Consider the following 72,089-nt stretch of genomic DNA (forward strand, 5'->3'; position numbering starts at 1 on the left):
GTCAGACAATGGCACTGTATACCAGTATTAAAAATTGTGGGTGCACGTAACCCCCATATATTCTTTGAATTCCCAGTCAGACAATGGCACTGTATACCAGTATTAAAAATTGTGGGTGCACATAACCCCCATATATTCTTTGAATTCCCAGTGAGACAATGGAACTGTATAGCAGTAGCAAAAATTGTGGGTGCACGTAACCCCCATATATTCTTTGAATTCCCAGTCAGACAATGGCACTGTATACCAGTATTAAAAATTGTGGGTGCACATAACCCCCATATATTCTTTGAATTCCCAGTGAGACAATGGCACTGTATACCAGTAGTAAAAATTGTGGGTGCACATAACCCCAATATATTCTTTGAATTCCCAGTGAGACAATGGCACTGTATACCAGTAGTAAAAATTGTGGGTGCACATAACCCCCATATATTCTTTGAATTCCCAGTCAGACAATGGCACTGTATACCAGTAGTAAAAATTGTGGGTGCACATAACCCCTATATATTCTTTGAATTCCCAGTCAGACAATGGCACTATATACCGGTAGTAAAAATTGTGGGTGCACATAACCCCCATATATTCTTTGAATTCCCAGTCAGACAATGGCACTGTATACCAGTAGTAAAAATTGTGGGTGCACATAACCCCCATATATTCTTTGAATTCCCAGTCAGACAATGGCACTATATACCAGTAGTAAAAATTGTGGTTGCACATAACCCCAATATATTCTTTGAATTCCCAGTGAGACAATGGAACTGTATAGCAGTAGCAAAAATTGTGGGTGCACGTAACCCCCATATATTCTTTGAATTCCCAGTCAGACAATGGCACTATATACCAGTATTAAAAATTGTGGGTGCACGTAACCCCAATATATTCTTTGAATTCCCAGTCAGACAATGGCACTGTATACCAGTAGTAAAAATTGTGGGTGCACATAACCCCATTATATTCTTTGAATTCCCAGTGAGACAATGGCACTGTATACCAGTAGTAAAAATTGTGGGTGCACATAACCCCCATATATTCTTTGAATTCCCAGTCAGACAATGGCACTGTATACCAGTAGTAAAAATTGTGGGTGCACATAACCCCCATATATTCTTTGAATTCCCAGTCAGACAATGGCACTGTATACCAGTAGTAAAAATTGTGGGTGCACATAACCCCCATATATTCTTTGAATTCCCAGTGAGACAATGGCACTGTATACCAGTAGTAAAAATTGTGGGTGCACATAACCCCCATATATTCTTTGAATTCCCAGTCAGACAATGGCACTGTATACCAGTAGTAAAAATTGTGGGTGCACATAACCCCCATATATTCTTTGAATTCCCAGTCAGACAATGGCACTATATACCAGTAGTAAAAATTGTGGTTGCACATAACCCCAATATATTCTTTGAATTCCCAGTGAGACAATGGCACTGTATACCAGTAGTAAAAATTGTGGGTGCACATAACCCCCATATATTCTTTGAATTCCCAGTCAGACAATGGCACTGTATACCAGTAGTAAAAATTGTGGGTGCACATAACCCCCATATATTCTTTGAATTCCCAGTCAGACAATGGCACTGTATACCAGTAGTAAAAATTGTGGGTGCACATAACCCCCATATATTCTTTGAATTCCCAGTCAGACAATGGCACTGTATACCAGTAGTAAAAATTGTGGGTGCACATAACCCCCATATATTCTTTGAATTCCCAGTCAGACAATGGCACTGTATACCAGTAGTAAAAATTGTGGGTGCACATAACCCCCATATATTCTTTGAATTCCCAGTCAGACAATGGCACTGTATACCAGTAGTAAAAATTGTGGGTGCACATAACCCCCATATATTCTTTGAATTCCCAGTCAGACAATGGCACTGTATACCAGTAGTAAAAATTGTGGGTGCACATAACCCCAATATATTCTTTGAATTCCCAGTCAGACAATGGCACTGTATACCAGTAGTAAAAATTGTGGGTGCACATAACCCCCATATATTCTTTGAATTCCCAGTCAGACAATGGCACTGTATACCAGTAGTAAAAATTGTGGGTGCACATAACCCCCATATATTCTTTGAATTCCCAGTCAGACAATGGCACTGTATACCAGTAGTAAAAATTGTGGGTGCACATAACCCCCATATATTCTTTGAATTCCCAGGCAGACAATGGCACTGTATACCAGTAGTAAAAATTGTGGGTGCACATAACCCCCATATATTCTTTGAATTCCCAGTCAGACAATGGCACTGTATACCAGTAGTAAAAATTGTGGGTGCACATAACCCCCATATATTCTTTGAATTCCCAGTCAGACAATGGCACTGTATACCAGTATTAAAAATTGTGGGTGCACGTAACCCCAATATATTCTTTGAATTCCCAGTCAGACAATGGCACTGTATACCAGTAGTAAAAATTGTGGGTGCACATAACCCCCATATATTCTTTGAATTCCCAGTCATACAATGGCACTATATACCAGTAGTAAAAATTGTGGGTGCACATAACCCCCATATATTCTTTGAATTCCCAGTGAGACAATGGAACTGTATAGCAGTAGCAAAAATTGTGGGTGCACGTAACCCCCATATATTCTTTGAATTCCCAGTCAGACAATGGCACTATATACCAGTAGTAAAAATTGTGGGTGCACATAACCCCCATATATTCTTTGAATTCCCAGTGAGACGATGGAACTGTATAGCAGTAGCAAAAATTGTGGGTGCACGTAACCCCCATATATTCTTTGAATTCCCAGTCAGACAATGGCACTGTATACCAGTAGTAAAAATTGTGGGTGCACATAACCCCCATATATTCTTTGAATTCCCAGTCAGACAATGGCACTGTATACCAGTATTAAAAATTGTGGGTGCACGTAACCCCAATATATTCTTTGAATTCCCAGTCAGACAATGGCACTGTATACCAGTATTAAAAATTATGGGTGCACGTAACCCCAATATATTCTTTGAATTCCCAGTCAGACAATGGCACTGTATACCAGTAGTAAAAATTGTGGGTGCACATAACCCCAATATATTCTTTGAATTCCCAGTGAGACAATGGCACTGTATACCAGTAGTAAAAATTGTGGGTGCACATAACCCCAATATATTCTTTGAATTCCCAGTCAGACAATGGCACTGTATACCAGTATTAAAAATTGTGGGTGCACATAACCCCCATATATTCTTTGAATTCCCAGTGAGACAATGGCACTGTATAGCAGTAGTAAAAATTGTGGGTGCACATAACCCCAATATATTCTTTGAATTCCCAGTGAGACAATGGCACTGTATAGCAGTAGCAAAAATTGTGGGTGCACGTCACCCCAATATATTCTTTGAATTCCCAGTCAGACAATGGCACTATATACCAGTAGCAAAAATTGTGGGTGTATATAGCCCCAATTCTATTGCTAGGGGACTTGCAGGGTATTTCTGAGGTGAAGGTGGGGGGGCACACCGTTGGAACGGGGATTTGGGGTGTATATATGGGGTATACGGGAATACACTGTCAGTGTGTTCCATTCAGGATCCTGGGAAAGCTGGGTTGCGGCGATTGAGCCCGTCAGTGCCACGTTACACTGACAAGCTTCTCCCTGGAATTGAAGTTATATGTAAGCCCAATATATTCTTTGAATTCCCAGTGAGACAATGGCACCATATGGCAGTAGCAAAAATAGTGGGTGTATATAGCCCCAATCCTATTGCTAGGGGACTTGCAGGGTATTTCTGGGGTGAAGGTGGGGGGGCACACCGTTGGAACGGGTATCGGGGGTATATATCGGGTATACGGGAATACACTGACAGTGTATTCCATTCAGGATCCTGGGAAAGCTGGGTTGCGGCGATTGAGCCCGTCAGTGCCACGTTACACTGACAAGCTTCTCCCTGGAATTTAGCTCTTACAAGAGCTGTTGTGGTTGTCTTCTCCTTCCTATCTAGCCTGTCCCTGCCTACCCAGAATCTAACCCCTAGCTAACTGGACGGAAACCTCCGTCCCCGGTGAATTGCAAGCTCAGAATGACGCGAAGCTGGGCGGCGCTGTTCTTTTAAATTAGAGGTCACATGTTTTCGGCAGCCAATGGGTTTTGCCTACTTTTTTCAACGTCACCGGTGTTGTAGTTCCTGTCCCACCTACCCTGCGCTGTTATTGGAGCAAAAAAGGCGCCAGGGAAGGTGGGAGGGGAATCGAGTAATGGCGCACTTTACCACGCGGTGTTCGATTCGATTCGAACATGCCGAACAGCCTAATATCCGATCGAACATGAGTTCGATAGAACACTGTTCGCTCATCTCTAATAACAACCTGAAACGGAGAGAAATGATGTATTAACAAGACTGGCAAGAATCTACTCTTCCATATGACTCCAAAAGTAAGTTTGTACATTTTATAATGTCTGAGGTATTACTGTTTTCAAGTGACCCTCCGCGACCCTCATTTTCTCTACATGCTATACAGCCCCATACTCCGGTACACAGTAACATTCAGTGAGAGGCAGGAACAGCTCTCAATACAGAAACAAGGGAAAATGTGAAAAAATGCAGGATTATTACAGAAAGAATCCATCCAATATTTGTTTATAAAATAAATTACAAAATTTACTTATGAAAATCAAGGGTTGTCAGAAAGTTTAGTTACGATTTAATTTGGCCCTAAGCATATGGCACCAATTTCATCAAGAAAAACAGTTCCTAAGAAAGCTATATGAGTTTCTACTATAGAGTACCAGTGAGTGTGCTACTAGTCCAATATACAGTAAAAATGTTGCAGTATTGGTTTGTTTTGCCACCACGCTACATAACTTTTCAACTGCTTAATGCAATTGCATATGATTTGCTCAGCTTACATTATAAAGCAGTGGCAAGATGATTATTTTTGGTTGTAGAAGACTAAATATGTAAGATACTTTAATAAAAATAACCCAGTAGAGAACAAATTCTAAGAATTATTAAAGAGTATTTGATAAAAGGAAATGTTCTCTAGTCAAGGTCTGTCTATATGAAGTCGAGCACACCATCCAAAAACAACCTATGACCACAACTGATGGCTTTGTGTCCGGAACACAGAGATAAGAAATAAAATACAGGATTGAGACAAGCATATATGTACTGAGCAAGAACATGATGACCATGTAATCCCAGGAAAAAGATTAAAGCATTATTGTCACTATATCCAATTTTATATTTAATATATCTATGCTTTAAGCCAAGGAAGAATAATAGGATAAAGCACAAGCTGTACAGATAGTAGTTAGAAATGAGCGAGTAGTACTCGATCGAGTAGGTATTCGATGGAATACTACGGTATTCGAAATACTCGTACTTGATCGAGTACCACTCGCTATTCGAATGGAAAAGTTCGATGCAGAACCAGCATTGATTGGCCAAATGCTATACAGTCGGCCAATCAACGCTTGTTCTTCTCCTACCTTTACAAGTCTTCTCCGTGCAGCTTCCCCGCGGCATCTTCCGGCTCTGAATTCACTCTGCCAGGCATTGGGCCTGGGCAGAGCCGACTGCGCATATCCGCTTGTAGTGCGGGCATGCGCAGTCGGCTCTGCCCAGGCCCGATACCTGGCAGAGTGAATTCAGAGCTGGAAGATGCCGCGGGGACGCTGCACAGAGAAGACTTCTCGGAGGATCCAGCCCGACCCTCACTCGTGGACTTGGTAAGTATAATTTGATCGAATGTTGCCTACCCCTGAAACGAGCATTTTCCCCCCATAGACTATAATAGGGTTCGATATTCGATTAGAGTAGTCGAATATTGAGGGGCTACTCGAAACGAATATCGAACCTCGAACATTTTACTGTTCGCTCATCTCTAATAGTAGTCTATAATTCACCTGTCTAGTCACGTATTCAAAAAGCACAGTGTCCATATATTGCCCCCCTTTACTGGCCACCATATATTGCCCCCTTTTAGGTTCCCCATACAGTGACACATTAGACTATTACCTACTGGATTAGTTCAACAGGTAATGGCTGATATTTTCTACTGACTGACCACTGTTCCTGTCCAGGCCTGCTTCTGCTTTAACCTCTATGGGGCGCTACACGATACGTCAATGCCAGGACGTGACGTCCGGATATAGGTAAGTGGCACCCCCCAAAGGCCAAAGGTCCCAGAGAAAGTTGCTCCTCATGACTGAGAGTTCTTTATGAGTCTTTGGGCAAATCCAAGCAGGCTAGAATGTCTTTTACTAAGAGGTGCCTTTCATTTTGCACCCTTTACCATAACTTCATGGAGTCCTGAAGAGATGGTTTTCTCTCTGGAAGGTTTTCTCAACTCTATGATGAAACTGTCAAAGTGACCATCTGGTTTTTGGATAACTCTCTTATAGGGTCCTTTCCTCCATGTGCTATATGGTAAGTGGCCACTTTGTAAGAGCCCAAATGGTTCCTAACGTCTTCCATGCAAGTGTAATAGAAGTGAATGTATTCTTCAGAACCGTAAATGCCGCAGTAAATATTTGGACCCTTTCAAGATCAGTGTCTAGATACAATCGTGTACCTGGCTTAACAAACTGAGGGGAAAAGCAGCAGTCTGAACCCCCTCTGAAGGCATTGTACATTGTATAGTCTCATGACTATATAATGTGAATGAAAACGTTGGCTCTACACATATTTCTGAAAGTATATCTTATTTTGTGATTAGGAGAGTTAATTGAAAATTTGATAATGTACTGTACATTAGTCCAAAGAGACTGTAGAAAAAAAGGCTACTCAGTCTTATCATAATTGTTTGCATTCTATCATCTATTATGGACAATGACCCCATTCTTTGGCATTAGTAGTTTGCCTTCTACTGTATATTCCCACAGTTATGGAACATAAATAGATCTTTTCATGAATGCTGCGCATGTTCTATCCTCCAGTGCATAATTTACAACTGCAAATCCCACATGATCAGCAAATTTCATTTTCTCTCTTCTTTTTATAGCAATGAATCTCAAAAATGCACTTTTAAACTCAGAATTTTCTTTCATTATTACAGACCATTGGATCTGCAGATACTATCAAGTTAACAGTGGTGCCGGTAGTAGCATCTTCACATCGTCTGCCAAATGAGCTGGCATTCCTACAGTATACTGACATCCCAACATTTCAAATCAAGCTGGAGACACAAGTGGTAAATGGTCCAAAATAACCAAAGGCTTCTGAATAAGGCCTCTTAGGTTGATTATAGAGGTTGGCTGGCAAAAAAAAAAAGTTTCCAAAGTATAGCTTTTATGCAATATAGAAGTTTTTCTAACATACTCTCATTAAAAATGAAAACATCTCACACATATTACAACAACTTTAAAAAATGTTGTCCCTTCATTCTTGACAGCAAGAATTTCACTTGACACAGTAGGAAATGCGTATTAAAAGATGGCTGGATTATTGAACCACACAAACCCTCTCACCCCTATTTCCTCATAGACTGTAAGCTCTTGTGACCAAGGACCTCACTCCTATTGTTTGATATATTATCTTGTTACATTATAATCTCTAATATTGTCTATTCATGTGCCCTCTAATTTGTAAAGTGCTCCAGAATATGTTGGCGCTATATAAATAAAATTATTTCTCTCCCCTTTTTGTGTTGGGAGTCCTTCATCACTTCCTAACACTCACACACAGTTCCTGAGATGTCTCTAAATATTTCAGACAATTTTTATATGTCTTTAATGGATCATGAATAGGGTTGAGCGATCAGGATCGGAATTCCATTATACTATCGGGACATTATACTGTGTGGAGGGCCGCTATGGAATAGTATATTGTGTGGAGAGGCCGCTATGGAATAGTATACTGTGTGGAGGGGCTGCTATGGAATAGTATATTGTGTGGAGAGGCTGCTATGGAATAGTATACTGTGTGGAGGGGCTGCTATGGAATAGTATACTGTGTGGAGGGGCTGCTATGGAATAGTATATTGTGTGGAGAGGCCGCTATGGAATAGTATACTGTGTCGAGGGGCTGCTATGGAATAGTATATTGTGTGGAGAGGCCGCTATGGAATAGTATACTGTGTGGAGAGGCCGCTATGGAATAGTATATTGTGTGGAGAGGCCGCTATGAGATGTTATACTATCTGGAGGCCACTTTGGGACATTGTAGTATGTGTATATGCGGCATTATACCATGTGTGGGACAGGAAAGGGGTTGCTGTCATATAGGGTTAGGGGGCCCAGGTCAAAAGTTTGCTATGGGGCCCAGTCTTTGCTAGTTACACCATTGGATACCTTTCTTTATCGATTGAGTTTTTTATTCATTGTATAGGCAAAATTGTGAGGGAGCCCAATCCCTTTGATGAAACGGAACCCCAAACATGAATAGTCTCAGTATGCTTTAGGCTGAGTTCACACGGTGTATTCACACTCGGCCTTCCTCCATATCACATAAGAAGACCTGTATTAGCCAATGACAGCTTGCAGGTCCTTCATTTTTAGCCTCACCAACATAAACACAGCTTTAGACAGCTTTCTATAACAACCCACATCAAAGGTCCTTATTCTTAGCCTCACTGACATACACACAGTTGTAGACTAGATTTCCAGAACGACCCAGCCATTTTTGTTATAGACCAAGAACAGGACAGTAGATCTGCTGTCTTGCTGAACTGTTTAATGATTTAATTTTCTCTATATGAATAAATCATTTTTTTTACCACAAAAATGTTTGCATTTTGTAGTAAAAGGTTTACTTTATAGTACCGGTATATATGTTGGCTTTATACTAGTAGCAAAGGTAAAAAGATTTTAACCACATACGCAAAGTAGACCACTAAGCTAGGTAATTACCGCACTACTTCCATAATACTATAATAGTGTTTTATGGTAGTACCAGGCTTTCCTTGTTTTCCTACTTACGTATTGGTTTTTCTTATCAATAATGGGTATTTTGCTTCCTTTAATTACCATTACAGGGATTAATGTACCATAGTTATAGCAGATAAAGTGATAAATTTCTTTAAAATACAATCTTAAAGCTGCAAAACCCATAACAGATTGTGATTTGTGATATACAGTTTGTTAAATTAGCCAAGCAAAAGGTTACATTAATGTAGAACACCATACAACATATTCCATTGTAAATGTTCTCACTTTTAACCTCTTCAAGGACCTATTTGGCCTATATTATAATGGTTATGTTAGTGCATACTGTATCTGTTTAATAAGTAAAATGTATTGGTAGCTCCTACATAACTTAGATAAGAGCTTTTAGCATTATTTTCATCTCGAAAAACAAAGGATGGCCCAACTAGTAGCAAACCAGATGGAATAGTGTCTCTTCATAAAAGCCATGGCAAATCTAGTTCATTTGGAGATTAGTTTCTTAAGATCTAGTTCATTCAAAAGATTAGTTGAAAAGATGAGTTCACTTTGTTCATTATTTCTCTGGCTCTGAAATACTACTGAGAACATAGATCTAGCCGATTATACAAAGTCAATGCTAGTTCTTTGGATAGCTCTGTTAATAAGATCAGATGTATTTAATATGTCTCGTCATTATTAGTGGTTTTTAAGGACAATACCACAAACTAACACAATGACATAGAACTCTGCAAAGTGAATGACATTTTAACTGTTAGCTTTATAACCTGGAACTATTGTCTAGCAGTTTGGTGACTCACAGTAAAGTGAACCATGAGATTTTAATAAGAGGTATAAGATACCAGACAGATCTACTACAGTATAACCTATAGCATGCAATGCAGCACTCAGCACTGCATCTTATGGAGATCGATATGGATTGAATCATGTGACTGAACTGTTGTACTAATGTGCTAGGAAAGCAAATCACGTCTAATTCAGACGCATATGGCTGAGTACAACAGTGACACCTATGGTAGTTTTATGGTGAATGTGTATGAGAAAGCCGAAAAGCAGTGCAGCAGCACCTAACATATTTAGCATAGAGTAGACTGGACTAATAAAATGATGATTTTTCACAATAGAAGAGTTGTATGAAGCCACACACACAAACTCTCTATCTCTCACTCACATATAAGGGTGCGTTCACACGGAGGAAAATGGCGCTGAATTTGGTGTGGAATCCGTGTCAGATTCATCACTGAAAAAAAAGCCTCCCATTGACTTCAGTGCTGAATCTGACGCAGATTCCTCACCAAATTCAGTGCCATTTTCCTGCAAAATCACGGCCGCAACATAACGCGGTGTATACGATCCAGGCTCCCATTGAAATCAATGGGAGCTTTTACGGCACTCAAAATCTCACACGCCGTATACGTGCCAGGTCACGCGGCACGTTACTCCGTGTGAATGGACCCTGAGGCTGAGTTCACACAGAGTTTTTTGGTCAGGAATTTGAGGCAGAATCCGCCTCAAAATCCTGACCAAAAAAACGTCTCCCATTGAAATGAATGGGAGCCGGTCATTTCTTTTTTCCGCGAGCAGTCTGTTCCGTCTCCCAGAAAAAAAGAAGCAACATGCTCATTCTTCAGGCGGATGCCGCAGCCGGTTCAGCCACGGACTTCCGCTTGAAGACACTCCCTCCTGACCAGATCCATTCATTTGGGCCTAATCTGGAGCAGAGTGCTGCGACTGGATACTGGTGCACTGCACCGGCTTCCAGTCACAACTACCGGTTTTTTTTGTCCAGAATCTGAGGCGGCCTCCGCTTCAAATTCCAGAGCAAAAAACTCAGTCTAAACTCAGTCTAAGTTCTACTACTTTGCTTTGCCAGCATTAGGAACTAATATAACACAAGTGATAGTATAAGAGCAAGTAAGTCTGCAGGAGACGCTGTGCTGTTTCATTCCCTTTCTATCCATTGCTCTCACTTTTGGTAATTCATCATGAGCTAACCTTTGCCAGGAATGTAAAATAAATGAGTTGGTTCACTTTGAAGAAAATAAGGGGATATTGTCACTCCTTAAGGAGAGACCACCATGTAGGTGTGTGGAGTCTTATTAAGCCATAGACGCTCCACTGTGAGGGATCATGGGAAGAATATGCAAATCTGTCTTCCATGATGTAAATAGGAAGACAGTGCCTCAGTCATGCAGCCCACTAGGGGGCGCTCCCTTTAACATCATGTCCGACCTTCCCAGAGGCCTTTGCTGCAATGATGTGGGATTTTACCAAGTACAGTCTCTCAGCCGAGGACAGGAGCTGCTTATCACCAGCTATCACTGATGTCAACCCCCATGAATTGTATTGCTTACATGGAGCATACCCATGATTCTTTATTGCTGAAATATTGCTCCATATGGACCTCAGTTTGCAGTAACAAAAGGTAAATCAGACTTTTCCTGTTTGAAAAACATATTTAAGCAAAATATATGAATCCTGAAGTTCACAATCCCTTGCATTGCACTTCTCACTATAGTAATGTGCAATTCCTATTCTGATGAGATTCATGTGAACAGTTGTACAGTTCCATCGGTAAAGTACAGTACATTGAATACTTATTTAATTTAGTTGTAATAAGTATGGACTAAATGATTTGCTACAGACCTTATTCTGAATGATATAAAACACATGCAGCGTACAGCAACTCATATCCAGCATAATGTAATAATACAGTGCCCTGAAACTGAACGTGAATAATCTATTACAATTATTGTAAAAAAAAAAAAAAAGAGAGAAAAAAAGTCAAGAATTGAAGTTCAAATTTTAGGATCATTTGTAAATTCTGTTACCCATGTGTTCTCGTGAAACATATTTGTTAAAAGAGTTTCTAATATTGGGGGAAAACAGTGTCTCAGTCATTAGCCCTACAGCACTGGAGCCCTGGGCTCGAATCCCGCCAGGAAAAACATCTGCAAGGAGTTTGTATGTTTTCCCCGTGTTTGCGTGGATTTCCTCTCATTCTATAAAGACATACTGATAGGACAAAAAAATTTACATTGTGATCCTTATATGGGCTCACATTCTACATTTAGAAAAAAAAAGCGACCCAAAGAACGGAAACCCGAACACAAGTGTGAACCTAGAGTTAGTTAACTAAAGTGTTTTACCCAATACATTGCTTTACCTATGTAGCTCCATTTCCCAGATATCTCTAAAAGCGTCTCCTCATAGTTTACAGCTGGTTGCCTAGGTAACAGACCACCTTTCTGGTTGGACTGATGACTCAGCCTCTGCCTCCGGACATCTCTATTCACTTCTTTTCCCCTCTCTGTATATTGCTTTCAGTTGCTAAGCCCTGATAAGAGCTAAAAAAAAATATTGATCAGTGCCTGTGTTACATGTGTATGTGTTTCGGTCTGAAGCGTCTCTTTCTGATAGAATCATTTTTAGCACACTGAATTGAAAGCCTAATGGGTGTTACACCATTGACTGTAATGGAATACATCAGGAGGTTTTGCAATACTGGCAATAATAAAATAGTAGACTATGCTATTTTACTATTTTGCCATGGAATTTGAAAGAAGTGGAGCCAAGTTGATAAAACAATAGCTGAGCATAATGGAAACATTAAAGTAAGAATGCACATGTAGGCCAGTTACACAACAATAATCACTACATGTAACATAACCACAATTGTCCTCCCTAAACCTAAACTACAAGGGAAAACTCTGTGTATTCAGTGCAACCAGTTATTAGCATGTGTCCTAATACTCTGCAGTAATACATTAATCAGTATTTGTAGCCATGATAGAACTGGTAATGTGCCAGAACTGCATCACAGGCTCAGTCACTTGTGGCTGTCTTGCTATTACCCAATATATAACATAGTTGGGAAGGGCACTTGTCTTAATCTTCCACTGCACCACTTTATTCTAGGCATTGGTGGGAGCCCCGGCAGCCAGAAACCAATCATAAGGTGCTGATGGTATATCTTATCAACTTGTCTCATGAGACAGAAGCTCCTTAGAGACATTTTTATATCATAAGGGGACCACATTTTAAGTTTATGTCAAGGAGGGGATGATTTTTTTAAAACTTTTTTAAGGACTTTTCTAAAGCCACAGTGATCAGATACCCCAAAGCTAATACAGCCAGAGAAAGCTGCCAACAGCTGCCTCAGGGGAACTGGTGTTAGAAGGCAGCCATTCTCAAATAGCAGTTCTTTGTACTGGTTCAATGAAGGAGGTGGAGACCTAGCACTATTCAGCACTATTCAGTCTGCAGTTTTCTGTGGCAAAAATTGCGGTGCTTTACAGTCCCTGCAAATATTAGCAAATCCTACGCACAAATTGCGGAAAAATACAGAAATACTGGGATTTCCAAAACCATTGCGTTTTTGTAAATCACAGCTTGTCAATTATACATACGGAAACACTAGTGTTTTCTGTAGGTATAATCGGAGCAGAAAGTTTACAAAGGAAAACTTCTGTGAAAAGCGCTGTGGGCCAAACTGCAATGCGTTTCGGCCACTGTTTTTCCTGCAGTGTTTTTTGGCTGTGGCCTGCTACATGGGGCCTTAGCCAAACGGTAATTTCACATGGCCGAAAAGTAAGAGAAATTCCTCTTCATTTTCTGCCTCTGTATTCTGCTGTGGTATAGCTCTGCATCAGCATTCCATCACAGCTTTCCTCTGCTGAAAAGGCCTAGATGAATGGGTCTAATAAGCAGGGACTCTCGATCCGCAGAGCCTGCGGCAAGATCGATTGTTATACCCCAAACCAACACCCCCCCCCATATAGCGGCCACCAACTAAGAGGAAGATGAGACTCCACGGACTGTTATACCCCAAATCAACCCCCCCACACACTTTACTAGCTTTGGCAATGCCAAATATCTATTCGGACGTGCCAATAAAGCCGATTTGATTTGATTGAGCAGGGTGCTGATTTTTTTCAGCGTCCTGATGCAATCGCAGCCACCTATTGAAAACAATGGGAGGAAAATTTGGGGTGGAATATGCCCCCAAATCTGCGGCAGGTTCATACATTTGCACCTACTCTACACGGTGATGTCCAGTGGGCTGTAGGACAAGGTGATTCGTCTAAGCTCTGCTGATACTCCTGTTCCACAACAGTTCAGCGTCTCCAGGGAATAGCTCAATGCTAATGTTTTGGCAATGAAGTGGCACGCAGTGCTGAGCCATAGTTCTGCTGAGCATTAAGAGACCAATAGGAAGGTTTATTAGTAGGGACAAGGAGGAAGTGAGTAGAGTGCAGCAGTAACCCTGTGTAATGCCAGAACGCCCAGATGTGTGGGGTGCAAAATGATAGATCGGAGTATAGCTACCGTGAGACAAGCTGGTGTGCTGGTAACAAAGACCGACAGACTTTGAGAGCCTCTGGCGGAGATTTCTCTCAAGTGGAATTTGTGAGGTCAGTTTTTCTGCAAAGTCATCAAATGTTGGGAATTTTCTGTATGAAATTGGCCATACACTAGAAACTTTAATTTTATCTGATATATATGGCTAGCCCTACTAGAGTGAGATTGCAACAAGTTCAACTCTGTGACTTCCTGACGCTGGAAGTCTAGAGTGCAGGACTTGATAAATCCCCCCACTATTCTTACGTGTGGGCTAAGAGAATGCCATCCCCATGCTAGACCATACTTGTCAACTTTTCTAACCCAGCATGTTCTGGTAGCCATATCCTTTAATGCCCCATTTGGGGTTTGTGTTACCCCATTTCATGACATGGGCGTGCAATGTGCCGGTCTCAACACAAAAAATGGGATTGACTGGCATATTTATGTTCACTTCACAAAAATAGAGTATGGCACAAAATGCCCTTTCCACATATAATAGAGAACCGGGGAACCCGGGAGATTTGTCCACTTTTATAGGATGCCAGGAGGTCACCCCTTTTTGTGGGACCTCCCAAATGTTTCAGTGGGGTTTGCAAGCATGAACTAGAGTGTTACCTACAGAAGGATTTACTACGGCCAGCTAGAGAGTGGACTGGCACAAATGTACTACTGCGTCAATATATCTGAGCAGACTGTTCTAGACTTCATATGGTGTTTTACATTTATTCCACAGCCTGCAGTGACAATATATAGCAAGTGTCCATTTAAAGATACAGAACCTCTTTACAAAAAGGATATGGCACATAACATCTGGCACCCTGTGGTCTGGAATCTCCAGGGTTGCAGATTATACAGTATATTAAGTGTACATTGAACGTTTGCATCCAAGGATAGTCCATGTTGTAGAGGTTTATGAGCCACAAGAACCTGTAGGGGGCAGTAAGCTATTTCTATAGAATGTGACTGGTGCACCTTTGCACATGGCACTAGGCAGCTGTGGTACGAGGTAGATCCATGTTGGCACAGGAGGATGAGCTCCTGCCATCCTGGTGCAACCTCCTGCAGTGGTGGGGACCACCTGTCCATAACACATACATGTCAGGGGAGCCCCTCTTACAGGCATTTGGCCAGCACAGTCTTCATGCCAGTCCCCATACCCTAGCCATGGCCTCCCACCATTACAGTCACATGATAGGACTGCGACCTGTGAACCTCCAACACCACTGTTCTCCTTAGCCACGCCCAGTGTGTGGCAATGCATGCTGGGACCTGTAGTCATACAGTCAGTGATGAAGCTTATTACACTGAACATTCCTCACACATCTATCCTAGCGGGAGCCAAGTCACGTGTGAGGCAGCTGCGCCCCGACGTCACTTCCTGTACAGCTCCTCAGCCAATCAGCTTGTGTTTATGTCGGGCCGCTGAATATTCATGAGGGAGAGAGAGGGAGCAGGCGGCAGAGGGGAGCGGTGCATGCAGGGGACAGAGATCCGGGCAGGACCCTGGTGGGCAGGCTGTGTGTGAGGTCAGGGCGGAGGGGTCGCTACAGCCTGTGCAGGCGCCATACACCTTTATATACACTGACAAGTCACGTTGTGAGCAGCCTGTAGTCGCAGGAGCTGAGCTGTGCAGGGGCTGCTGCTTGGTGGCATGCCAGCGGGCCTACATCTCCGGGCTGTGTGCTGACTGCTGCCTCCGCTCTGCCTTCTTCTGACTCAGGGGCATCCACGGTTACCAGAGAGCGGAGACAGCGGGCACAAGGATCCCGGCGACTCCCCAGGGACCCTGCTCCCTCCTTCTGCCTGCAGGGGAGAAGAATGAGAGAGAATGAGCCAGAGAGACACCTTGGTGCATCTGTTTGCTGGAGGGTAAGTACCTGCACCTTGTCTAATGCTGGGCACGTCACCTTGACATGTCCTGGGTCAGGGCAGATCACGGGATACTGATAGATCACGTGCATATATGTATAATATTACACATGCTTTTCATCATGTATGTGTGTCTATTTATATATATATTTTACATTTTTTTTCATTCTAAGTTTTGGTTCTCTATGTGTATGCATTGGTACTTTGCACACAATCATCCCATAATGATCAATGCTGCAATTGTGGGTAAAAAAGCTTAAAGGGGTTGTCCAGGAATTTTAAAAGTCTGGGAAGAAGTTGGGATGGTGAACCTTAACATAAAAAAGAAAAAAAAACAGTCACCTGTCCACTGTCGCTATCTGGTACAGTGTGTGCTGTACCTTTGTCGGTGAAAGTCATACACCATATGTGCCCACTGATGGGAATTGGTGACCAGTGTAAGTGACGGTAAAAAAAAGTTTCAGGCACTTGGTAGCTTGAAGTAGTGTGGTTTATTTATACGCAATCCATAAATTCCTATGTCGTAACGTTTTGGTTCATTAAGAACCTTCATCAGACAATTGGATTGTCCATACTCTCTCTGCATCCTTGGAATGCAGCTCCATGCTGATGTCTGTGGCTGTGAGACACCATGAAGACTGAGCTGGAGACTTCATCATGTGGGAGTAGGGTTATATGAGTATCACTTCATAATAGATCACATCATCTTATGACGACACGTATAGTATTCAGGGGCAATACTCCAATCAACCATACATATCGGAGAAGTCTGCTGATAGGGAGTGTGGGTTTGTTTTTGTTTTTTTTAACGCTGATCTTCATTCTTGCATGGTATAATCTGTCAATATTTTGGTATTTGGGTCCTCACCCTAGCTGTAGTACAGAGCTCCCATCTCTTCCCATCCATAGCTTTACAGGTTGGCCTTGGCAGATCTAGGGGTCTGTATTTGTATAATCCAGGGAGTTGCTCTAAAGCTTTGTGCAACAGCAACCAAGGAGTGTCCTACTCTTACCTCACCCTGTCAGGTATTGGCCATTGACTGCAGTTTGCAATATTGTACATGGGCACCAAATGGCATATACCAGACAATTTACCGTCTGCTATGTAAGTGGCTCTTCAGCCATGAGGTTGTGAGATTGTTCAAATCTGCAGATCTCCAGTATGGGAGTACTTAGTTCATGGAGTACCCATATTTAATTGTTGTGACGGATTCATTTCAGTGGAGCATGATAGGAGCAATTTATGGTGTAGAGGGGAAATATAATAATCCGTCAGATTGTAACTCTCACATTAAGGTGACTTTATTTTATGTGGTTATTATAGGTGAGTACTAGGCCTCATCTGCACTAGTGTTTGTAACATTGAATGACCCCATGTGCAGCCACTTTAAGCGTATATTCATTTACTTATTTATTTATTTATTTTTAAAAGCGATTTCCTATTACAGCATTTGCTTACTTTCCCTTTAGTTAGCACAAGACAATTAATTGACTTAATTTAATTCACCATTTCTGATAAACCACTTCTGTTAGGATGTTCCACAAGACTTTCCCAGAGTAGATGGAGTTGAAATATTGGGGACCTGGTACAGATAAGGGCTTGCTCAACCTAGCATTGCCATTCTCTTTGTATATGTCATATTCACAGATCCCACTGTCTTTGGGCCGTATTCAGGCAGGCGTACAGTGGCTACAAGTTCTTTGCCTCCTAGAAAACTTTAGTTTTCACTTCCTTGAGAATTTACTGTTAATTGCAGACTATGCTTTTCTTGGTATTTACCTGGAGGACTTGGTGCTTGAAATATTTAATAATTACTGTCACTTTTGTAGCGACTTCTACTGAAGTTCTTTCTGTTGTCAAGGAGAACATGGATTACGGTGAAGCAGCCTGGTGAGGGTTTTGGCCGCTGGACAGCAGCACGAGGGCAATGCCCTGTCAAGTGTTGTAATAGCGCTGAATCTAAGCACATTGTTACAGATTACAGAATACTATTCACTATGTGCCAGGAGAACGAAGCATGATTTGTTCTGCAGATAAATCGCTGAATACAAGGCTTTCCTGTTGCGCTTCGCCAGTTGTGTCTTAAACTCTGATAGTAACAATGTTTCTAGTAAAGATCTGAATCCAACTTCCATTTTCACCTAAAATCACAAAACTTCCAGTGCGGAAACAGGATTGTGAAAGCTGACAGGTATTGCTAGAAATCATCAAGACTCTAATTTCATTTATACAGGGTTGAAATTGGGGATTGTTTGTTTTTAGTGTCCAAAGTATTAAACAATTTTTATTGTATCCTGTGGAGGACAGTAGCTACTACCAACTTCTGTCTTTCAGAATCCCAGGACGTTGCAGTGGAAAAGAATAGGAAAAAATATATACCTGTCTGTAACAAGCGCTGTTTACTTGCGTTGATGCTTTTATATTTTTGCATGCAGTTTTCAAGCGTTGATCACAATGAGAAAATATAAATGACAGAGCTCTATTCCTTTATTTTTCAATCCATTCCTGGCTTTGGCCTCACAGCTGCATATAAAAGACTGAATGTGTAAATGCACCCTTATGCAGGTAAAGCAGTGCTCATTTTACTTTCATTGATAGGTGGGTTGGTCTTCCGTTCCCCCTCCTCTCATACACTTAACATCATTGTTGACTGCATATCCCATAGGACAGAGATCCCCCAACCACAGTGCCATCTGGCGACCTCCCCTGTGCTCTGAAATGTACAATTATTGTACTTGCAGAGCAGTGATGGGGTGGGGGGGGGGGAGTGGGACATCCTCTTGCACAAAGCCTGTGTGCATGTTCTATTATCTTCCCAGTGGTACCATAGAATAGGGGTCAGGGTTCCAGGAGGAAGTAGAAGATGTTACATAGGTTGTGTCTAAGAGAAGCTCCTGTTCCTCCTATCACTGCTCTGTATGTACACTACAACTATACAGATCACCGGAACATTGAGGGGGACTATTACTTGGGGGAGGGTGCTATTAGCTCACTATTACTGTAATAGGGAGGGGGGACTATTAATGGGGTTCTATTACAGAAATAGAGCCCCCCCTCCCAGGTAAAAGCAAAATCTGCACCAAAAAAATGCATAGTTTACGCAACGAGGGGGGGGGGGGGTCTTAGCCTAAAGGAGTTTCTGGAATTAAAATATTGATGATCTATCCTTAAGAATAATCATTAGTAATATCAGACTCATGTTGGACCCGCACTGATCAGCTGATATTTGTTGCCACCAGAAGCAGACTGCTCCCTACACTGTATAGTGGTTATGCTAAGTTGTTTCAGAAATCCTTTATAACAAACCTCTTAACTCGGAACTACCAGAATGTTCTTGTCATTTTTAGCTTACAGGGAAATAACTCTGCTAACAATTTCTAATTGCTGAGTCAAAGTTTTTATATAAGTATTTTTTTTTTTTTCATAAACCTGCAGGGCTTCTATAACCTTCTTAAATTGGGGATATTAGTACAGGGTGTTTCTCATGGCACTAATAATTCAGTACTTGACGGGTCTGCAGCTGGAGACGCTACCGTGTTTACAGAACTACTGCAGTAGCTACCTACATTGATCTCTAGGCTGTACATTCAGGAAACTTATAGGGGGTTGTCCAAATTATATGTTGCGATTTAAAACTCTTATCTTACACTAGACTCAAACTAGCGTTTGGGTTTTCGTTCTTCGTATCTGCTTAAAAGGCAGTTACCTTTTACCCCATATACTATAATGGGGTCCACTGGGTTTCTGCCTGAAATCGGTGGATGTTTTAAGCAGAATGGGGGATGGAATTCCCAAATGTTCACACAGTGCTAGTCTGACAGTAGCCTTACATGACATGATGATTATTATGGTATGTTTCTCCTGGGTCTTGAACTTAGAAGCTTTGGAATTCCAGATGACCACAAAGTGAGGAGAGTTGCATATTCACGCTGGCCTTAGGATTTTTTCAGCCCAAGTCTCAATAGCATAGGTGCAAAATAATTTTATATAGCGATATCTCTGTATGCCAGTACCTTAGCATGTGAGTTATATATATATATATATATATATATATATATATATATATATATATATATTATATCTCTGTAAACAAGAACGCGATGAATGAAATATTCAAAGTTTTGGCAGCAGCAGACTGGTTCTTGACAATGGAGGAGGAAGGGGAGGAAGCTTCCAGTCAAGAAGGAAAAAAAAACAACTTTTATTTTGTTGCAAATTTTAGCATTTATATGACTTTCATTTGGAAACATTTTTGTCCCTGACAACCCCTTTGAAACGTGTAGAGTGCATGAGATGCAAGCAAACGTTTTCTAGGACGTCACTAGACGGCACAAATGTCGTGAGAGGTTGTTTGGGTACGTACGTTTTTATCTCTAGATGGTTTAGTGTCATGGAAGAACTGACTTCTATAAATAGAAGTTATTGGTTTCTAGCAGACTTGCTCTGTAATATACCTTATATACTCGAGTATAAGCTGAGACCCCTAATTTTACCACAAAGAAACTGGGAAAACTTATTGACTCGAGTATAAGCCGAGGGGGGAAATCCACCATTGCAGATAGTCTGGTCATGTGCATTGTAGCTTAGTAACTCCATGGGGATCATAGTAATAGCAGTTACCCCATCATGTCCCTCACATTAACCCCCTGTGTGCCTCACATAAGAGTTACTGATATGTGGGACATATGGAGGTAATAATTAGGTATCTTCATAATTAAGGTCCTTCATTAGTACCCTCATGTGTCTCACATATTAGTAACCCTTATATGGGGCACACAGGGGTTAATATGAGGGATATGATGGGGTTAACTGTTATTAATGTGAGGAACATGGAGTTACTGAAACTAAATGAATAACCCCAAATGCCTGACATTACTAGGCAGAGTAACTAAAGGAAGGGACCTGTGTGTGTCACGTTACTGTAGCTTCCTCTCCTCCATACAACAGACATCTTCCATAAGACACAATGAATCCTGGCCACTCATCTGCAGGGTAGATGCTAAATCCTAGTGTGCTAAAGGACCTCTGATGACGTCATGGCCATGTGATCGGACTCTGATGTGGGCGGAGCTACTAGGATTTAGACTCAACCTTATCTGCAGATGTTACATACCAGTGGCTACAGGACCTTTGATGACATCACAGTCACGTGACCGCATGACAAGCCAATCACAGAACAGTTAGCACTAAAGGACCTCCCCCCTTCCAGGTCCTTCCAGTTTTCTGTGCTCCATGGACCCTGACTCGTGTATAAGCCGAGGAGAGCTTTATCAGCATGAAAAATGTGCTGAAAGAGTTGGCTTATACTCGAGTATATACGGTAAGTGGTTTATTGTAGTCACTTTTTGTTATTTTTATTACTCTTAGGAAGAATCCCTGGGAATGGACATTTAGAGGTAACTTTAGGACATATTGTATTCCTTAAAATCATTAGGTGGTAACGTCTAGGTTTTGTGTAACTGAAGAATATGCCAAGGTGGCACTGGGTATATTGCTATAAAGTATATGTAAATTTTGGTAGAGTCCATTACTAAAACAGGGTACAGTAATATCCCATGCAAATAGAAATTGGCATGTAATACCTAACTTCTTTGGTTATGGTGTAAGGACATAGTCAGGGGCCCGTTGTTGTAGGTTTATATATTTGGTCTAGGGTTTTCTACATGTTTTTTCCCCTTTCTCAGTCTAGTGGAGGGTACAGAATAGACACAAATAATATATTAGGTACGGTAGTTGGTGCGACTGCTCTGTTGCAGTATTCTGTGTATATTGGGTGTTATAGGCAGCATTATTTCCCATGCGGTTGTGTTGGCTACACAAGGAGTTCTTCTTCATGTGTTTGAGGGTAAATATCTGCAGTAAGCCTCCTTGTGTAGTCACGCCGCCGCTCACTAGTAGGGTAAAGGTCACAGCAGTGAATGGAGAGCCGGTCTGTGAAGAGGAATGACTTGTAAAGGCGGCTCTCCACGTCACCAGTGCAGTCAGGCAAGCTGTCAGGTTTAATGGCCAATGTGAATTTACCCAAGGACATATATTAACCTCTCCTCCTAACGTGAGCTGCAGGCTCGGGCCTACTCCTAGAGTGGCATAGCTGTCATAGCACCTTATCTTTGTATTACACGTACATTGAATTCACCTTGGTTTAGAATACGCTATCTAAGGCCCCTTGCAGATGACTGTGGGCGACTTCAGTGTACTATCCAGGTTTTTCCTGGATAGCACACTGATCCATTCATTTCCGTCGTCCCACGCACATGACCGTGTATTCCTGTCTGGTTTTGTGGCCGTTCTTCCACAATTCCTATTCACTGAATGAATGGGCCACGGAAGCAAGGCCAGTGATTGGGCAACACAGGAATGGCATCCGTATGCCGGTCGTACCGTTCAATCATGGCCAGCAGTAAGTGTAGTTGATATTCTGACGGATGTGGTTAAGGCAGGGGTAGGGAACCTTCGGCTCTCCAGCTGCTGTGAAACTACAACTCTCAACATGCTCCATTCACTTCCATGGGAGTGCCAAGAACAGCAGAGCAAGTATGCATGCTGGGAGTTGTAGTTTTGCCACAGCTTGGAGAGCCAAGGTTCCTTACTAGAGATGAGCGAACACACCGATCCGAACAGCACGCTCCCATAGAGATGAATGGAAGCACCTGTGACGCCGGCGAACAGTGTTCGCTCATCTCTATTCTAGGCCTCATGCACACACTTGTGTGTATTTTTGGTGTGTTAGTCGTGGTTTTTCACAGCTAGCCGACTGATCCTTTAATTTCTATGACCCCATACACACAGTTGTGTATTTTCAGGCCTCTGTATAGTGCGGTGAGCCCAGGCCAGAACCCAGGACAGGTCCTATATCTGTCCGTTTGGCAGACTGGGCTCCCTGAGATCAATGAATAGGGCCAGGGAGACACAAGCGGTACAGGGATGGTCTTCTGTGTGCTCTCTGTGTCGTTCATTGATGGCCCAGCTACAAGTGCATGTAGCCTTAATCTAACAGTCATATAATATAATTGTATACTCCTCAGGAAGATTGGGGAGCATGGTGGTTCAATGTTAAGCCGAAGACAATATGCTCAGGATAGGCCATAAACTCTGATCAGCTGTATGGAGCCGCTACCATCACTATAGCTTACCTCTCAGTGATTTTAATGGTAGGTGAGCTGCAATGACTGTATCTGGCTGCTATAAAGGAGACATAGCTTTCTTGTATAGTTCTGTACAGCTGATCCGTCTGAAGGCCAGTGTCAATCCCCCACAATCTGGTATTTATGGCCTATCCTGAAAATAGACCATAAATAGCTTAAGCCCCAAAACCTCTTTTAATATTCTTCTGACACTGTAGATCTGATACTTTCCTTATGTCTTATGTTGGCTGCTGTGACGCCATACCCAGAGCATGCTCCCTGTTGCAAACCTCAGTGTGATTGTCTTTCATAAGGCTTCCTTTCGTGCATACATAGAAAACAATACTTTGATCCCTCAGCTGATGTATTGCATCTTCAGTTTTATTTGATCAGGCTGTTGGAGGGCATGGCCATTTCCGCTGTTTGCTACTTGTCGCTGTCTCAGCACATGGGTCACTTAAGGATCCTGCTGTACCTTCTCCAAAGATGTTTTATACTTCCACCTCTCACTTATGTCACTAGTAACTTAAGTTAATTTATGAAGATGAAACCTGTCTGGGCAGTGTCCTATTCTATTTATTGTACTGTTACATAGGTACTGTATATACTATAGGATAGATTTATTAAGCCTGGAGTTTCATAACCTACTCTGTGGAGTAACATGTGCCAAAGTTGTTAAGGCAAATGCCTGTTAATAAATGTGTTGGTCTTTTTTGTACTGTAAGCCATAAAATAAGATCTACACCTGCTATGAGCAGGCATATGGTGCTTATTACACAATAGCTTGCAACTTGTAAACTCCATAAGGCTAAGGCCTCATGTGGCGTCCCACATCAAAAAAGCACTGTGGGAAAAACCACGGCGGTAACGCATTGCACTTTTGACAGTTCGCAGAGGTTACCTCTGTGGACTTTCTGCTTCAATGATATCACCAGCGACGTTTCTGTAGATATAATTAACATGCTGCGATTTCTAAAACCACAAAAAGCACCTTGTCCGCCGCACGTATTTTCCTGCAGAGTGGGGGTGGGATTCGCTAGAATCCTATTCACTTTGCTGTGACTGTAAAGCGCCGAGGGTTTTTGTGTATGCCACGTTGGGCCCCGGCCTAAAAGTGATCCAATCGATGTCCGTCAAAATAACTGTCCGTTTTTGACAAATCTGTTCTTTGTTGTGTTTTTTTTTTTTTTTTTCTTCTTCTTCCCTCATTCTGAGAATACGCAGAGGGAAACACAGATTGCTATTCGATGGTAATCTGTTTGTGTTTTCCTTCGTGTATCTCAAAGGTTTATTTAAAAAAAATGATTAGTTGCTGTCCATCGCACGTCCTTGTTTTTTGGGGGGATGGGGAAAAAAAAGTCCACCAATTCAGACTCTTTTCTCCACCCAGGCGGATATCAGACGAAAATACGCTCACCTATGGATGGGTTTTTTTTACAACTCATTGAAATTAATGGATTTTAAAATGAACTGTTCATAATCCGTTTTTGAGGGTATTAAGGTGGTTTCAGAAACTGATTTTGCACAAAGCCAAACACGTGATTGCAGATCAGTGTGCACAGAACCTGAAAGGCAGGGTATAGAGGCCAGTGGCTTCCTAGTACAGTGCTGCAATGCCTTCATTTTCTGCTATACCAATACGGTTTAGTGCCATGTGTATGAAGGTATTTTGCCCTACAAGTAATGATCTACATTCAGAGTAAGATGGAGCGTTGCTTTCTCATGTGAATCTTATTAAATTCCCCCAATAGCTCGCGATGTGCCAACATTAATAGGATTGAGCCTCTTAATAATTTTGCCACATTGTGTGAGGTTGAGTACAGCTGTTTCCTGGCACAAGTTATAGTAAATCCCATGAATTAAAGTGACAAGAAAGGTGGGGGGATAAAAGTGGGTTAGTTTTCTACCATACATGTTATAGTGAACTGTATCTGCACTAAAAAGTGAAGTAACTTTGCAGATGATCTTAAAAATAACCGGTCACTTTGGGTATAAAGCACCTTTGCAGACCTTAGTGTTACCATGGTAACAGACTACAGAGAAGCCCTGTGCGTAGTCTGATCCTGCAGTCGTGTGGGGTGTCATTGAGGCCATCTAAACTCCTAAATGTCTTTCTTCATACAGTTTGTACAGATGTCCTGTACGTAGCTAATGTGGTATGGAGATAGTCCAGCTCTGCCACTCTCTTCTAAGCTCTGTATCTGGTGTAACATCATGTACTGAGGGCTGATGCTGAAACTAGTCAGGGGAGAGCAGACAACTGTAGGCTTCTACTTTCTCTTCTGTTCTTGACATCTAGTGGATGGGCTCAGGTTTGAACCCACCTTTAGATTGCTACCATTAGACTAGTTGTGGCTGACATTTTACACCTTTGACCCATGTAGAATTTGGGGATTTCATCAGAAATGAAATTCAGTGATCATTTTGTCCCCTACAGTTTTTAACCAACCAGTGTACCCTTCTGCACATTTTAGAAATGCCAGTCCTTTTCATACCAGAGATGCTATAGCTGGCATGCCCTTATATTTAGAGCTGGTAAACTACTGGCACGGCCACTCCATTTCACCAGTCAGCAGGCTAATGAAGTGCTTAGACTAATGACTCATGGACTTTGGGTCTTGCTGAGCGATCTCGCTTTCCTCTTCTTTTCTCTCCCTGTCACAGCAGCTCTCAGTGCCAAGACCCTTGTACAAAAGCTTGTTTGTGTCTTAATTGGGGCCCGTCGCTCTGTGTACCCAGTTATTGTAGGAGCACACGTTGTTGAAATGAATACACTAGGGAGCGCCTTTCTGGACGCTGTGCCCATTAGGAGCTTTGTTGCCCTTGTGTGTGCCAGTTAATTGAGGGCACGCGTTTGTCCTGTAGCTTTCTGCCAAGCATCATCGCTTTCTGCCAAGACTTCTGGTGCTAAACAGGGGGAAAAAACCTGCTAAGAAATCTATAGATCAAACAATAGGTTTGTTGTGCCGCTTTTTTATTTTTTTTCCTTATGTATTCTACTCTAGGCATTGCCATCTTGCCAGAGCTTTGCTTCAGCTCTGTTGATGGTATTTAGTGATATACTTTATAGCATGGTCATGTCCATAGTCGGCAATATTCTGTAGCCGACTCATTCAGGTCTAATGGAGAATTTGCAATATGTGGGGGGGGGGAGTAGATAAGGTCTGACATCTACTGGCAGTAATGAATGTGGTCTGATATCTATAGAGGTGTTCCCTTTTATTGTAATCTTGTCTGTGATGTAAATGTTGACACCCTCCCCAACAATCTAAAATTGAAGGCCTATCTTAGATAGATTTCGGTCAAAAATAGTAAAGGAGTCCAACACCTGGGATCCTCAGAGTAGTGGTCTCACGTGGTGGTTGTTGACAACCACTTCTGCCTCACAGACTATGACTTTCCAGTCACGAAGCCTTTTTTTAGCCTTGTCCCATTCAAGGGAATGGGACTGAGTTGCAGTACAAAGCATGGCTGCTGTACTTGGTTTACAGAAGAGGCCGTAGTGCCCACCCGAACACTGCAGTCTCTTTGAACAGTGGGGGTCTTCGATGGTGGACCGCTTCTGGTTCTTGGTGGTGGTTGACTTTTCAAAATTAGCCTGGAGACCCCCGTTTAAGTGTTTTTGGACAGTGAAAACATAAAATGGCTGCGGTGGTGGAAAGGGCATTGAATGAGGTATTCCTATCTTATAAAATATTGGCATATTGCAAAGCTATGGTATAGTTTTGTAATGAGGGGGTCCAGCTGCTGGGTCTCCCATTGAACTTGAGACTAAATGGGCGCACAGACTATTGTTTAATACTGTGCCCCCGTGTGGTGTTACCCTGCAAAGCATTGCTTCCTAAACCCTGCAAGTGTAGCCCCTTTCATATACATGACAGCTGGCTGGTTAGAATTGGTGCTGTGCTTTCCCTTTATTCTCACTAATGGCAAATTCAAATTCCGCTTGCAATCTCTTGGAATAGCCTGTACTTGTCCGCAAGACACTTGTCGATGTCTGTCTTAAAACACGAATCTTCTCTTAAATCTTTGTGCTGTGCTACAGCATCGTTCACACAATGACTGTGCTGTTTGGGTTAAAATAGACCTCGGTGAGGTTTTTGCTTTCCTCCTACAGACTTATCCAATCAGGCAGGGGAGGTGGAGACAGTAACCCCAGCATCCCTATACACATCCAGTTTCACAACAAGGATTTTATTATTTTACTTTTTGTATAAATAAGAGGAAAAATACAGACATGGGAAATGGTCATGATTTTCCAAAAAGAAAAAAAAAAGCCATAACTGTGTCCTGCTTGCTTATTTTTTTGTATCCTCTGTCTGCTCCTGGATCCGGGGTGTATTTGAGAGCACTGTGATCAAAGCTTTTATTTTTAAGAACGGTTCTTTAAAAGGTCATTATTGTCTTAACATATCAATGCCGAGATGGGAATAACTGATCCTAAATGCCACCCCATAGGGCAGAATGGATGGGGACAACAGAGCAGTAGAGGTGAATGGGAACTGCAATGTAGCTCAGCTGTGCTAAGCTGTTTATGTACCTCTTCACCTCTGTGGGAGTTAGACGGCGTTCACACGTGCACCCTCCATCCTATTTCCCAGAGAAACTGCATTGGGGACTGCTTCCTAGCGGTCAGTTTTAAAACCCATTCAAATGAAACACGGATACGGGCACAAGTGTGAACGCCCCCTTACAGGAACAACCTAGAACAGCACTGCTCAGCTATTCCTGCAAGTCCTGGCATAATGGATGAGACTAGGGCCTCGTTGCAGAAGCATAGAATTTTTTTGTTGCAGATTTTGCTGTGGTTTTTGTGCCAAAGCCAGGAGTGAATTGAGCATTCCATTCTTTTTGTAGCCATTCTTGACTCTGGCTCAAAAAAAACCACAGCTAAATCAGCAACAAAAAAAGCTGTTTTTTGCAACGTGGGAACCTCTGCTTAAAGAGGACCTTTCATCAGTTGGGGTACATGCGGTTTTATATATCGCTAGAAAGCCGACAGTGCACTGCATTCGGCGCACTGTCGGCTTTCACGATCTGTGCCCCAGGTTAAGAGCTATTGGTACCGGTACCGTACCTCTTCACCGTCGGAAGGGCGTCCCTGACAGTCAAGTGTGTTGTTTTTTTGGGGTTGTTTTTGTTTTGTTTGTCGTTTCCTCCCCCCCCCCCCCCCCCTCTCCTTTTAGTAGGCTCTTTCCCAGCAGTTCATTTAGAATTTCTAGTTTTTTGTGCAATACATCAGTTAGGCCCCCAACTTTTAAATGAGTGTTCTCGGGCCAGAATGGAGTTTGGTTCTCTGCTCTATGACTGCTTCAGAATCATGAGCTCTGGGTCCCACCCTCTTGTCTACTCTTGCCTGACACCACCTACTTCACAGTACGGAACCCAAGTACCATATCGGCCCCAAAACTAAAATTCCAAGTGTGCCAGAATTAGTGGAGGTGGTAAAGAGTCTTGTGGTGCTGGAGGTTGTTAGACTGTACAGTGCAGGGACCCCACCAATGGCCCTCTACATGGAGTCCAAAGATTTGTGCCACGAGTTTGTGATTTAGCCGTGTCATTGGACTCAAAAACAATAGGAAAATAAGTTTTCCCATTGTATTCTATAGGTAGCTGTATTGTACTCATTATAAGGATGCTGGCCAGACCACCTGCCCATCTAATATTTATATTGGGGAGCCCTAGCTTTTCTCCAGTAACAAATATTGTGAGATAGAGAAGGACTACTTGTTGGATTTTCATGGTCTCTCCTGAGAACTAAGGGCTGGGTATATTTCTGTCTTCTCATGTCTGGGTTTGTGCAGATAGGAGGAATATCTGACGGAGCTGTACGTTCATGTGTACCTACTCGCTCTTTGTGTACCTGTATGTGGATTAAAGGCCTAGTTCGCCTACTAAGGTAAACAGGAGAGAATGCTGCTCAGTTTGTCAGTCTGCAGGATTTTCTATATGCTTCTGAAGCAACCTTGTAAAACTCTTGGGTCTTACGAGTACAATTCCTGCCACAATGGGAATAACTGATCCAAAATGTCTGACGTATAGGGTGGGATTTATGGGGACAGCAGTTCATTTCTATTCTCATTTGGGAAGTGTCTGAGCAGTGGGGTCTAGCTGAGAGGCAGAGCGTAAAGATGTCTGTCTCCTATTGCACTGAAAACGTTTTCCTCTTCACATGATCAGGCACAAAAAAAGTGTATCAGCCATGTAGCGCATTTCTGTTCTTGTCTCCCAGCCACAGCAGCTTCATTTATTCCTTTTATGTAAGGCATCACTTCATTTCTCACCAAACTCTTATCTGACCTTAAAGAGAAATTATGAATTTTCGGATCGCGTTTCCTGAAGGAGTTTTGGTTCTTTCAGTTCGGTGTGTGCTCTTTGCTGGTCCATTAAACACATGGCCTTCATTCTTTTTCCAGGAGACCGGTGTCATTTGTTCCCTAATGAAGTTCTCTGAGCTGAGCTGGTTCCAGATCGGAGGTCTCATTTGTATCATTAGCCATTCATCCATGCAGCTTTTATTCCTAAAACGTCCCTTTTTGTTAGGGCTTTGCTGACTGGTATTGCAAAACTTTCCAAACCTGAAATCATTACATATGTTATAATAATGAAAGCCCGAACCAGCCCTCAAGAAGCGGGGAGATGCCAACTGTCTTGAGCAATACATAATCCCCAGACGTCATTGTTCTAGCCCATTAAAGGTCTTTTATCTGCCTTCTAGCTCATGGTGGCCAGTTAAAACGGTTTCACCTTGACTTCTGTTGTACTGCTGTAAACCTATAGTAATAAAATGTGGCCTCTAGTTTATGGGAACACAGATATGAGGGCCAATCCAAAAGAGTTGTTTTATCCCAAGAGCATAAGGAAGTCAGAGAGGGTGAAATGCCACCAGCGTACTACCTCTCCCAGAAGGCTTAGCCACCAACTTAATTTCCCTAGATGTCCGTTCTCTACTCTTCCATTCTGCTATGCACATGCATAAGGGGATGTTTGCTGGTTTTTTCGGCTACTTAGAGACAATACATATGCCAGTAAATCTTCCCCAGCCCATCTCTGTCAGTCTGCAGGCATAAAAGTCTGTTTTACTTACCACACCCTGTTGAGTAAATGGGTTCATAGCTTGCTATTTCTATATGTTGTCCACTTATACTGTGTTTGAGTCCAGCTTCTTCCCTGACCTCCTCCTTGTCTGTTGATTTAATTCCGGGCTCAATCCGAGCCGTACACGCGAGCGCTTCCCATTCACTTCAATGAGAGCACTCATAGAGTACAAAGCAGCCCATTCATTTCAATGGGGAGCGCTCGTATGCTGGCTCCCATTGAAATGAATGGGATCTGCTTTATATGCACTGATTCTGAACGTGTTAACGTTCAGAATCAGTCACCGTATTCGTAGTGTGAATGCACCCTTAGTGGCTGTTTTTTTTTGCAATTTATCCTCTCATCTCATGGTGCCGACCTCGGCTTGTTCTGGCTTTGACAGCTGTGGCGCCCACCCTGTCCTATATGCCTGAAACGGTGTTTACAACCTTGACTTTGGCCTATCATAGTCCTTGAGCTGCCACCAGCTCTGGGAGTTCTCCAGAAAGTAGTAGTAGTACTCCACCCCCCTCCCCTACCTTATCCAAAGGACAGGGAAAACGTATAGGATCTCTGAGGTTTCGACCGCCGGTCCCCCAAGTGAATTGTGTGGTACTATATTTTGCTTGTAGTGGTCACTGCATAAAATTAGCAGTTTTTTGAGTTGCCTGGAGCTGTACCGCTATACCTTGCAAATTAAAGGGTCATCTGATGGGATGACTACTTATTCGTAGAGTCCTACTAGCCTTTGTGCTGCTTTTGCCTCCAGACCCCTCACTCGCCCTGACCTGGTTATGCAAACTTCTTCCATATCTTATGTGACTGGCATTTAGCTCCACTGCCTTATTGTGAATAACATTTATTTTCTGTGGCCATAGGCATATATGGTATTCAGGAGCAGATTCGCAAAAAGCAATGGAGAGAAATTCTGCACAAGCAGAACATGCCAGAGTTGTAACAATAAACATAAGCTGCATCATACTGTGCACAAAAAGGTATTATTTTGAATCTTCATTTTACATAATATTTTTTTCTCCTTTCTCTTGTCTCTTTACAGATGTGGGGGCACTGTTGGTGCCATATTGACATGCCCATTGGAAGTTGTGAAGACAAGACTACAGTCCTCATCGGTGACTCTTTACATATCTGAGGTTCAGCTGAACACCGTGAATGGCGCTAGTGTTAACAGAGTGGCGAGAGTGTCCCCTGGACCACTGCACTGTCTCAAGTATGGAGTACATTAGTAAAGTATTATATATTTTGTGTCAACAAAAGGTCTTTCGTAGCCAGTAGTCGGTGTCTTTGTTTTAGTTTTAGTTTGGTAGTGTCTAATCTTCATGTCATGTAGTGTACAACAAAATCAGTGTACATGGGGGGGAAAGAACTAATGGCATTGAGTTTTTGGATCAACCTAATTCCATTAGTAACCCTTACCTTATTACTTACACTATCCCCCTTCAAACTGTTCACTCACTCCAGAATCTCTGCTCAAATTCATCTTGGTCTCCCAAGATGGACTGTTGGGTCCCTTTTCCTTAGAAGTGTATGCAAAGGTGCTGAGGGAGGGGAAGGATAGAGCCAAGTGACAGGCAGGCACAGGCTATTGGAGTACTTCTCTAGAATATCCTATATGGTTCTGCTGCTTCTTAGTGAGAGGGTTCAGGCGCAGTCTGTCCTGTTGTCTTCATTTGCTGTCTATGTGAGATATCATAGCACCTAGTCTCCAGCTGCCATGAAACAAACTGGCCTGCAAAAACTCCCCAGAAAACCTGTTAATCCTCATATACACACGGGAGCTTATCCAGAAAGGCATTTCATGGGTTAAGTATTCTTTTGCATATATCCAATATATCAGGCGTTTCAGTTTATGTATGTGAGAGCATGTTAGAGTGCATGTAGCTCATGTAGGGCAATGAATGATATACAGTAAGGGAAACTCCATTTGTCTTGTGTATAATAAATGCATTATTTGAGGTTATCTGCTTATGTCAGTGTCTCTCTAGCAGGCTGCCAACCTGTGGCCATACTGACGCACCTTAATTTCCTGCAAAGGCAGTAAATGACTTCCTGAAGTGTCGTATCTCAGCCAATGAACCACCGTACAGCGGCTCTCATTTATAATAATGCCCCATATAGTTAAATTGCCTGTGAATGTTTTTAGTTTGTTCTGTTTTACTAATATGTTTGCCTTTCAGCCTGAATGGATGTCATTAGACCATGAGGAGGATGTGTGAAAGTGATACAAGCTAAATGGGGATCATATCGAGGAGATGTGTGATATCCTGCTGACTACACTTGGAGTTGTTTTGTGGAATTTTAACCCTCTAATGTTTTTTATATTTATAGTGCAGCATAGTTTTCTATGTCTCCTGTTATGTATTACACTGCAGTCTCCTATGGTTGGGATTTTCCTTTTACCACGAAGCGTAATTGAACACTAAGGGTTAATAACTGCCCCCTGGAGCCATTAAATTAGCCACGATTCCGCCACGGACAAAATCACAGCGTTTTACAGTAACTGCCAAGTCGATGGGATTCTTGCGAATCTCATGCCCACTTTGTGGTAAAAACCGCAGTGCAGACACGCTGCGGTTTCCAAAACCGGCGCAGTTTCGGAAATTGCTGCATGTCAATTATATCTATATAATTGCCTAAGAGCCTTCTTGCCATTCTATGCTGTTTTTCCCTCCCTGCACGAATTGTTCTTAAAGATGTTACCTTAATAAAAGAAGTCTTTTATGAAGATGAGCCTCGGTGTGGGTGAGTGCCCTTCCAATTTTTCTATATTTTTTCAATTATATCTATGGAAATGTTGGCAGCTTCCCCGTAGATATAATTGTAACAGAAAGTCTGCGGAGGAAAACTCTGCAAACTTTCCGTTTAAGGGATGGCTCACACTTAGTTATTTGGTCCGGGTTTTGATGCGGAAAGCTGCGTCAGAATCCGGACGAAAATGCGCCTGTCGCGGCTTCTGACAGTCGCTTCTTTCCGCTCTGGACTAGGGCCAAATGATTGAGCCTAGTCCAGAGGGATTGTCTTGATGCGGACGCCGCAGCAGTTTTCGACGCGGAATCTGCGTCGATACGGCAGATCGCTTCTTTTTTTTTTTTTTTTTTTCCACGAGCTGTAAAATACCGCTTGCAGAAATGGAAATAACCGGCTCCCATTGAATTCAATGGGAGGCGGTTTTTTGACCCGGACTCCACATCAAAATCCAGACCAAATAACTACGTGTGAACTGGCCTTAAAGCAATGGGGGAAGAACTGTGATGCATTCCTGCTGCGTTTCTCAACCCCCCCCCCCCCCCCCCCAGCCTTGACCTTACTTTGGAAATCTCAGCATGTCAATTATACCTATGGAAACTCTGGTAGAAGCAGAAAGTCTGCAGAGGAAACCTTTGTGGACTTTGTGAAAAGCAGTGCGGGAAAAACTGCAATGTGTTACTGTATAGCTTTGGCCCACTACGTGGGACCTTAGTCTTAGGTCTCACTTTGCGGAAACACAGCTTTTTTTGTTGCAGATTTTGTTGTGTTTTTTTTTTAGCCAAAGCCATGAGTGGATTGAGCAGAAGATAGAAGTATATGAACTTTTTATAGATTTCCCATTCCTCTTGTAGCCATTCTTGGCTTTGGCTCCAAAATCTGCAACAAAAAATGCTGCGTTTCCGGAACATGGGGCCTTAGCCTTTAAAGTGGTATTCTGGCAGGTAAAATGTTTTTGTAGAGTCCTTAGTAGCTTCTCTATGGTGCAGTTATCTGGGAGAAAAAACCCATTTTAACAGCCTTTCCCTCTTATTCCAATAGGATTCAAGGATCCTTATGAGAGTAGTATGCTTAGTGTTACAAATGGCACCAAACATCGGATATATTTTGTAATCTTCAGAAATCACAGAATCCTTAAGTGTGGTGTTTTTAATAACCCTAATCTAAGGCTGAATCCTCACAATCCTGGATAGCTTCTGTGAGCCAGTATACTAGATATTGACTTAATATTGGAGTTTACTTCCCAGACTCTCTTATCATGACTAATATCTAGACTAGCTTATTGACATTCTTATACACGTGGAATATTAGTCAGTCATTATGTAATGAGGAGTTTCTTGAAATCACATCTAGTCTACTGTATCATTATTTTGGGAGTGGTGAGAATTAATAGGCACGTGAAAGAAAGGAAGGAAAAGTTACGAAATCCACACGTGGCATTAGTAATGTTCTATCTTGCCAGCCAGCAAATATGAACTCCACATTAACATAAATCCTCTGCTTTCGCCAATTATGCATGTGTTTGGTTTTTTTTTTGTTGTTGTTTTTCCCCAGTTGGGAAATGGGAATATGCTGCCACTGCTACACTCCTCTGTAATTGGCCCATCTGCCATGGAATATGGGATCGGGCATTTTTTTTTTTTTTTTTTTTTCCTTCTACAATTCTCAAGTGTATGGCAGCTTCATACGGGCTCTTGGGAGATGTTTAGTACATCTTTCTCTCTGCTGAGTAGGCCGAGGAGTTGCTGGAGATGCATACTAGGCTTCATCTGTGTTTACAGGGTTATTACCTAGTCCTCCAGGAGTACAATAGATCTCCTATTAAGTACTCCACCCTTTATAACATGCTGACTGTGCTGACCATATCCCAAGCTACCCTGTTTCCCCGAAAAATTTGAAAGCTGTCCGGCCGTGAGCGGCAGTGAGCGTTTTATGCTCTCCGCCGCAAAACCGGGTTTTTTAGTCCGGACACAGAGTCGGACATGCAGTACTCTGTGTCCAGATTTTAAAAAAAAAAACGGTTTCGCGGCGGAGAGCATAAAACGCTCACGGCCGGACCCGGTCTGTGCTTTCCATCTTCTTGCATGTAGAAGATGGAAAGCACAGAACGGAGTGCTGAACGCAGGTGTGAACCTAGCGTAAGCTGCTGGTTGTTCCAGTGCATGGTCTTGTTCCCTTGATGATCTAGAAAGATTATATATTGTAGATATATTAATCGGATGTAGACCCTTCAATTAGCTACATGTGCTACAGATGGATCAGTTCAGGTATCGGTTGCACAGACTTTGGGCAGGGTAATAGGAGGTGGCAAAGTGAGATCTGAGGCCAGATTCACATCTGCATTTGGGCTATTCCATTCCCATCTCCGCATTTTTTATTTATTGATTTATTTTTTTGTGCAGAATTACAGCTGGAACCACAGGGAACCCATTATTGTCTATGGGGTCTGTGGGTTTCCTTAGATAACCACTTTTTTTTATGCGGATTAGCTTTCTGTTCGGGGGTCCCCAAGCAGACTCCCTGAATGGAAACCTATGCACAGATGTGAAAAGGGACTGAGTAGCTCCATGGCTAATAACATTGTAGCAAAGCTGTATATAATAACATGATGGCACATACAGCCTTTTTAAAGGGGCTCTATCAGCAAAATCATGCTAATCGAGCCCCACATATGCGTGAATAGCCTTTAAAAAGGCTATTCAGGCACCGTAAATCTTATATTAACCCCCGGTCCCGTTTTTAAATAAAAGGATAAAAACCTATATGCAAAACTTACCTGAATGTGCGACGTCATCTTCGGGCACGCCTGCCTCTTCTGTCTTCTTGGAGTAATGCCCTCTTCTCCGTGTCTTCTTCCGGCTTCTTCTTGTGAAATCCCGCGCCTGCGTAGTAGCGCTTCCCTCCAAATCGCTACTGCACAGGCTCACTTGCCATTTCACTTAATGGCAGTTTGCGATTGTACTGTGTATGCGCAGTACTGTCGCGTACGTCTACGGGGACTGAACCTGCGCAGTAGCGATTCAGAGGGAAGCACTACTACGCAGGCGCGGGATTTCACGAGAAGAAGCCGGAAGAAGACACGGAGAAGAGGGTGTTACTCCAAGAAGACAGAAGAGGCAGGCGTGCCTGAAGATGACGTCGCACCGTGCATTCCCGCCCAGGGTGCACGTTCAGGTAAGTTTTGCATATAAGTTTTTATCCTTTTATTTAAAAACGGGACCGGGGGTTAATATAAGATTTACGGTGCCTGAATAGCCTTTTTAAAGGCTATTCACACATATGTGGGGCTCTATTAGCATGATTTTGCTGATAGAGCCCCTTTAAAGTTGTGGGGTTTTTTGTTTTTTTTCTTTTTCCTGAGTGAGTGACTACAGTTGTGGTTTTGGCATTTTTCCAACATCAGCTCCAGTTGGTTAAAAAAGCAAATATTGAATGACTTGTAGAGTATGTGTGTACAGCATGTTACTGCGCTTCAACAGAAAGAGTCCTAGGAACACTTCATAGAAAGGTTTCTTTAAAAAGCCCAACCTCAAAAAACCCATGTACTAACATCAGATATGAATGTAGGAGTGTGGCCTTGTGTAACCTGTCAGTAGCTTATTTACTGAGGTGTAAAAGATACTTCAGGTGTCATTTACCTAAGCAAGGATTATTTCTGGTGTGACAGACACGATGGACCTGTGACCTCTGTGCACACTGGACAATTGCTTTTTAGTTAAGTTCATTGAGGTTTATGGAAGAGTGCCAAGGTCAGTGTCCAGTGACAGGCAGTAGTTAAGCTTCATCTCCTATAGTGAAAGGTGGTCCCTGTGTTTTCCATGTATAGATATCTGCGAGACAACAAAGAGATTTCCTACATAGCTAAATATTAGTCACCAGTGTAAAAACTGCAGGATTTTAGAAATTTTAACTATGGAAATTACTGTATATAATCGAGTATAGGCAGAGTTTTTCAGCACACTTTTTGTGCTGAATAAGTCTGCCTCGGGTCATTACGGTAATGCAGCAATATTTATAGTTACAGACACCGGGACGGGTGCCGGGTCGCAGCATCGCCACTCTCATATTGATTATATAGCATCATTAATTCCATGATACATTGGTGAAGGGGTTTATATAATACAAGTACAATAAACTCATACTAGTAAGAAAGAGGACGCTTCACACAGGCATGCAATTGATAAGGGACGGCTCCTTTATTTTATTTTTTTTATTTATTTTTTTTTGCTTTATATGATGCATCCAGGTTTTAGAGGAGGAATATGGGGGGGGGGGGGGAAATATTTTGAACCAATTCATGTTCAACTTAAGAATAATGTCCCTCTGTGGCCCCTCCACACACCGTATAGTGCCCTATAGTGTCCTATATAGTTTTCTTCATGAATGTTCCAAAAATTTTGGTTATGAAAGAACCCGAAAATTCTTGGGTTTCACCACCCACAAACCATTATTACACTCTAGGGACTCTTCAGACCCCAAAGTATAATTATTGGGGGCCCAGACAAGGTGATTTATCATAATAAACAGTGTAACTTGCCTCTGCTGGGTTCTGGTGCCGATCTTCCAGCCTCCTCTGTTCAGAGATGCCTGACGTCATAGACCGCTGACTCAGGGGTCATGATGCATTATACCAATACCATTTTGCTGAAGACTCCAACATGACTGGTGAGGCCAAATCACAGGCCTCAGAGGTCTCTGACCACATACAGGGTTGTCTCTGTGAACAGAAGAGACTGGAGGTCCCGTAACGGAGGTGAATACCACTGTTAATTATGTTTAAACATCTCTCTTGGGCCGATCATTATACTCTGAGATCTGAAGAGACTCCACATTATAATAAGGGTTAATTGGTGGCGATCCAGCAATGGTGCAGGCTTGCGTCTTATAAAGTAGAGGTTCTGACAATCCCTCTGTGCTAGATATGGTACATTTCTTGTGTAGCTAGAGGCCAGGTAGGGCTAGTGACGACTTAGTGCTGAGTTATCGTCTGAAGTAATAAGCTACTTAAAATTCTTGTTGTAGTTTGTCAGTTCCCAAAACCATACACGCTGGCGACATCAACCGCCAGTCACTGAAATGCTTTTCAAATTCCTCCCTTGGAACTAAACCCATATTTATATGTTCCTCCTCCTTTGTAAGGTAGGGGGAGTTCTTTTACATGATGGGATTTGCAGCTTTAATAAAAACATCCTAACAGCGTGTGTCCATTGCACATTGTTTTTACAATCCCTATTTTACAGAAATCCTTCTTGCCGCTAATTTGTTCTGATCACATCCAATTGACACATATGAAACCAGTTCTATTCTAGCCATTTTGATAATGTTATACCATTCTCTGCATGGATGTGTTTGCATTGGTAGTCGGTTCACCTTAAAGGACCACTAGACATAGAAATGACTAAAGAACAATATAGTAGCCATCTGTTCCATCTTCAATGAGTTATTGACTTGAGGAGGCTGGAATTGGCAAGGGGGACAGAGTTTAAAGGGAGTCTGTCAGTAGTAAATTGGTATAAACCTAATCTCAGTACCTTTTATAGAGATGGTTCTACAGTTTCCAAATATACCTCTGTTTTTCAGTCCTGGAGCCTGATTTTGGTATAAATCTGGTTTAGTTCACAATAGCGTTCAGGGATTCAGTCACCCATTCCACTTAAAATAAACGGCGAGAAAAGCAAGACTCTTCTCTCGCTGAATTCAGGTGGAAACCAGGCAGACCCCTTTATAGTCTGAGGCCGCGGGTAACCCCTTTTTAAGCGGCTAGGATTTCTGTTTTTCAGAACAGAAACCCGAACACTATTGTGAACCTCGCAGCAGTTGTTTTCATATGCAAATGACGCCAAAAAGGGCTTTGACGGCCTTCGCTTACCTGAGCTAAGCTCCCCCACACTTATTTGTATATGAATAAAATGGCAAATTACATTTGGGATTTTCAGAAACTGTAGAATCTCCACTCCCAGGTATAAAGATGGCAGACGATCACAATCTGTTTGTTTTTTACTGCCGACAAAACACAGTAGGGATCTCCTGTTCTGGCCAGTTGTCTTGCAGCTTATCACAGGACAATGAGTGGGATGAGGGGAAAGGGCATGGCTGAGCTCCTAGGACATATAAAGAAATCTTCTGTGTGTATATATACTCAAAATGGAAATAAGATCATATGTCTCAGCTTTCATTGTTAGTGTATTACAAACGCTCTGCACAGTTCTAATGTGTTTATTGTCTTATTGCTTTGCAGGATAATTTTGCAGAAGGAGGGGCCTCGTTCCCTGTTCAGAGGTCTGGGCCCTAATTTAGTGGGTGTGGCTCCATCCAGGTACTGTCTATACATTTGTGTACTAGCCACAGCATTGCAAAGCTTTAAGAAATATCATTTGATGGTCTAAATTCCTTGTACTGTTTTTTTTTTTTTTTTGTATTGAAGAGCACAATGACCCTGTTAGTGTTAGCAGATCACAGCTGACCTTACTAGCAGAACTTTACTCTAAATACCCTTCTAAATATAGCCATAATATTCACACAAGTGAAGAATAATCTCATTGCAAATGTACACAGCTACAGGCAGAAGCTTCCTGAACACTGTTCAGTTTTCTATACGTACATAATGCAGGCATACAGTAAGAGCTATAGTTACTGGCTGTATTCATGCCAGCCTTTTTCAGGGGCATGTGAATGCCTGGCAGGTGTTTTATAGACTTCACAGATAGCCATGCAACCTTTCCTTAAAAGATAGTGTAGCCCATAAACACTACAGTTATATAGTCAAGCCAGTTAATAAATATAGCATTATATTACCATTGTCCTCCAGACCAAATTTTGTAGTAAATATTTAAAGCCCTACATATGCTGAAATTCTGCAGGTTTTAGTTGCAGCGTGTGGACGAGATACAATTTAAGAGGACCTTTCACCACCTCCAAGTCCAGATCTTTACATCATTTAGTAGATACTGCTCCACTGATTCGGGTGGATTTTTTTTCCTAGCCCCCACTGTTCCTGAGCAATCAGTAGTTTTAATTTTGGTGTCTGATATGTCATTTAGGTTCAGTACCGGCAAGAGGGCGGTGTCGGGCAGGAGTAGACAAGGGGTGTGATTCTGACATCACAGAGCTTAAATATCACATCAGGCACCAAAACTAACTGTGCTTGTTGCTCAGGAAAGAGAGAGAAAATTCTATCTGTATTGGAATCCATGAAGACTAGCTATTAACAAGATAATAAGAACTAGAAGTGGTGCAAGGTTCTTTAAATCTCATGCACTATGCTGCTTATGTAGATCACAACAATATGGTTGCTGGCAAGCTAACCGCAGGGATTATTACACATATGTCCCTTGCATATAACTACATGCACAAAATCGTGTACCCCGTGCAAGTCTATAAAAATTGAACATGTTTCACCTACAATGGCCTCCTGCCCAAGTACTGAGATTCTTGGGCAACTCCTTTTTATAATATTAATTTACTGTTATGACTCAAACATACCAAGTTTAGTTGGGTTTATATATATATATATATATATATATATATATATATATATATATAATTTTTTTTTTTTTTTATTCAAAATTGCTCATTATTGCTGTTTCATAATTGTTATGGTGCACCCTGCTGTTCATGTGAGTCCTTCTAAGAATGTCCACCAAATAAATTCAGTGCTAGAGAGAGAGAAAACTTTCCATTGCACCTTTCTCACTGGCTAGTCAATACTATGACCAGAATTGCTGTGACACCTGTATACAAGAGGTGGGCTGACCGGCAGCACACTGGGCATATTAGGTGGACACCCTGACAGCACCAACATATTATATGTCAGCACTTTACAGAGATCGTCATAACAAGTATGTAACAACAATATCTACACACAGGAGTATTGAACAATTTCCACAGAAAACTGTTGCATTTTGTGTGATCTGAGTGAATGTTTTTTCATGGGACAGCCTTAAATTTATCAGATTATGTCCAGTTTTGTCTTTTTCTGTAGTTAATGGAGATAACCTCTTTAGCTTTAGTCTGCATTGAAAGCAAGGCTATGCTTCGTACAATCTGAGTTGGATTTGGTTCTTGCATACTGACAGAACGCTGGAGGTATACAGGGTAGAAAATAATTATGGATGCACCCAGGGTCTCTGGGTCTCACTCCCGTGAGCTTTTATCTCTGTGGTCATTTGAAGGCTATGGTGTATTCCGTGAAGATCCAGGATGTGGGGCACCTGAAACTGTATTACTGTCATTGCTCCATGTCGCAAACGTGTATAACTCGATAATGAATAAAGCTACGTTAAAAAGGAGCACACCATTTCTTTTCTTGTGCAATTCTCCATGTGTTTGATGTCACATGACCCCCTTCCCATTGAAAAAAGTAAAGTTGAATCCAAAAAGGCGGCATTGCAGGTGGCCGCCATGGGCATCACCCAGCCTCAAATGTTTCCCCCCCTCCCATGTACTAATATGCTTTTAAATGGTAAGGTGATATCAGCAACCACTTCCATTTATTTGGGTGTATCCATACTTTTGGCCCACCCTGTAGATCACTTCAGCATTTTGTAGAGTAAACCTGAAATCTCAAGGAAACCTTTTATCCACTGGTTCCTTAGTGATGGTCATGACAGATGACCCTTTGCCATCTGCTTTGCTCTAGCCTCACAGTCAGGTTCCCAGTGTCTTCCTTCTTGTTGCTTAGCAGGTCCTTTCTCTACAGAGATGACAAGCCTGGAGCTGTGACATGATGCTCTGCTTTATGTTTCTGCAGGGCCATCTATTTTGCAGCTTACTCTACCTGCAAGGAAAGGCTGAACAATGTGTTTGTGGCAGATTCCACACAGGTGCACATGGTCTCTGCGGGGGCCGCAGGTATGTATCCCTAGTTGTGAATGATAGATATTAATGGGTATAGGCATATATACTGCTAGCAATAGTAGAAAAGGATAGTTTGACCTTCCTCAAATCATAGCTTGTTATGCTCCTAAGTAGAGTGTATATGTTGTAATACTGATTCTTTCTTTTATGTTTCCCTCTATGAAGCTCTCTATACAGTCACTGCTACTTTCTTCCACCTTTTTTTTTTTTTTTTTTTTTTAGATATTATAAAGTTATCTTTGCCCCCTTTTAGTTCTGTGAATCATCCTTGAAAAACGTCCTTTATAGTTTAAGCTTCCACTCGCAGGTTTCTGGTCACAGCCCCTCTTATTGGTTTGGTCTGAGCTGGCCATTTATTACCCACAGACATTAGGATGTGAGATAAAAGCTATTTTTGGCTTCTTCGTCTGTTAAGGTCATCCTAAAACTAATATTTCCTATTCTTATAATGGAGTTATCTGTCACGTACTAAATCTGACAGTTTTACACGAGTCGGATGCGATTGGTCGGCCATTTACACACACCCGTAGGTTTGCTTGCTATCTTTTCAGATGTGTAGAAATGATCAAAAATAATCAAATACCAAAAAGTGTTCTAAAAAGTTTCTTTCACCTTTCCTGTTTCCAAATGTCAGCACTTATTATATATTTGTCACACCGAATGATTTTTGATCCTAAAATGAATGTTATATTCGATTAAGGGAGCTTAAGTTGCATTTGAGAAATGCTTGTTCTGCAGAAGTCTATAAGACGTCTTTACTTGAACATGCCTGTGCCAGGAGAGCCGATTAAGGCCAAAGGGGCTGAGGGTTCAGCCGAGCACTTCTACTCTTTCTTTTCAGATATTGGTTAGGATTGAGGTATCCAGACCAATTAATGATATATAGTAGAGCCAACCTAAAGCTGAAAATCCTATATGCAGTTATACTTTTAGACTTTTAGCTGTTGTATATTTATAGCATCTTTAATATGTCCTGTGCTATAATTGCTATATCCTTTGTCCTTCTATCGTCTAATAACTGTGCACATGCACTTTATCTGTAATATGCTCCCCCCCCCCCCTCCTCAACTCAGTTACTCCCATTCTATAATACAAACCATATTGTCAGGTCATCCCTCACAATATCTCCTGTTAGTCAGTCAATCCCAATAGCCTTCCATCTTGCTCTTAAAGTAGACGTTCAGTCTTGATGAGAGATCTCATAAGATAATTTGCCTAAAGTTTTCCTAGAAATGCAGTAAAGCCACTCATGTGATCCTAAATTTAATATATCTGTTAGCATGTCCATCCAGTGTGGTGGGATCTGCTCAAAATTCCACAGAAGTAATCTAAATACTATGTCCAAGGGTTGTGTGGGACTAAACATAGATTCCTGACATCAGTCACAAATTTGTGGGCTATCCTTTGCATAAAGTATCTGCTTAGTTCCACCCAAGCCTTATATGGGGTAAGTATTTCATGGAACTATAGAGATCTTAATCTTTTAGTAAATACTTGCATTCCCTTATGAGATGACAATATCAGATCATCTTTTCTCACAACTGTGATGCACCATCCCTCTGTTATCTTTCCAATAAACTTGTTACCATTTTTTTTTAATTCAATTTATACATGCAGTGCCAGTCACGAAAACGATATAGGAACACAAATGGAATTTAAGTAGTAATCAAGAGTATTTATATTTTATACTCTTAAAAGTAGCACCGTTTTTGTTTTTTGATAGTTCTGCAGTCTTTTGGCATTCACTTTCAACTTCATGAGGTAGTCACCTGGAATGGTTTCCAACAATAGGGAATGAGTTCATGGGTGCTTAGCACTTGTTGGCTGCTTTGCCTTCACTTTGCTGTCCAGCTCATCCCAAACCATTTGTTTACATTAGGTCAGTTAATTTTGGAGTCTGTGTCATCTAACAAAGCACTTCATCTCTCTCCTTGGTCAAATAGTCCTAACCTAGCGTAGAGTTATGGTTGGGGTCACTGTCCTGCTAAAATAAAAAAAATGAGGGTCCCACTTACGCACACTAGAAAAGATGGCATATTACTGCAGAATATTGTGGTAGCCATGCTGGTCAAGTTTGCCTAGTTTCACCAGCAAAGCACTTCAACACCACCTCCATGCTTAATGGTAAGAACCAAACCTGTAGAAACCATCCACTGTCTTTTTCTGCCTCTTACAAAGACGTGATTGGAACCAAAAATCTCAAACGTTTTGGAACTCCTTTCCTTTGATGTCTACTCTTCTAATGTCCATTTCTTGTATTTTTTTTGGCCTAAGCAATTATCCTCTTGTTCCTCAGTAGTTTCTTTGCAATACTTCAGCCATAAAAGCCTTCTCGCTTCTCTTCTGAAAAGTTTATTTATTTATTTTATTTTTTCTTATTTGGGTGGTTCTTGCCATAATGTGTTTGAGAACAGTAGCTGAATAGGGCTAAACTCTATAGAACAGTGTACCAATTCTGACTCTTCACATCACCACCCCGTATGGCCCCTCCACCTGACCCATCTATCAAAGTTAACGGAACCACACTAACCCCTTTCCTATGGGCCTGTTACCTTGGGATAACACTGGACCCTGACCTATCCTTTAAGTCACACGTTCAAACCCTCAACACCTCCTGCCACCTCCAATTCAAGAACATCCATCGAATCCGCTCCTTCCTCACCCCTGAAACTAAGATGCTCATCCAGGCCCTCATAATCTCCCGCTTAGACTACTGCAACACCCTTCTCCATGGACTCCCAATCTACCCCCCCACCCCACCACCCGATCTTCATCAGCTGCTCCCCTCTGCCAGTCCCTCCACTGGTTACCCATAGTCCAGTGAATTGAGTTCAAGCTACTAACATTAACATACAAACAATCCACAACCTGTCCCCTCCATATATCTCTGAACTAATCTCCCGCTACCTGCCCACACGTGACCTCAGATCCGCCAATGACCTCCTACTCCGCTCTGCTCTCATCCGTTCCTCACACAACCGTCTCCAAGATTTCTCCCGTGCATCCCCCATACTCTGGAACTCCTTACCAAGACACATAAGACTGTCCCCCACAATCACAGGCTTCAAGAAGGCCCTGAAGTCTCACCTATTCAGGATGGCCTACAACCTTCAATAACACTATCACCGCACTGCCATCTGTACAGTCTCCCCCCTCTCCTTCTGTCTCTACCCCCTTCCCTCATAGATTGCAAGCCCTGTGCCAGTCGGTCATTGTTAGTATCATATCTACTTGTATATTTTGTGTACTGTATGTAACCCCCAAATGTGAAGCACCATGGAATTAATGGTGCTATAAAAATAAATAATAATAAATAAATCACATCTGATGACCTCAAGGCACATTATGATGGAAATAAATGTCACAAAATAATACCTGTTACCTAGAACCATTCCAGATGACTACTTCATGATCTTGACTGGGTTTGTACGTGTCCTTCATAGTTTCCATTCCATTAATAGGATTCTACAATGTAGGAAAAATAAAATAAACCTTTGACTAGTACAGTACATACCTAGTTTTATAAAAAGGCGCTCAAGGTCATTTCATGGGGAATAAAAGCATTTACTAAACCAGACAGAGAGGTGACTGATCATCTTTAATAAATATTATTATACATTTTTGTAGCAACCTTTAAGGATATTTATTCATATAAATATTGAATGTTGTGACATTAAATGTTTTCTTTCATTAAAATGTACAGTTCAAACAATACATGCAAATGTCAAGCTGATGTGATACAGAAGTGCTTATTGATCCTCCCCTGAATGATTTCCCTGTTCATGTCTTTTTTTTTTTTTTTTTTTTTTTTTTTTGTGTGTGTGTATATATATATATATATATATATTTTTTATTTTAAGTTCTTGCTCTCTTTATATATCCCTCTTATTTTCAGTCTCTATTTTTTTTCCCACTTTGCAGTACTTTATTTTTTTTTTTTTCCCTTTTCTATAAGTCTATACATTTTATTTTGTGAAATCCTTTCCGTGGGTTTCATTGGTACGCAATGTTGTGGACCACTGCTTGTTGTTGCGATACAGAAAAGCCTGTGTCTATTTTAGGCGTTTACTGTACATTTCCACTGTGAAAGGCGCGAGATTGTGTCATCTCATGCTCGCCTCCTGCAGGTCTCGTCCTGCGGAAATATGGACTAAGTTAACCCTCGTGAGTACTTGACCCAGCTTCTCTCTGCAGCCAAAAGCGTAAGAACAGCACATTGGATTTGTAATTGCCTTTTTATGGGGAACAAACAAAGAGCATTGAGAAATGTTAGGGCATACAGATGATAATTTTGTGTATCGATACAAAAGTATGAACCTTGTGAAAGTTATATTGTGTTGTTGAGGTGTGTGTGTGTGTGTGTGTGTGTGTGTGTGTGTGTGTGTGTGTGTGTGTGTGTGTGTGTGTGTGGCATAGTCATCAACTCATAGTATTGTACAGACTGTTCCTCTAGCAAGTCGTATTGATGTATTCATTGAGGTGTGATATATCTCTATTACACTGACATGAATTGTCCTTATTAGATTTGTTTTTGTGTTAAACCATTCACTAATTTAACAAGCCATATGTTTTGTGCCCATGAATAGATGTCCAGTTCTGATGCTTTGTTAAATCTGCACCTATTATGGCCCCAACCATATGAGGCCATCTGGACCAGAGAACCCAAACCATACACTGTCAGGAGAGTTCACTCTCTGCATTATGGTCATCATTGATGATGATGCTGGGAATCCCTGCCTGCCTATGGCTGAGTTCACACAGGTTTTTTTCGACCGGAATTTGACGCGTAGGTCATCTCAGATTCCAGTCCAAAAAATGGGTAGCCGCAACTGGATACCGGTGCAGTGCATCGGCATCCAGTTGTGGCACTCTGCTCTGGATTAGGTCCAAATGAATGTGCCTAGTCAGGAGGAGGGAGTATCTTCAGTTGCATGCCGCGAGGCGACTCCGCTGAAGAATGAGCATGTCGCTTCTTTTTTTCCCAGAGCTGGAACAAACCGCTCCCGGAAAAAAGAACTGACCGACTCCCATTGATTTCAATGTGAGCTGGGTTTTTTTGGTCAGGCTATGGTCTATTCATATGGGGTACATAGGACCTTCATCCTCATGACTTGTAGGGGACTGAGTGGTGGTTCCCTGGCTATCAGACACTTGTCATCAATCTTATGGATAGAGGATAAGGTGCCTGCATTGGAAAACCCAGTTTAAGAATGAGGCCGCATAGTAAAGATTTTGTTTTTGTTTCACGTTTTGCTGCAGTTTTTGAACTAAAGCCAAGAGTAGGGGATGGGGATTATAAAGGAAGGACTTGTACCTCTCCCTTCTGCCTAATCTGCTCCTAGCTTTGGTGTAAAGGGATTCTATCATTAAAAAAGCACAATTTATACTAAAAGCACATAGATGAACAGCCTTTATAAAGGATATTCCTATTACCCTTGAAGGTCCGCGCCACTGTTTTGGAATATTTCTTTATTCTTCATTGTGCTCAAAAAGCTCAGGGGCATTCCCCCAGTGCTATGAGCACAGCATTGTCATCTGTTCCAGCGCCGCCTTTCTTGTGCTCAGTTAGCCATTCTCCTCCTCCTCTTAAACGAGAACACCACAAAATGGCGCAGTCCGCTCTTCTGTTGGCCATTTTTTTGGTGGCCTCCTGTAAGAGGAGGAGAATGGCCGACAGAGCAGAAGAAAGGTGGTACTGGAATGGATGACAACGCTGTGCTCAGAACATCGGGGGAATGCCCCCTGTGCTTTTTGAGCACAATGAAGAATAAAGAAATATTAAAAAAACAGTGGCGCGGACCTGCAAGATAATGGTAAGAAATGAATAGCCTTTATAAAAGGATACTCCTATGGGCTTTTAGTTTAAAGGGATTCTATCCTTAAAAACATGTTTTAAAATGCAACAAAATCTCCACCAACAAACCAAGCTATTCTGCAGTGTTTGGCCTCAGTCTTGGAGACTTAGGTCTGGCTTGATGAAATGACTAAAAAGCAAATGTCCCGCAGTTCCTTCTAATAACTTACAAACCGAGTTGGATTGTTTGCAGGAATGCAAAATCTTTCCGTTGTTTTGCAACCCTTTCATCCACTGCCAGATATTGCAGACACAATTCAATAAATGTACCGGACAAGAGTATAGAAATACATTGTATTCCCTGTAATCGTTTCAGTGGGCATAAAGCATAGACCAGATTCTTTACTACTAAAAAGTAGTAATCTTTATAATAGGTTTTTGGATCTCCTGTGTGTTAACAAATTGAAGTACACTACAGCCCGAAAAGACTGATAACCAAAATACATTGTATCCAGTAACACAATGAATGTAGAGACTCATATATAGACTTTACAATTGTAACTATACAGATACCACGTTATATCTGCCTATCAGTTTGTCTGCAAATAAAACGCTGGCCAGCGTGAGTTTGTAATGACGGTCGGGCACAGTGGCATTTGTAGTCTGCTTGCCAAATTGTGAGATTATTGAGATAATATTTGTGTATTCTGGGCACAGTCCCATTGGAAACTGGGCCAAAATCACAAATGTATTATCTTGTCCCAGCAGTACAGGGCAAACTCATTGTGTAACATTCAGTGTGGACAACGTAGTAAAACAAACATGAGGGCTGCTGTTATAATCTCATACATGTGAACTGTGGTCCGTTGATTGATCAGTTTTTGGTCCAGTTGATCAATGGAAATTTGACCTCAGTATACATTGTATTTAATGGTAGCCTTATTATGTAGCATTGACCCTTGCACAATGGCAATAGAGCACAGAGAGTGACCTCTATTGGCCGTGTCATGGCTGCCAAAAGTGGTTATCTTTGTAAGTATCTGCATATTTCAGTGGTCTTCCATTGCACCTTGACAATATACCAAGATACCGTGGTGTGGGTAGAACATCCTCATGGGCCAAATCATTTGGTTTGCAGCCTGTCTTCATGTGTGAATGGTGGTGGATATGTCGGGATGTATGAACACACCATGGTCTTCCTCTTTCTCCGTCACTCTGGCACTGCATGACAAGCACTTTATTTCTTTGTAGATCTGGACATTGCATTGTTATGGCCACATCCTTGAAAAATAACCACATACAAGTCATCTTCTTTCACATTTTATTCTGTTGTATCTTTCTTAATGCTGTACTGGAGACACAGAGCATGTGTGCTATATCATGGGGCAGCGGTAGCGCTTAGAGGGTGGATTGCTAGACTGGTGACAGGGCGTATTCTTTACTGTCCACTCCTTATCTTTTAATATATGTGTGTCCTTAGGATATCTGCTTTGCTACCGTGGAATCCTTTAACAATTTAATACTTATTACTCCTAAAACCCCCTTCTGATATAATACAGTTCAAGAACTTTAATATGAGGGCAATATAATGTCCTTTCTGGTGTGTTTCCCAACACGTTATGGGTCTTAATCCTTTGCTTGGGTCCAAAGAAACCTCATTTTGAAGATTTAAGGGGGTGTCCGCAGTGGCTCTCTGGGTCCCTAGGATAGTGCCTCTAATCCTTTCCTCCTATAAGGCAGTGTTATATTGTGGTGCCTGGCAGGAAGGAGCATGGATATCTTCTAGTATCCTACAGTTAGGATTTCTGGGCTCAGGTAAAGATTTATAGGGGTTGTCCAGCCAAGAAACAAGTTTGTCAACACAGCTCAAAGTAGATTTATTAATAATAATAATAATTCCTACCTTACCAGTCCCCTGCGACTCCCATTCTGACTTTCCAGTTCCTTGCTGGTCTCTGTACTTCATGTTCCAGCAATGACATCCCAATACCAATATGTGCCCATTGCAGGCCACAGCGGAGACCCCATTTTGGCCAGTAATTGGTTGCATTAGTCACATGTTGATCAATAGGGGACAATGGAAACGATGAATCGGGGGTGGCGGGGATCAGTAAGGTAACTACGACTGTGTTTTATCTTTCTTACACCATTCTTGGCTATTTTCACAATTTCTTTCTTTGCTTGACAAGTTCTTTTTCCAGACTTCTTATATTGCCTTTGAAAGTTCTTGAAATAACTTTAGATTTCCCAGTTGAAGCAATGGTTTTCTGCCTGGAGGCATATACAGTTGTAGAGCATTGTTTTTCTACTTTGTTCCAATTTTTTTAGAAATAATGCTATGTAGTATATTTGACTCTGGCTTTTGCAGTCGGGTGGTGGGTCTTTAATAGAAGGTTGGCAGTAGTAAGTAGACTTAGTGTAACATTGAGAACCATGCACCCCCTAGCTATAAACCTGCAGTAGATGATCCTTGTCCTCTGAAGCTCTGTAGAATCTCTTTCACGTCATTAATGCATGTTGTGGTCACTGACCGACTGCCTGTTTTTTGGTTTGATCTGGAATAATGATTTAGTGTCATTTATTTAGGCTTTACTGCTATCACAGCCACCAATCCCATCTGGCTAGTAAAAACTCGGCTACAGCTGGATGCAAGGTAAGATTAGTTGCTTGGCTACAAATGTCACCTGCTAGATGTCTATTAAACTCTCCGGAGCCTTGGCACTGACACTGGAAGCTTCAATTAAAACTTTATCAATGTTTGGCACGGTGTCCAATATCCATGGAAACGGAAATTACCCAAGGTTGAAGGGTTGACCTGTCCCTAGATTTGCTTGCATTTGACACCTTGCATTTCCTCCATAGAAGCTGTATCCGAACATGTGCCTGGAAAATGCTGCATGTAAATTTAAGGCTCCGTTGTCACGGAGTAACGCGCTGCTCATTTAGGCGCGTAACGCATTGAAATGGGATCTGTTTTGAAGCGCTGCGCTCTAACACGTGTCTAAATGAGCGGCGCCTTACTCCAGGAGAATGGAGCCTGGGCATGCTGCTGGCTTCAAAGGGATAAAAGTACAAAAACAAATTAAAAATTGCTTTAAAAAAAAAAAAAAAAAAAATAAGGGTTTTTTTTTTCTATGAAAAAACCCCACCATATTCAGGACATGCACTGTGTATGTAAGGTCGTTCATAATTTTGAATTGAATAACCTATAACAAATTTAGAATTTTTTCTTTTTTTTTTTTTCTTTTACTGCATTTGTGAAAAAAAAAAAAAAAAAAAGCCATAGTCAGGTGTTACCGTATATATTATTCAATAAGATATTCTTACATACAGGGTTTTAGTTGTGTGTGTTGTCGGGCCTTTGGAACCTATGAGTCAGCCATTGTCTTCAGTGAAGCTTAATGCTGAGTTCTCACCGAGTTTTTTTTGGTCAGGAATCTTCCTCAAAATCAGCCTCGATTCCTTAGCAAAAAACTTGGTGTGAACTAAGCCAAAACTTTCCCATCTGGGAGCAGCACGTTATAGAGCAGGGTTAAATGGACTAGATCTGTCCATAGATTCTAGTGGCATTTACAACACTTTTGGCGTAAATGTTCATGAGTATGGTGCAGTCCATAGCTCCGCACGTGCCACACCTTGGCCTCTGAGATAGTGATAGGGCCGGCACAAAAACGCTACATGCGATTAGTTTGGTCGCATGTGCCACTTAAATAGTCTCAAATCACTTATTTGCAACTAGTTTACACCACTTGTCTGCTGAAGGGTCCAACATGGCAGGTTCTCTTTAATTTGGCGTTCAAAACACCTGTTTTAATAAATATGCCCCATTGTTTTATTCAGCTGCCTTATTTTTTATTTTATTTTTTTCTTTTCAGAAACCGCGGTGAAAGACGGATGAGCGCTTTTGATTGTATTCGCAAAGTATACAGAACAGATGGCTTGAAGGGTTTTTACAGGGGCATGTCAGCCTCATATGCCGGCATCTCTGAAACTGTTATCCACTTTGTTATTTACGAAAGTATTAAACGCAAATTGCTGGAACATAAGATTGCCTCAAGCATTGACGATGACGAGGAGTCTACGAAAGAAGCTTCTGACTTTGCTGGACTCATGTTAGCAGCTGCAACTTCCAAGACATGTGCCACCTCCATAGCATACCCTCATGGTAAGCAAATATGTGCAATGTAATCTGCTGCTTCATTTTGTATTTCTCCTATGGACTTCAGTACAGTATCTTGTCTGGCTAAATACTGCCTCTCTGTGGCCATCATTGGTTTTAGGTTCAAATTCTGCTCCTTGTTCAGAGTAATAACAAATTGAGAAATACTTAAATAAAATGTCATTATTAATAATATTACTACCATCTTGGACATAAATACATAAATTGAGTAACCACAACGGTGTATAAACCAAATAGAAATAAGGTACAAACCTTAAAAACCCGACTCGTTTCTCATTGGTTGTTTTCATAGTTCCTCAGGGAATTTTTTTGATGGATAAATGTTCTAAAGGAATAGTTGGGTTTTATTGTTTTTGAGGCCCAACCTACGATAACACTTCCACAATCAGACAGATAAATAGATATAGGTCAGGTGTAAAAATAAAATGTCACCATTTGTATAACATATGATTTAAATGGGTTTTCTGGGAAAAATTTTAGACATTTATACCATTTATTTGTTTACTAGCATTACCTGCAACTTCGCCCGCGGCACCCTCACCCCCAGCTTTCCCGATCTGTGCCCTGGGTGAAGATTTATCGGTACCTGTACCGTAGCTCTTCACAGTCAGAAGGGTGTTTCTGACACTGTCAGGAACATCCTTCTCCACAGCAGTGCCTATAGTACTGTGAGCGGGGCGGAACACCCCCTCCCTCTGCTCACAGTACTCGTCCATAGACGAGTATTATCAGGAGGGGAGAGGGAGTTCCGCCCTGCTCACAGTACAGTGCTATAGGCCTTCTGACTGTGAAGAGCTACGGTACTGGTACTGATAACTCTTCACCCAGGGCACGGATTGGGAAAGCCGACAGTGCGCTGCATTCAGCGCACTGTCGACTTTCCTGCGGTATATAACTCCGCATGTGCCCAAACCCATGAAAGGTCCTCTTTAACATCAGCTTTTAACCCCTTCCCGACATTCGCCGTAATAGTACGGCGCTGCAGGGAAGGGCTTCCCGCAAACCGCCGTACTATTACTGCGGATGCATGGTGCGCACACAGAAACTGTGTGCGCACCATGCACAGCGGGTGACAGCCGTAATACACGGCTGACAATGCCCTGTAACACCCGCGGTCGGAATCGGGTCCGATCGCGGGTGTTAACCCCTGAGATGCCGGTGATCAACATGACCACCGGCACCTCCGGGGTTACAACGTCATATGGTGCCGATCGGCACCCCCCGCGCCGGTTTCGGGGGGTGCCGGTGTTCGTAGGGGGCAGCCCGGGGTCTGATCAGTGACCCCAGGTCTGCCCCTTCACTTACCCCGTCCTCGCGCCTGGCCGATCCTGCCGTAAATGAAGCTGTCAGCCTGTGCGTCTACACAGGCTGACAGCTTCCTATACTCTGCAATACACATGTAACACGTGTATTGCAGCGTATCTCTATTGAAGCAGTGATCAGCCGATCACTGCTTCAATCCCCCATGGGGACAGAAAAAAAAAAAGTGAAAAAAAAGTCAAAATAAAAAAGTTTAAATAAGTTTAAAATAAATTATAAATAAATAAAGCCCCAAAAATCCCTTTTTCCCCATATAAAATGTTTTATTATGTAAAATAAAGAAAAATAGAAAAAAACATTACATATTTGGTATCGCCGCGTCCGTAATAACCTGAACAATAAAATTAAAACATTATTTAACCCGAACGGCGAATATCGTAAAAAAAAACGTAGAAAACCGCACAAAATAATGATTATTCACCACCTTTCCCTTACAAAATGTTCAATAAAAAGTAATCAAATGGTCAGATGAAAACCAAAATGGTACCAATAAAAAGAAGAGGTCTTCCCGCAAAAAATAAGCCCTCAACCAGCTCTGTCTAGCGAAAAATAAAAACGTTATGCCTTTCAGAAGATGGCGATGCAAAAACAATAGATTTTTTTTCCCTGAATTAAATTCTATTCTGCACAAATAGCAACGCATTAAAAAATCATATAAATGAGGTATCGCTGTAACCGTACCGACCCGCAGAATAAAGGTAACGTTACTTATGCTGTACGCTGCACGGGGAAAAAAAAAATGCTAAAAAGCAATGCCAGAATTGATGTTTCCTTTTACATCCCACCCAGAAAGAGTTAATAAAATGTAGTCAATAAGTTACAGGCCCCAAAATGGTGGCATTGAAAAGTACATCTAATACCGCAAACACCAAGCCCTCATATGGCCACATTGCCAGAAAATAAAAATAAAAATCTACCTTGTACAATGTGAAGACAAAAACCCCAAAAGTCGCCAAATCATTAGGACATAAGTGGCTGCGATTAGAAGGAAATGTGTAAGCGGTGCGAGCGTTTTCAGGAGACACCCCATAGTTAGAGCTTATGAGAGAGCATACACCAGCGCTGATCCCCCAGAATGCCCCTCTTCCCCGTCCGCGTCATAGGAGCTGGTGGGAAAATAGAATGGGATTTGGTGTACCCAATTTACTCCGCACAGCTTACACATTCACTTCGGGGTTACTAATGCTACTACATCACTTGATAAATACTTTGAGGGGTGCGATTTTCAAAATGGGGTCACTTTCTAGAGGTTTCCACTGTTTTGACTCCTCAAGGGCTTTATAAATGCGACATGGTTCCTGAAACTGATCACAGCCAGATCTGCCCTCTAAAAGCTCTTTGGCGCGCCTTCCCTCCTGCGTCTCGCTGTGCGTCCATATATTCGTTTACACCCACAAGTGGGGTACTATGGTAGTCGGGAGAACTTGCCTAACAAATTGTGGGATGCGTTTTCTCCTTTAACCCCTTGTGAATGTGCAAATTCTAGGGCTAAACGAAAATATTAGTAAAATAAATTCAAATTTGAAAATTTCACCTCCATTTTGTATTAATTCCTGTTAAGCACTTATAGGGTTAAATTACTAGGTATATGTTGTTTTGGCTTATTTAAGGGGTGCAGTTTTGAAAATGGGGTGATTTATGGGGGGCTTTAATACAAGGGTCTTTCAAAACCCCTTCATAACTGGATTAGGCCCTTTAAAAAATGGGTTTTGGAAATTTCTTGAAAATTTTGAATATTGTTGTTTCACTTGTAAATCTTATAATGTCCGTAAAAATTAAAAGGGCGCCTAAAGTTTGATGCCGACATAAAGCAGAGATCTGGGACATGAGATTTATGATATAATTTTGGCGGTCTGACTATCTGTATGTAATGTACATCATTTCAAACTTTATAAAATGCATATTTTTCAAAATTTCCACCAAATTTCCAATTTTTTTATAATTAAACACAAAACATATCAACCAAAATTTACCACTAACATGAAGTACAATGTGTTACGAAAAAACAATCTTAAAATCACTTTGGTAAGTTAAAGCGTTCCAAAGTTATTGCCACATAAAGTGACACATGTCAGTTTTGAAAAATCGAGCTTGGTCAGGAAGTCAAAAAGTGCCATCGGCGGGAAGGGGTTAAAGAGAAACCTTATAAATATGGATGCACTTCAATATGAGTGTGGGAAAAACATTTTCCATTGAGAGAGCGCGCAGACGCCCGCCCTATTTGTGCGTTTGTTTTCGGTTTAATTTACTGACCAGGCAGTTTAGTGGTTTATGGTGGGATTTTTCATGGGCATGATCCCACCATCAGTCTGACAGTGGGCAGCCTTAGTCCTTGTTACTGACTTATATCCTGTTCATCAGTCCATTAGTAACTTTTTTTTTCTTTCCCTTTCTACAGAGGTTGTACGGACGAGACTACGTGAAGAGGGAACAAAATACAGATCTTTCTTCCAGACATTGGCATTAGTTGTGAAGGAAGAAGGCTATAGTTCCTTGTACCGTGGTCTCACCACGCATCTGGTTAGACAGATCCCTAATACAGCGATAATGATGTGTACCTATGAAGTGGTCGTCTATCTGCTGAACGGATAGCAGCCAGCAGTTTGCTGTCTTGTAAGTGAAAAAGATAGGAGACCAAAGGAGTGAAAGTGGACCAGAGAGCACCGACACAAAAAAAGATGGTGACAACAAGCAAAGAAACCATCATGGAGTGTATCATAGCTGCTGCTGGAAGTGCTCGTGTCGCCTTCATTATTTGTGGTCTTTGGCCGCTTGTGCAATTTAATAGACAGGGGTATTGCTGGGGAACCTCATTCATTTCAGGATTGTCATTTCCCCTTTAACCAGTGCAATGTATTGAGTTTCTCAAAGTTTGACATTGAAGTTGTATACATGTATCTTTCTGGTTTACAGTGTACGGATGTACAAAGACAGCCTTCTTATCCCTCTGCATACTGTAATGCCAGCAAAATTCTCACCATATGCCATCCACATCTTGTCTACCTACCTTCTGTATATCCGGTTTCTCTAACAATTGAGATGTATGACCTGGGCTTGAAGTAATTATTATGGAGATTCCTTATTTGATATGTATTCTGCAAAATGTCTTGAAGTTATGTTTGGGATATTTCGTTATTGGGCCTTTTGTTTTGTTTTGTTTTAGTTGATGTTTGTGCATCAGCTTACCATGTGCACTTCCATCCCATCCCATCGCGAGGCCATTCTAGTTCTCATCTTACTTCATCCATCAGACTACTGCGTTCTCAGTCTATACCCCTGCAAAGGTCACTCTCTTCTTGGCATCTATTCAAATAAAAGAATATATATATAATATATACTGTGAAAGTACGCAAAAGAAGGTCTTGTGACGCTGCCTTTTCTCCACTTAGCCTTCTGGTCTAGGGTGTCAAAAATTGCACCTTACTCATTTCTTCCACGCAATATTTTAGGTTTTTAATGGCCATTAAGCTTTTGGTGCTCAGTATGCCTTGATGTTGTTTTATCACTGCATTGCAGCCCCCTCCCAAGTTCAGAGGGGCTTAAATTATTTCACCCCTTTAAGATTAGTAGCCTTTCTGTTTACACTGTCACATATAGCCACTCCTTAGTAGTTCAGATTGAGAGTTCTTCTAGGTGAAGTATTAGTCACAGTATATTTCTGTGTTTAAAAAAAAAAAAAAAAAAAAAATGACCAGATAAGCTGTGAAGTTTCCTGTACTATAAAAAGTTGTATATTTGATATGCAGTACCCAGCTTTCTGGTTTAGGAATGTACATTCTGCCCATGAGGGTGATCTGAACTTATTTCCTTATTATAGGTGACCTTCTATTCCCTTCTCCACACCCTGACCTAGAAGTCAGTGGCTGCATCATAACACCCACTACTGAAGTACGATCTAAGTTTGGGCTACACGACTACATATGCTTGCACCTAATACTAGGGAATGTGGTCTCTTGTTGAACCGCAGGGTGCCAAGACCCAACAGTTTGGGCAAATCCAACTCTGCAGGATGGTTTTGTGACTACATTTACTAGAATTAGTTGTGATGGGCAGTACAGCATATGCGGTCGTAATGTTTAGTGGCCCAAAAGTACCAGGTAACCCTATCCTAAAGCTTGGGTATGAAGGTAGTGTCTTCTTTCTAATTCCTGGGTATCTACATGGGATGAAGTTTACCCCATATCAAAAGTAATTACATCTTGCTTTTAAGCACTTTCATTTGTAGATGTAGCCGTGTGCCTAGAGCTGGTACTGTGCTTCTTGTTTTTGGTAAATCATTTATTAAAGGAACTACAGTATGGAGCCATTCTATCAGAAAATGAATGACAATCCATGAACTTTTATTTTTGCTACATTGTCTGAGAGCAGAATATGAGTGAGAGAAGCCGAGTTCAATATATAGGTTTATATGATTTGGAATAGGATTTTTTTACGTTAGAGCAGAGTAAATCCTGACAGGACTCCTAGAGTCCTACTAACCCCACCCCCACACTGGATGAGTGACAGCTCTGCCTGAACCATTGTGTACATAGAAGGCTGCTGATCTCTGCATGTGGGCAGAATAATCTGGACTCCGTTTCTACTACGAGTCCTGTCTGGATTTACCCCTCGTTCACATCTGTGGTGGTATTCTGTACAGGGGAGTCCACATGGGGACCCCCCGAACGTAATACCAAACACATTTGCAAGCTCTGTGCAGTAAAAGCACACAGACGGCATAGACTATAATGGGGTCCGGGTGCTTGCCGTGAGATCTCCGCAGAGAACTTGTGGAGAGGAAAGTACTTCACAATTTACTGTCCTCTCCGCATGACTCGTGCGGAGATCTCTTAGCAAGCACACGGACCCCATTACAGTCTATGGGGTCCGTGTGCTTTTACTGCACAATGCTTGCAAATGCGTTCGGTAGTCTGTTTGGGAAATCCGCATAGGACCCCCCCCAAATGGATTACCAAAGGCAGATGTGAACGAGGGGTTACTCTGCTTTATACTTGGAAGTCTTGCAAGTCTATATATTAGAGCTCCGCCATATTCCCTCAGTAATATCCTGCTCCCAGACAGAGCAGCAGATATCACCTGAAAGTTTCACTTTAAAGGGGATGTACAGAATTATTAAATGTGCGGGGTCCTGCTGCTCCACCCTATTCATTTGACTAGCATTCTATTGCAGTACCAGACACCACTCATGAACAGATGTGGTTCAGTTTCAAGATAAAAAGCAGTCATGTTTTTCTAATCCTGTACAACCCCTTTAATCTCTTTCCATGTCAAATTTGGTTTCTAGATCTTTTCAAGAGGAGCCATGTTGGAATCGCACAAAGTTTGGTCAGAAATAGTAGCCATGTTATACACTTAACCTTTCCAAAAGGCATTTTGCATGGTGGTTAAAGACTAAATGCATTGTGTTTGCACTGCTTGATCAATAAACATTTTCTTCAATCTTCATTGCTTTTATTCCAAGCAGATGACTCTCAAAATATCCTTGCTTGTGTCTTTTCATACTGTAACAAGAGTTCATTATTAATAAAGAAAACTGTGTTGTATCTATTTCCTAACTTGGTAATTACTTATTAATTATGCCGGCCATGTATCATCGCTGCGGTTCCAAATGCAATGTTCCCGGCCCCATCTTCCCTTTTTAGGGTGAATTCAGTTGAAAATTTCTCCAGCAAGTTCAGTTCCCATACATCTGAATGGGGCTGTTTCTACAACCTTTCCTTGGATTTCTGCAAACGCCAATCGGATCATTGTCCAGGCTCAACCACAGTAGATGATGTTGAATGAAGACACAGGTACATAAAGTCCAACCTATAATGCCTACAGAAGAAGGCAAAAAAATTAGTCTGCCATTTGTTTTGTCAGGGGGAAAAAAAAGTTCTTTCCTGACTCAAAATCTGACAACTGGTCTGAAATACTATTATCGGTATGTCTTTGCCAAATTCCCCTTCAACTTGCCACCATCACCACAGAGCAACACTGATTTTACAGTAAAAAAAAAAAAAAATCCCTGTCTATCTGATGCTGGTGAAATGTTATCTCTAGGCATAAAATATGTCCCCTTGTTACTGTAGCAGGCCTAGGAGTAAAGATCTCAAGAACGGCCTTTGTGCTGTCCCTTCATCTATTTGTACATTATTCGATCTCCCTGGAGTAATTTTTTGGATGTCCTGTTTCACATACACACACACACCTACACCTTAATTTGTTAATCTGTTTCCGTACTCCAATCAACCCATTCCTCTAAGTGCCCTGGTCACTCTCCTCTGCACACTTTCTATACTAGGGCTCAAAATTATCATACATCATTAAGTACTAAACAGTAAGAAAAGAATAGAAATATAAAACACAATATAAGAACGCAATAAAGAAAAAAAAATACTCTTAGGCATAGGTTTATATGCATGTCAGCAGTGAGTCCTGGGCACAGAGGCTGAGCTGTAAGAGCACCGTGCTGCAGGAAGGTACCTGTATGCACCGTCACATCCCAAACATAGTCCCTGACCCCTTTTGTGAACAGTGTTTTCATATATGACTGTATATTATTATGTGGCCTTGCCTTACTGTTCATTTTCATTGATTGTCCTTGTCTGGCCTGCATGGCTTCCAGGTTCATTGTATGCCCATCAGAGTGAATAGAGTAAACATGCACCCAATGCGTGGCCTTACTATTGACCTGCTCCTTGTTCCCTTCCAGCTCATCACTAGAAATATTTTGCTGATCAAAGTTCTTCCGGAATTTACAGTATGGCCTTAACTGGCAAGCTAAATGTACAGTATGTGCACTCCAGTACTACAGTATTGCGCAGATGATGTCGGTAATAGATGCAGAGCTTAGAGTCACAGAATAGCCCCTGCATTCTAGCAATAGTTATATGTCGAGACACCTCCCCCCTCCCTTGTCTTCCATCATATCTCAGGCCCAGTTCACATCTGTGTTCGAGCCATTCCCTTCCCTTATCCACATGAAATATGTGGAAAGAAAAATCCTGCAAGCAGCACTTTTCTCTCCGCATTTTTCATACGGAAACCCCACAGACCCCATTATAGTCGATGTGGACCGCAGGTTTTCTTAGGTAACCACTTTTTTTTATACGGCTATAAGTTATATCCTTTTACATAAAACAAAGCTCCAGTAAAGGCTCTGTGGATACTTCCCTTAAGCCTCATGCACATGAGCAGGTACTGTCTGCAGGTTCGGGAAAACTGCACCCCACATCCTTACGTCTCTCCATATCTCTTGTCAGGTCCAGTTGAAGAGTTTTTCCAGGTGTACACTTTGAGGTTGGGTCTCTATAGCCCATACAGTATTGGCCAAAAGTATTAGCACCCCTGCAATTCTGTCAGATAATACTCATTTTCTTCCAGAAAATAATTGCAAACACAAATTCTTTGGTATTATCTTCATTTAATTTGTCTTCAATGGAAAACCACAAAAAGAATTGTCAAAAAAAGCCAAATTGGATATAATTCCACAGCAAACATGAAAAAGGGGGTGGACAAAAGTATTAGCACTGTTTGAAAAATCATGTGATGCTTCTCTAATTTGTGTAATTATCAGCACCTGTTACTTACCTAAGGCACCTAACAGGTGGGGGCAATAACTAAATCACACTTGCAGACAGTTGTAATGGATTAAAGTTGACTCAACCTCTGTCCTGTGTCCTTGTGTGTACCACATTGAGCATGGAGAAAAGAAAGAAGACCAAAGAACTGTCTGAGGACTTGAGAAGCAAAATTGTGAGGAAGCATGAGCAATCTCAAGGCTACAAGTCCATCTCCAAAGACCTGAATGTTCCTGTGTCTACTGTGCGCAGTGTCATCAAGAAGTGTAAAGCCCATGGCACTGTGGCTAACCTCCCTAGATGTGGATGGAAAAGAAAAATTGATGAGAGATTTCAACGCAAGATTGTTCGGATGGTGGATAAAGAACCTCGACTAACATCCAAACAAGTTCAAGCTGCCCTGCAGTCCGAGGGTACAACAGTGTCAACCCGTACTATCCGTCGGCGTCTGAATGAAAAGGGACTGTATGGTAGGATACCCAGGAAGACCCCACTTCTTACCCAGAGACATAAAAAAGCCAGGCTGGAGTTTGACAAAACTTACCTGAGAAAGCCAAAAAGGTTTTGGAAGAATGTTCTCTGGTCAGATGAGACAAAAGTAGAGCTTTTTGGGAAAAGGCATCAACATAGAGTTTACAGGGGGAAAAAAAGAGGCCTTCAAAGAAAAGAAGACGGTCCCTACAGTCAAACATGGCGGAGGTTCCCTGATGTTTTGGGGTTGCTTTGCTGCCTCTGGCACTGGCCTGCTTGACCGTGTGCATGGCATCATGAAGTCTGAAGACTACCAACAAATTTTGCAGCATAATGTAGGGCTCAGTGTGAGAAAGCTGGGTCTCCCTCAGAGGTCATGGGTCTTCCAGCAGGACAATAACCCAAAACACACTTCAAAAAGCACTAGACAATGGTTTGAGAGAAAGCCCTGGAGACTTCTAAAGTGGCCAGCAATGAGTCCAGACCTGAATCCCATAGAACACCTGTGGGGGAGAGATCTCAAAATGGCAGTTTGGAGAAGGCCCCCTTCACATCTCAGGGACCTGGAGCAGTTTGCCAAAGAAGAGTGGTCTAAAATTCCAGCAGAGCATTGTAAGAAACTCATTGATGGTTACCGGAAGCGGTTGTGCGCAGTTATTTTGTCTAAAGGTTGTGCTACCAAGTATTAGGCTGAGGGTGCCGATACTTTTGTCCAGCCCATTTTTGGAGTTTTGTGTAAAATGATTTGACTTTTTTTCATTCTCTTTTGTGTTTTTTTTATTGCAAGCAAAATAAATGAAGATATTAATACCAAAGAGTTTGTGCTTGCAATCATTTTCTGGAAGAACAGAAGTATTATCTGACAGAATTGCAGGGGGGCCAATAGTTTTGGCCAACACTGTACATGCAGGTGGTTAGCCCCTGTGTACTTGCTGATGGCTAATGCCCTGTCATTTACAGTAGCGGTAAAGTGGATGAGGTTTAAAGGAGCTCTATCGTTGGGAAAAGTCATATTTAACTAATCACATCTTTGCATAGCCTTTAGAAATGCTATTCCACACCTACCTTTAGTATGTAAATTGCCTAAGTGGTTTTTGCATAAGTCCATTTTTATTCATATGCTAATGAGCTTCCAGCTAGCACAGGAAGTTCCCAGCAGCACTCGTCTCTGCTTTCGATTTTACAATTTACATACTAAAGGTAGGTGTGGAGTAGCCTTTCTAAAGGCTATGCAAGGATGTGATTAGTTAAAAATGACTTTTCCCAAAGATTGAGCCCCTTTAAAGACGACCCAAATCCATTACATCCTTCAATAGGCGCCACTGAACCCGGCAGAGTTGTAATGTTTCCTCTAGCACCGGCCTTTCCTGGGCAATAATTTCTGACTGCTCACTTGACCACAGAGAATATAATTGTGCTGAACCTAACAGCAATGATTGATGTGAAATGGTTAAGCCTAAAGAAAAAATTCCAAGTGTAAAGGAATTGGTGGAGTAGCGCCTATTGAAGGATGAAAAGAGGTGGTGAAAGGTCCTCTGTAACCAATTCTCAACACCCTCAGTGCACATTAACCTACTGTGTACTGCAGGTTTTCACAGAGGTTTATAAAGCTAAGCAGCAGGATACCCCAAAAGAATATTGGAGCAAATCCTCCGTGTCCCAACATACACATAGCAATGGAAGGAGTGGGGGAGTGTCACACAAGCACACTGGGGCTCCATTCACAAGATGGTCCCCCATTTTCCTAATCACTTGGGGAACAGCGATTGTGCCCCCAGCAACTGGACTCTTATTCTCTTTCTTATAGATAGGGGATGTGTCCATAACGGCTCAACCCCTTTAAGCCAGTTTTGTATTGATTTTCCTTGACACTGCACAAAACATTGAAGGCATTGCACTAATCAGTTTTTTGGAGGGGAGGGTTTTTTGGGGGGTATATTTGCGCCATATGTGTACTTCTGTCCATTTTCTCAATTTTTCACCACTTTTGAGAAAACTGGACAAAGCAGAGATTAAGGCAGGCTGAAATGGGGACATTTTTACTATAACTCCTGACCCAGATTTCAGTTGTGGTGCAAGGGACCTCCCGTGGCAGGCCGGAGTCTCTTAATTGTGGATGATCTGCCACTAGTACTTACTTACTATATTAAGGCCGGGTTCACACTGGGTTTTTTGGGCCGGATTTTGACGTGGAATTCGTGTCAGAATCCGGCTTAAATAAACGCCTCCCATTGACTTCAATGGGAGCCGTTCACTTCTTTTTTCCGCTAGCAGTTTTGTGCTGCTTGTGGAAAAAAAGACCTGCCCTTTTTTGCGGCGAATTCTGCAGCGTTGTCCACAGCGTGAATACTATCGACTAGACCCATTCATTTGGGCCTAATCCGGAGCAGAATGCCGCGACTGGATGTCAATGCACTGCACCGGCATCTAGTCGTTAGCTAGCCGTTTTTTTGGACCAGATTCTGAGACGGCCTCCGCATCAAATTCCGGTCGAAAAAACCCAGTGTGAACTCAGCCTTAGGCAGGCAGGGATTCCCAGCACCATCAAAGATGACCATAATGCACTCTCCTGACAGTGACAGGCCTCTGCCTCAAAATCTGGTCCAAACCACCACCACACGATGAATTCTGCCCACACACACACACACCCATTGTATCTGTAGGAGTATATCAATACACACAGGGTTTGATGGAGCATGTACAGATGTTGCACAGAGTCCTACATGGAAAAAGCACAAGCTAATGCAAGAAGACAATAATCAACCAATATATATAAAAAATATATCAAATATTTTATTACACATTAAATAGCAGATAATTATTAAAAACAATAATGTACAGCAGGGCAGATGGATTTAAGCCAAAGACATACACAAATAGACACAAAGAATAAAGAACGTGGGTTCTTATGCTAGACCATATAAGATAAATAAAGGTAAGTATAGTAGCAAAAAATAACACTTGTATAAATATAGCAAAGCTACACTAGTGCCAACCATAAAATACTGTTGGCAAAAAGCACCCCTCCAAAAATATGTCCCTATAAATGTAGACTAATATTTTGTAATTATAGCATAAATAGCTGAGGACATGTAGGAGGAGACAACTACAGTATGTAAAGTGTGAGGTAAATTACATAGATATTGCTCCCATCAATAGGGAATATAGATTACATATGTGATCACACTACAATGCAGCCAAAGCTATATACATACAAAATACAAATAGCTCCTATAAGGCAATCAGCCAAATACCTGAAGTCATGTCTCCAAATAAAGGTCAGCTAGCAGCCACGATAGAATACTAACAGATAGGTAGACGGACCACCCCTACGCGTTTCACCACTACTGTGGCTTCCTCAGGAGGTGACACCTCCTGAGGAAGCCACAGTAGTGGTGAAACGCGTAGGGGTGGTCCGTCTACCTATCTGTTAGTATTCTATCGTGGCTGCTAGCTGACCTTTATTTGGAGACATGACTTCAGGTATTTGGCTGATTGCCTTATAGGAGCTATTTGTATTTTGTATGTATATAGCTTTGGCTGCATTGTAGTGTGATCACATATGTAATCTATATTCCCTATTGATGGGAGCAATATCTATGTAGTTTACCTCACACTTTACATACTGTAGCTGTCTCCTCCTACATGTCCTCAGCTATTTATGCTATAATTACAAAATATTAGTCTACATTTATAGGGACATATTTTTGGAGGGGTGCTTTTTGCCAACAGTATTTTATGGTTGGCACTAGTGTAGCTTTGCTATATTTATACAAGTGTTATTTTTTGCTACTATACTTACCTTTATTTATCTTATATGGTCTAGCATAAGAACCCACGTTCTTTATTCTTTGTGTCTATTTGTGTATGTCTTTGGCTTAAATCCATCTGCCCTGCTGTACATTATTGTTTTTAATAATTATCTGCTATTTAATGTGTAATAAAATATTTGATATATTTTTTATATATATTGGTTGATTATTGTCTTCTTGCATTAGCTTGTGCTTTTTCCATGTGGTACTGTGAAGTCTTTTCGGGCTATTTTTTTGCAAGAATGTTATGTGAGGTCTCTGTGTATATAATGTTGCACAGAGTCCTGCCATATACAGTATATACATTAGTAATAGTGAACCCCCTTGGCGCTGTGCACACATACAGTCATGGCCAAAAGTTTTGAGAATGATACAAATATTAATTTTTACAAAGTCTACTGCTTCAGTTTTTCTAATGGCAATTTGCATACACTCCAGAATGTTATAAAGAGTGATCAGCTTAACAGCAATTACTTGCAAAGTCAATATTTGCCTAGAAAATGAACTTTATCCCCCAAAACATCATTGCAGCCCTGCCTTAAAAGGACCAGCTAACATCGTTTCAGTAATTGCTCCATTAACACAGGTGTGGGTGTTGATGAGGACAGGGCTAGAGATCAATCTGTCATGATTAAGTAAGAATGACACCACTGGGCACTTTAAAAGGAGGCTGGTGCTTGGCATCATTGTTTCTCTTCTGTTAACCATGGTTATCTCTAAAGAAACACGTACAGTCATTGCACTGCACAAAAATGGCCTAACAGGGAAGAGTATCGCAGCTAGCAAGTTTGCACCTCAGTCAACAATCTATCGCATCATCAAGAACTTCAAGGAGAGAGGTTCCATTGTTGGCAAAAAGGCTCCAGGGCACCCAAGAAAGACCAGTAAGCACCAGGACCGTCTCTTAAAAGTGTTTCAGCTGTGGGATCGGGCTACCAGCAGTGCAGAGCTTGCTCAGGAATGGCAGCAGGCAGGTGTGAGTGCATCTGCACGCACTGTAAGGCGGAAACTCTTGGAACAAGACCTGGTCTCAAGGAGGGCAGCGAAGAAGCCACTTCTCTCCAGAAAAAACATCAGGGACAGACTGATATTCTGCAAAAGGTACAGGGAGTGGACTGCTGAGGAGTGGGGTAAAGTCATTTTCTCTGATGAATCCCCTTTTCGATTGTTTGGGACATCTGGAAAACAGCTTATTCGGAGAAGACGAGGTGAGCGCTACCACCAGTCTTGTCTCATGCCAACTGTAAAGCATCCTGAAACCATTCATGTGTGGGGTTGCTTCTCAGCCAAGGGAATCAGCTCTCTCACAGTCTTGCCTAAAAACACAGCCATGAATAAAGAATGGTACCAGAATGTCCTCCAAGATCAACTTCTCCCAACCGTCCAAGAGCAGTTTGGCGATCAACAATGCCTTTTCCAGCATGATGGAGCACCTTGCCATAAAGCAAAGGTGCTAACTAAATGGCTCAGGGAACAAAACATAGAGATTTTGGGTCCATGGCCTGGAAACTCCCCAGATCTTAATCCCATTGAGAACTTGTGGTCAATCATCAAGAGACGGGTGGACAAACAAAACCTACAAATTCTGACAAAATGCAAGCATTGATTGTGCAAGAATGGACTGCTATCAGTCAGGATTTGGTCCAGAAGTTGATTGAGAGCATGCCAGGGAGAATTGCAGAGGTCCGGAAGAAGAAGGGTCAACACTACAAATATTGACTTGCTGCATTAACTCATTCTAACTGTCAATATAAGCTTTTGTTACTCATAATATGATGTGTGTGTGGCCCCCCAAAATAAAAGCTGTTTGGTATATAGCAAGAAGTAACTGCTGTGGAATCAGGCTATTTTGTGTGCGGACACCCCTAAAAGCTGGTTGGAACGTATATAGCTAGAAGTAACTGCTGGGATGCCTGTTATTTTGTGTGTGGACAGCCCTAATAAAAGCTGGTTGGAACGTATATAGCACAAGAACTCTATACTCCTCTCCCTTTTCCTGTCCCACCTCCCCTGCGCAATTATTGGTGCAAAAAAATTGCCAGGGAAGGTGGGAGGGGATACAAATTTTTACTGCGTTTGCCTCGTGGTATTCGATTTAAATCGAATACCTCGGTCAGCCTGATATTCGATTGAATATCTACTCGATCGAATGGTGTTCGCTCATCTCTATTAATGATGCATTCCGTCAGTATGTAGACGGGAGAGGCCATGTCTTGTTCATTGTTTTTAGTTTATATATAAGTAAGACTCTCATTTCTATGTTTTTAAGCCATGATTTAGGAGCAGGATTACTCCGAAACGTGTAGGCTCAGGAATACCCTCCCTGCCTGTATGCTGTTTCAAGGACCGTGTTTCTATCATGAATAAAAGTTAAGTTTTAATATATTTTGGAGTTCGGCGTTGTGCTGGAAGGAATCAGCTTTTTTGGTGTCTACATACAAGTTCCGGACGGGGGGAACTCTTCCGTGCACCATACCACTCCTACCTCAGAAGAACTGGACCTCCTACATTGCATCATCATCGGAAAATGTAAGTGAACCACTCAATCATAGCACTTGGGCTGTCTGCTTTTTTTTGTATTTTTGGACCACAAACATCAAGCCCTCATATGGCTGCATCACCAGAAAAATACAAAAAAAATATAGTTTATATAATGTGAAGACAAAACCCCCCAAATTAGAACAAAACTGGCAGCGACAGGAAGTGAATGTATAAGCTGTGTGAGCGTATATTAGGGGACACCCCAGATTTAGAGCTTACAATGCAAAAATAAACCAGAAGTGACACCCCCCCCCACCCCCACGATAACAGGAGCTACTGGGGATATAGTAGGGAATTTGGTGTTCCCAATGTACTCCGCACAGCCGGGGCAGGTTTTAGACAAAATGGGGCCCTGGGCAAAATTAAAAGCGGAGCCTGAAATCCTGACATATCAACAACACTGTCACATTTAGTCATTTCAGAAGTCAGGGCTGCACTTCCAGCGGCATTGATATAGTCTTAAAAGATTAGAGAAAAAAATATATATATATATATAAACCTATATATAGTTGTGAAACCATCATGTGTGCACCACTATGTGTATACCGCTATACTGGGGAGAATTATTGAATCTCTGCAATGCAACTGGGACGGCAGGGGAAGTATGCCTGGGGGCATCTAACAAGCCCAAGTCACAGTTTTACCCCACTATCACAGCCTAACAACTAGACACTTTCCACACTCCGAAAAACCTCTATCAGGGTGCATTCACACTACGGATACGGTGACTGATTCTGAACGTTAAAACACGTTCAGAATCAGTGCGTATAAAGCAGATCCCATTCATTTCAATGGGAGCCGGCATACGAGCGCTCCCTATTGAAATGAATGGGCTGCTTTTTTCTCTACGAGCGCTCCCATTGAAGTGAATGGGAAGCGCCCGTGTGTACGGCTCGCGGTGTGAAGGGGCCCGGCGTTCCACTTGACCACTGACGCATGGACAAGTGCATTTGAATCATGGCACACTGGATGAATGGTTTTGGAAATTGCGGCATGTCCCCACCACGGTTTTTACCGCAAAGTGGGCATGGGATTTGCTAGAATCCCATCCACTTTGCCTTTACTGTAAAATGGCGTGAATTTCCTGCGGCGTTTCCATCACATGGGGTCCCGGCCTAAGAGTCAAAAACCACAACTTAAGCTTCTAGCGTTACACCTGTTCACAGTTTGTGTGTGGTATTGCAGCTCAGCCCCTTCCAATCAATGAAAGTGACCTGCTGTCCCACATCCCTTCCTATAGACAGGTGTGGTGCCATTTCTGAAAGAAAGCAGCCAGGTTATTGTAATCCAGGAAAACCCTTATAATATATTGTCTATTCATCCTTTGATATATTAAGTTCTGTAAAGAATTATAGAAAGACTCAGGGACACTAATATTTTTTTTTTTTTACTGACTTCTTTATTAACTTCGGTCAAGATTTTTGTGGGAGGAAACCGGAGTACCCGGGGAAAACCCACGCAAGCACGGGGAGAACATACAAACTCACTGCAGGTGTTGCCCTTGGATGGATTCTCACCCACCCAGGACCCCAGCTCTGTAAGCAAGCAGTAAGCACTGAGCCACCGTGCTTGCCCATGTCACAGATCATCATCCGATATGGTGGCCTTCATGTCTTGCAGGAGAGTTTTCACCTCTAGTGGCAGTCATGATGGTGGAGCTAGTCTAAGGGATGAAGAGAAGAGGATTAACATTATCACAGAGGCAGTGTGTTATTCATAGCAGAAGTGAGCCATGCAAATCTTGCAAGACACAGACTGCTCTGCAGATATTACAAAGACGCTGGATTTCACATTTGTGACTATAGAACCAATGAGAATCCAAGGCAGGGCTCTATTGTAATTCTGCAGGAGAATTGAGAGGACAATGGAGATATTCTGTACTCACCTTCAGACTCCATTTCTGCCTCCTTGCGGTCCCTCTCAATAAAGTGGGCGTTGACCAAAAAGAAGGCTCCTCCAATAGCTTCCATGAATGCACATGACAGGAGGGCAAATTTCAGGCTGCGGTACCTTGATAGAGTTGTTTCTGCCGCTGCTCCATGGATTAGGTCAGATATCTGAGGATGAGAGGTGATACATATTTGATTAATAATACATGTATAGTTAGTAAAGAGCAAAAATACAAAAAAGAAAAAAGGTTGGAAAACAACAGTAACTGCTATGTGCTTGTTAGGAACTCTGGTGGCCAGAAAAACATGTGGTAGCAGAAGCGCTGCACCGTATATAGAGGAGGAGCTTCCATCCTACAGACTATGAGCAGCCCCAGTATTATACAATGGCTGGAGCTGGAGACGTGCGGCATCCACCTGGAGCAGATAATCTAATATATAGCACCAGAAGGTTTTGTCTTTGTATTCTACTGTCAGACTTACAAGTTATAACTAGTTTGTTTCAATATAAATGTGTGTATATTCTGTGTGGGTGTTGTATGTGGGCTGTACAGATGCTGTGTGTATACTGTTGTTTCAATGCTGTACATGTACTATATGTGTACTTTGTGAGTGCTCACTGTAAACATGGAGGGAGGTAGAAAAACTCAGCTTTAGGATAAGGCGCACATTACAGAAACACAAAGCCAGGAGTGGATTGAGCAAAAGTACAAAGTACAATTACTTCCTATATACAGTACATGAGTCTTACAATCCAGACTGATGCTGTGGTCTTCTCTACATAAATAAATGGTTCTATTATTTTATTAGAGCAGCGAGGCTGAGGCCTGAAATCATGTGGATTCAGCATCACATGTTTTGTTTTTTTTATGTACTGTATATGCCATTAAAAACCTGAACAAATGTGCAGTTAAAATACTCATCACAAAACCCATAACAATTGCAGTAAAACTATGCTTGTGGGTTTTGATGGTAGAAGGGCATGTTGAGGACAATTTGTCAGCCTCTGAAGTCATACTAAAAGGTATACTTCATCAATATTAGGCTAAGATATTGTAGTTGAAAAACACTGTATGCTACAAAGGGTCATAAATTAAGAACAAAACCATTCAAGAGGAAGTGATACAGGTAATGGTTGTAGTTTTCCCCTATGCCCACCAGATGGCAGTGTTATTCCTCACTTGACTTGCATTACAGTATACTACTTGTGTAAGTTCTCTTCTAGCATACAGTTGTGACATGTGCACACGTGACTGGTTGCTCAGTTCTGTCTGGCATAGGATGATCTAAATGTAAAAAATGCAAAAGATAAGGAAACCACACAGATCATATAAATGTGTACTAGTGCTCGCTGCAATACAAAATGAAGGAAGTTAAAGGGGTATTCCCATACCTCCCAACTTTTAAAGAACCGAAAGAGGGATAAAATGTGCGGCGCGCGTAGCGTGCAGTGGCAAATTTAGCCCCGCCCACTTTTATGTTGACTCCGCCCATTCTCATTCATTTTTCATGTGCCCGCACAAAGTATAATCCTCCTACAGTCACCTGTAAATTATATGTCCCCCCTCTATCTCTCCCCCAGTTTCATATACACCCTTCATCTGTCCCCAGTTTCATGTCCTCTCCATCTCTGCCCCCAGTTTCATGTCCCCTCCATCTCTGTTCCAGATTCATGTCCCCCATCTCTGCCCAGTTTCATGTCCCCTACATCTCTGTTCCAGATTCATGTCCCCCCATCTCTACCCCCAGATTCATGTCCCCTCCATCTCTGCCCCAGATTCATGTCCCCCCCATCTCTGCCCCCAGATTTATGTCCCCCTATCTCTGCCCCCAGATTCATGTCCCCTCCATCTCCGCACCCAGATTCATGTCCCCTCCATCTCTGCCCCCAGATTCATGTCCCTCCATCTCTGCCCCAGATTCATGTCCCCCATCTCTGCCCCCAGATTCATATCCCCCATCTCTGCCCCCAGATTCATGTCCCCTCCATCTCTGCCCCCAGATTCATGTCCCCTCCATCTCTGCCCCCAGATTCATGTCCCCCATCTCTGCCCCCAGATTCATGTCCCCCATCTGTGCCCCAGATTCATGTCCCCTCCATCTCTGCCCCCAAATTCATGTCCCCCATCTGTGCCCCAGATTCATTTCCCCTCCATCTCTGCCCCCAGATTCATGTCCCCCCATCTCTTCCACCAGATTCATGTCCCCCATCTCTTCCCCCAGATTCATGTCCCACATCTCTGCCCCCAGATTCATGTCCCCCCCATCTCTGCCCCCAGATTCATGTCCCCCCATCTCTGCCCCCAGATTCATGTCCCCCATCTCTGCCCCCAGATTCATATCCCCCATCTCTGCCCCCAGATTCATGTCCCCTCCATCTCTGCCCCCAGATTCATGTCCCCCCATCTCTGCCCCCAGATTCATGCCCCCCCCATCTTTGCCCCCAGATTCATGTCCTCCATCTCTGCCACCAGATTCATGTCCCTCCATCTCTGCCCCCAGATTCATGTCCCCACATCTCTGGCCCCAGATTCATGTCCCCAGATCTCTGCCCCCAGTGTCATGCCGTCCTCTCCTTCATCTGCCCCCAGTTTCATGTTCCACCTCAATGTATACACATTACACTTACCTTCTCCTCA

At 42.0% G+C, this 72,089-nt stretch overlaps 1 protein-coding gene across 1 annotated transcript; it reads left to right on the forward strand.

The window, feature by feature from the left end:
• Nucleotides 1-15,618: 15,618 nt before the first annotated feature.
• On the forward strand, nucleotides 15,619-58,707 carry SLC25A36 (solute carrier family 25 member 36). The gene is made up of 7 exons (XM_075268874.1): nucleotides 15,619-16,060; nucleotides 31,320-31,490; nucleotides 39,264-39,341; nucleotides 41,775-41,875; nucleotides 50,262-50,328; nucleotides 51,551-51,840; nucleotides 55,574-58,707. Exons 1-7 carry the CDS (start codon nucleotides 16,020-16,022, stop codon nucleotides 55,765-55,767), a joined length of 942 nt encoding a protein of 313 aa, XP_075124975.1. The 5' UTR covers nucleotides 15,619-16,019; the 3' UTR covers nucleotides 55,768-58,707.
• Nucleotides 58,708-72,089: the final 13,382 nt, after the last annotated feature.

The sequence above is a fragment of the Leptodactylus fuscus genome, chromosome 3 (genome assembly GCF_031893055.1).
Source record: "Leptodactylus fuscus isolate aLepFus1 chromosome 3, aLepFus1.hap2, whole genome shotgun sequence".
Classification (NCBI taxonomy): Eukaryota; Metazoa; Chordata; class Amphibia; order Anura; family Leptodactylidae; genus Leptodactylus; species Leptodactylus fuscus.

Bases quoted from the DNA above. Each gene is read 5' to 3' on its own strand.
- SLC25A36 (XM_075268874.1), top strand. From the start codon at position 16,020: ATGAGCCAGAGAGACACCTTGGTGCATCTGTTTGCTGGAGG. The intron at 50,329-51,550 runs GTAAGATTAGTT...TTTTCTTTTCAG, and splicing joins CGGCTACAGCTGGATGCAAG to AAACCGCGGTGAAAGACGGA. The intron at 51,841-55,573 runs GTAAGCAAATAT...CCCTTTCTACAG, and splicing joins CTCCATAGCATACCCTCATG to AGGTTGTACGGACGAGACTA.